This window comes from Panthera onca, chromosome B4, assembly GCF_046562875.1.
Source record: "Panthera onca isolate mPanOnc1 chromosome B4, mPanOnc1 haplotype 2, whole genome shotgun sequence".
In the NCBI taxonomy this organism is placed as follows: domain Eukaryota; kingdom Metazoa; phylum Chordata; class Mammalia; order Carnivora; family Felidae; genus Panthera; species Panthera onca.
This window is the reverse complement of record NC_138345.1, coordinates 65,687,924-65,748,871: the sequence shown is the minus strand read 5'-3', so window position 1 is coordinate 65,748,871 and position 60,948 is coordinate 65,687,924. Positions and strand designations below refer to the sequence as shown.

The 60,948-nt window shown below is 36.5% G+C and overlaps 1 protein-coding gene across 4 annotated transcripts; it reads right to left on the bottom strand.

The window, feature by feature from the left end:
• Positions 1-978: 978 nt before the first annotated feature.
• LOC132694532 (dol-P-Glc:Glc(2)Man(9)GlcNAc(2)-PP-Dol alpha-1,2-glucosyltransferase A) lies at positions 979-12,072 on the bottom strand. 4 transcript variants are annotated; one of them, XR_013556791.2, is made up of 4 exons: positions 11,736-12,072; positions 10,278-10,475; positions 3,112-8,601; positions 979-2,719 (listed from the first exon to the last, which is right to left on the bottom strand). XR_013556791.2 is itself a non-coding variant. In XM_060657944.3 (3 exons), exons 1-3 carry the CDS (start codon positions 11,916-11,918, stop codon positions 7,546-7,548), a joined length of 1,437 nt encoding a protein of 478 aa, XP_060513927.1. In that variant the 5' UTR covers positions 11,919-12,072; the 3' UTR covers positions 985-7,545. The 4 variants fall into 4 exon arrangements, 1 of the variants encoding a protein (XP_060513927.1); XR_013556790.2 differs by having other exon boundaries at positions 992-3,221; positions 5,501-8,601; XR_013556789.2 differs by having other exon boundaries at positions 992-5,706; positions 7,126-8,601.
• Between the last annotated feature and the right edge of the window lie 48,876 nt (positions 12,073-60,948).

Here is a 60,948-nt window from a genome sequence, read left to right as displayed (position 1 = left end):
CCACAAGGGATCAAAATTTGGGGTTTTAGTCCTGCCAAGTTAAAAGTCCTTGGAAAACACTCTGGGCTTTCTAAAGTCCTAGACTAACAATGAAACCCAAACCTCTACAAGTTCAAGGTGACCATCCAGCATTTAACGGCCTTCCATTACTATGAGAATAAAAGGAAGATTATATACTTATTTAAGCACTCATTACAGATGCTTACAATTATTCAGTTCTGGGGCAGCTGGGTGGCTCAGGTGTTTAAGCATCCAACTTCAGCCTAGGTCAAGATCTCACCTTTCTTGAGTTCAAGCCCCTGTTGGCTCTGGGCTGACAGCTCAGAGCCTGGAGCCTGTTTCAGATTCTGTGTCTCCCTCTCTTTCTCTGCCCCTCCCCCATTCACACTTTGTCTCCCTCTCTCAAAAAAAACATTTAAAAATATATAGTATTCAAGGGCGCCTGGGTGGCTCAGTCGGTTAAGTATCCAACTTTGGCTCAGGTCATGATCTCACGGTCTGTGAGTTCAAGCCCCACAACGGACTGTGCTGACAGCTCAGAGCCTAGAGCCTGCTTCAGATTCTGTGTCTCCCTCTCTCTCTGCTCCTCCCCTATTCACACTCTGTCTCTCTCTCCCTCAAGAATAAACATTAAGAGGGGCGCCTGGGTGGCTCAGTCGGTTAGCATCCGACTTCAGCTCAGGTCATGATCTCACAGTCTGTGAGTTTGAACCCCGCGTTGGGCTCTGTGCTGACAGCTCACAGCCTGGAGCCTGTTTCAGATTCTGTGTCTCCCCCTCTCTCTGCTCCGCCCCTGCTCACGCTCTGTCTCTCAAATAATAAATAAACATTAAAAAAATTAATATATATATATATATATATATATATATATATATATATACACACACACACACATATATATAATTCAGCTCTACTAGTTCAAGACTAACAAAGGTAGGATTGGTGGATGGTAGACAAGGAAAACTGGTAGTAGTACAATGAGCCACTAGCATCCAGGTTAGAATTAGAGAGTATGTTAGACACAATAAATTATAAAATATTACAAAACTGAATTTATTTACAAGCAATGTGAAACCATGATATCTGAACAAACTTTTTAAAACGGAAAACAGAAGTATTTTATTCTTAGAAATAGATTTACTTAAAAATCAGTTTTAAATGACATAAACCCACAATATAATTTTACAGAACAGTTATCTAACAAAATATAAAACTTAAAAGCATCTATATACAACATATATTTATAAATTTCTTTAAAGATTAAGTTTTCCAGTCAAAATTTTTTTAAAATTCCCAAAGTGTATCATGTTTGACTAACAATTTGCTTCCAAATAAAAGTCTCTTCAGAGAAACTAAGTAATAATTTTCAAACAACTATGCTCCTGCCTTTGGTAGCTGGAATTATCTAATTGAAACAAAGGTCTTTATTTCAGTGTAACTATGGCTAAGACTCCAATCTTGAGGGTTTTTTGGTTTGTTTTTTCCCTCCAGAAAATGGAAGGTAATATGGCAGATGGAAGATTATGTGCCTCTGGGACAGCCAAATTAGTGGGGGCCTCACAATGCTGACTTATAAAATCAGGGAGTATAACTACACTCCTCAGGTTTATTTTTCTTTCTGAAATGCTATGAATTCGAGGGTAGAATCCATGTCTTCTCCCTTCCCCCCATCAGTTGATAGCAGTTAACGTGGATTCTGGAGTCACCCTGCCTAGATGTGAATCCCTGCTCAGCCAGTTATTTTGCAATCTTGGGAAAAATATTTAATCTCCCTACACTCAGTTTCTTCATGTATAGACTGGAGATATTAAAAACAGTACTGATCTCACAGGGTTGTTATGAGGCATAAATAATGTGGGTAAAGCACTTATAACACTGGCCAATACAATGAAATAGAGGAGTTTCCAAATTTTTCACCATCATCCTTCACTGATATGGGAAAGGATCTTGTCTATGCCATATGAAGTAAAAAATGTCATACAGGAAGATATGTTAGATTAAATCACTTAATACAGGATTACAAAACACAAAAATGATTGTTTTTTACATTTACTTTAGCTTCACAGAATTTAGAAAATATCCTGAACAACATAATAAATAAACATGGATAACTATAAATTACTTTGCAGTTCAAAACTTAAAACTATAAGAAAAGTAAATTCAGACTATTAAGAAAGTTTAATTACTAGAACACTCAGAAATGTAGTACAATATCACCACCTAGTGGATACTGCATTTAAAAACATTTTATAGATAGTGCTTGCCCTATTTATCATTAAGAGGAACATCCTTTTCAAATAGAAGCACATTCTCTTCACGAATGTAAAGGGGATTTAAAAAAATAGAAAACAAATTTAATACTATATTAGCAGTACTCTTAAACATTACAGATAAAAATACCTCTACTAAATTGTGTATCTCAAATTTATTTCTAAGACAAGGTAACAGAATTAGAAGTACAATTTTTGTTCAGAAATTTAAAATGTATTAGAGACAGCATGCAAGTCACCAGAAATACTTCACCACGACTTATCAGTTCATGAAAAAAAGGTCAGTTGTAACAAACATGAATTTCAAATCACCAGGTTGTGAAGCATCTTAAAAACATTTTACTGTACTTACTATCTCAATCACTTCTGAAGCATTCCTGATAAATAGAAATCTTGCCTCCAACGAGAGGGGAAACTTACTTTTTTCTGGATCCATTCCCCTACAGAGACTAAACAGAAAATGTACATTTTTTTATCAGTTGAAATCTGTTGGCCCTTGATATACACTTCAGGGAATGAAGACTAGTCCAATCCTTCTTCCAAATAATTATTCTTTAATTATGAAAGCCTATCAAGTTGTAGGATCTCTAATTCTCCAAGTTAAACATTGTCTCTAATCTTTTAGCCATTTCTCTTACAACATAACTATCTGTTCATGCTCTTTTAAACAGCTGCTAGCATTTTAAAAAATGACTATTACAATACAAAATCCAATACAAACAATAATATGCCATGAATGTTCTGGTTAATGCACAGTAAAGACAGATGACCAGCTCTCCATATTTTACTTCTCTTAATGAAAAACTTTCACAGTGAGGCAGAGTATCAATTAAAAACTCACAGGTTTGGGAGTAAGGCCAATCAATGTTCTTCAGTGGCGATGCGGACTTTGGGCGACTTGCCTGGTCTGCATGATTTTAGCTTCTCCAGCGGTTAAAGAGAAATCAGTATCTGCCCCATACAAATATGAGGATCAAATGAGACGATATTTATAAATCAGTCCATGTAATGCCCTGAACACTGTAGGTGCTCAATAAATGACAGCAATTGTTAGTTACCATTACTTTTCCTCCCTCTCTTCCTCATTTTGTACATGCCTTCCCACCCCCAACACAGTTCAGCTGAACTGAATCATCAGAAAAGTTTCAGTCAGTGTGCAAAAAATTAATACAATGCTTAATATTTATCTCCTCAGAAAAATATCATATTTCTTTTTGCCTGATGGTGATGTACTGGGCTCAAATTAACATTAAATTCATCAAATGCCCATTTTTTATAAGCAAAATGTAACAGTATTATTAGATTTCTCACTGTGGCAACATTTCTTACTCTAGAAATAATTTTTAAATGTTAAAGAATTTAGTATTGGGTTCATGGATATGTGTTAAAAAATATATAATCTATCTACTTTTATTATAATTTTCTTTCTTCTTTCTTTCTTATAATACAAGTTTTAATATATTGCAAATATTTGTCTAATTGTCAACATTTAAATCATAAAAAAGTACCCTAAATAAAAAATAACATTTATTCCTAAAGTAGTAAAATGCAGCCTAACGAAAATAATACAAATTATTCGTAATTGGTTGAAATGTCTTTTCCCTTAAGAGTTTAATAAGCATCAGAAGTTTTACTGCTATTATATTTTAATGGTTGAGAGTTACTTATTTTAAATAAAACAGCAATAATTTTGAAATCACATCCTATTATAACGACATAACATATTTACAAATAGATACATAAGTATTAAACAGTATAGTAAATAAAAAAATTTTTAAATAAGGCAGAAAATTTAGGCAGAAAAAAGTTTAGGACGGTTTTCATTATGAAGCATGTGATTTACTTCCTAAGGTTGGCTTATGGTTATATAGTATATCTTTTCTAGGACATTCACTTCATTCTATACTAAAAACTTCATTCAGTATACACTTCACATTTACTATACATTTATGAACTTTATGGATATACGGTGGAGGCTGAATTAGTTTGAAATTAGGCTAGACACATGACAGGCTAGAATAACTAGAGTTAGGACAAATACTGTTTCCACTTGAAATGAGGTGAAGTGCTTAAAACCACTTGCTTTATTGAATCCAAAGTCACAAATACAGAAATCCTAACTTTCATCTTAAATGCTTTTTCTACAAGCCCATGGTTTCTACGTCATATTTAAATTTCCATTTGAAAAAGCTTTCTCATATTACTTGCCAGATATTTTTCTTGTTTCACTAAAGGAAATTCTAATTGCTTCAAAGATAATAAATGCTCTCTAACCTGATCAATGCGAATTCATTTTTCTATTTCCACATTTTACTTAAATGTTTATCTAAAATAACTGTCCACTATTTAGGTAGTATAATAAAAATAAGGATCTCTTTTCTTCTCCTCTCCTATCTTCAGATGATTATGAAGAAAAAAAATATCAAGAACAGTGACAGTTAAATTCAAACAAGAAGTATACTACATTAAGCTATTTATCTATTAGAAATAAACTGCATTAAGCTACTTACATTAATGTACTTCATGACAGACTAAGCACATTCCAGAAATAACTTTAAGAAAAGGAAGAGGCCAGACAGCTAACATAATTTGTCTTATGACAAAATGACATTCTATATTTAAACTCAGGAACACTGTACTTCCAAATAATTTAAAAACATAGTTGGACACATTAAAAAGATTTCCAGATATCTAACAAAAGAAAACACAAATAGTGTGTGAGGAAACACACAGCACACTGCTTACTAACACCATATAAAGGGAATACTCTGTATCTATGGAATTTCACGTAAGCTAAAAACAGTTCAAAAAGATTTATTATAAGGCTTAGAAAATTTATGCACTAAATCTTTTTAGGACATTGTTTAAAATAATCCTACTTAAAGACTTTAACAATAATCACAAGGCTCCACAGGCTATCCAGCTTATCAATACTTCTTTTTTTTTTTTTTCAATAATTACCTTTTAATCAAGAAATTCAATTTAATTTTTAAAAAATGTCAAAATACATATCCAATAATTCTTGAAAAATCTTCAAAACACAAATGCAACCTAAGATGTTTCTAAAAGCTATGCTCCATAGCACCTTTTAATTCACAGTATTCTTTTCTAAAGTATTAAGTACTGTATTTTATATACTGTATGGAAAACATGGAAGATTACCCTGTTTCCCTCTGAGTGTGGATTTCCTCCAAAAAAATCTCTTAAAATAGCAGGAATTCAACACTTACAAATGAACTGGAACAGTGATTCCCCCAATATGGAGTAGAATGGTTTCCTTATGTTGCCAGACTGGGTTACAGGGGAAGTTTTTTCATCTCAACAATATTCCGAGTCACAAAAGCCTTGCATTAATAGTATCAGATAAGAAAGTTGTTTATTTTGACTTCCTGGAACTCAGATCTCCATTATAAGATAATAATTCATGTTTTCTTATCTAATTATCAAAAAAAAAATGAGTTGTTAAAAACATCTCTCAACAATCACTGTTACAACTAGAGAATCAATATACTAAGTACTGAACAGAATACAAGACTGCCCTATACTTATTACTAAAGACTATACCTGTAATTTTCACCTACACAATTTTATATTTGCAAATGCAGAATATTTTCCAAATCCACCCATTGTTTAAAACCCAGAGAAACCATAATCTAACATTGAAGATAAAGTAATTTGTTCACAGTTATTTAAAAGTTTACAAATGTAAAATGATATTAAAAGATAAATTCTGTTCACAGTTCTAAGTTTGCATGTCAAAGTAAACATGTCCAAGTACTACTTTTCTGTAAAGGAATGACAACCAAGTGAATTCACATGAAACAGTAGACACAGAATTTAAAGACTCATATAAAATTCCTATCTGAACAGTTGCTTCCTAATCTACAAAATAAGACTAGCTCAATGGGTCTCTAAACTTCCTTTCACTTCTATTTTGGATAATGGAATCAAATACCAAATTACCCTTACTTTTGTTATTCTGTAACCTTAGAATCAGCTCTTAGTGAAGACATAATTTTATTTAAAATATCTCAGCAAAGAAAGAAATTTTTTCCTACAAATTTTATGAGGTTTATCCTAAAATATCCTTTGGTAACTTTAGTGGGTGAAAAGTATCCCACAAAAAGATGTCTACACGGAACCTATAAATGTGCCCTTATTTTTGAAAAAGGGTCATTGTAGATTTAATTAAAGGTCTTGGCATAAGACCATCCTGGATTAAGGTAAACCCTAACCCAATGACATTGTCCTTATAAGAGAGAGAGGACCATGTGAAGACAGAGGCAGAGATTGGAGTGACACAGCTGTAAATCAAAGACTGCAGACAGTCACCAAAAGCTAGAAGCATGGAACAGATTCTCTCCCAGAGCCTCTAGAAAAAATCAACCTGGCCACACCTTAATTTTAGAAATTAGATATTTTTATAGCTACCAAGTTTGTGGTTATCTGTTACAGCAACCAGAAGAAATGAATACACTAATGTATCTCTGAACAAAAATCCCTTTTAAAAGGTATTATCATCAACACAATTTATCTTTGGCCATCATATATTTCATATTAATAATCAGTGAAAGGGGGACACCTGGCTGGCTTAGTGAGTAGAACATGTGACTTGATCTTGGGGACGTGAGTTTGAGCCCCACATCAGGTATGAAGATTACTTAAATAAATAAATATATTTTTTTAAAAAAAGAATTAGTCAAAGGGCTTGATCATTTCTAGATTTTTAACAAAAATTAACTTAATTCCAAGATAAACATAGATGAGCCTCTAATTTATAACATTTACTATCTGAGTCTATTTTGCCTTATGATTCAAATTATAATCACTGAAATATTTTAATCAAGAACATTACCTGATCATTTGTCAATATGTTTCAAATACTTGTCTGCTATTGCTTTCTGAAGAGGATTCATAAATAAGTTTCAGTACTACAAAGCTCAGTTTTCTTAAACTTGTACCTGTAAAATGTTTTCAAGCTTTTTGAGTGGTCAGCAGTATCAAAAAGATATCATGAAATAATAAAGATTTGAATGAAATAATTGTAAACAATTTCATTTTCCACTATTCAGGCTTATGGAGCAAGTCTTAAACTTTTCTCAGTTCTTTATCAGTTCCTTGGATTTATTATGTATGTTTAAAACACAAAAAATCTGATGTGATCTGTGGATCACCACTGTGCCTAAAACAAAGTCCGTAATTTTTACCTCTTCAATTGTTCATTGTGGAGATAGTCTATATAAGTCTATTTTTAGAACTCAAGATATCTCTGACATTACCACATAAATCTCTGAATGTCCTGACTATCTGGCCACTGAAAAGTCTTGTTCAGGAAGACATAAAAAGTTAGGAAATTAACAACTGCATAGCAGCCTAGTTCACAAACAAGTCTAGATATAGGTGGTAGAGGTATGTTAAGCCTATAAATAACATAAGGTAAAATGAAATAACGAAATTCTAGCAGTTTCTGAGGTACTGTAACAGTAAACAAGCATATGAAAAACATTAAATTCCAGAAAATTGACTTAGATTTCAAGGAGTCAGCTATACTCCAACCAGCAAATATATATACTGGAACTAACAAGTATTTCATAATTTCATATCTTTGAAAAACTCTTTTCCATACATAGAAGGTATAATGTCTATTATCTGCTAGCAAGTATTTATGAGCATAAGTGAATTTCCAAACTAAAAACAGAGAGACTAAGGTGATCATAAAAAACTGAATTCTACGTTTCCAAACTAAGGAAAGAAAAGCTCTAATTTTGCCAGGAGACAATAGGTGAGGAAAGGAAAAAAAGAGAGTAAAAGAGAAAAAGTAGAAGAGTTGAGGAAAATGTAGACAGGCTTCATGACTACTTCGATCGCCAATAACAATTCCACCATTAACAACTACAAAAACACAAAACAGAAACACCAGAAGGATGTACGGCCAAGTCAAAAGGAAAAGCACACTCAAGTTCTTAAAGGACATGGAATAAGCCAAAAGAAACTGAAGAATTTTCCTGAATTCTGAAAATGGTCCTTTAATAGGGGGAAGCCTCTCTTCCTTCTTCTTTTGTAGCTCAGTCTTCCAAGCTTCCGTTAATTTTTGTGCAATGACATTTCCTGCGCAGAAGACAGCCCAGATGATATTAGTTTGACGAAACATGAAGCCACAAAATCCAAGCAAAGCTGAAGTTTTATGATTTCCATAAAGACACATCAAATAGGCAAAAAGAGTAAAAAACATGGATCCTGCTTCTGTATAATAAAGGAAGTTAAAAAAATAGAGTGTGGGAAATACTGCTAATGTTAATGTTGACAAGATTCTCTGGATACTTGAGGCAGCCTAAGAGGAAAAGAAAATACATTTACAATTATTGTCACAATAAAACAAATATGCTATTTCTGCTGGGCTAACAGAGATTTATTAAAAAAACAAAAACTACCTTAATCTTATTTAAATAAAATTATTCAACATTAATCTTATTTCTAGCTTTGCAAAAACACAACATACATTTGTAAGGACGCTTTCTGGTACCTTTTAGTTCTATTTATCAGTTTGGAAGTCATGAAGACAACACGTGTGTATGCCAAAGCCTCTATGTTCTAAAACACTTTGAATGATTCAACAAATAATGAAGGAGTTATTGTGTGAACTAAATTCTATGAGGAACATGTTGATGAACGGGACACAGGGCACACAGTTTCATTTCCCTGAACTAAGTCTTAGCGCTTCTAATAAGCATTCATTTAGCCATCATCCTTAATTTCTTTTAAAGATACTCCCTTCAAAACTTTAGAGACAATGTAAATATGTATATAGCATTTTTACCACTATACCCAATGGTCTTACTGTTTCATGATGAATTTACAGGTTTTTTACTGAAAATAGTGGTCTCAGTCTAAAGTTAAATATCTTTGGCTTTTCTCAAAAGCTATTTCAGATTTTGAAAGTATTCTTATCTCCTGAAATTTTATCTTCCACTTAATCTAAATCACCAAATCAGACCATGCCATTCTCTTGGTTAAAATTAAAAGCTGTATGCCATCACTTACTAGATCAAGTTCAAAATCCTTTCCATGACATATGAAGGCATTCATGACTTCACCCCTACCTACTTGTCTAGCCTCACATCCTTGTACCTTATCATCTTGTGATTCCAAAGAGCAATTCTCTATGATCTTGTTGCTCACCTCCTTTCTACCTTTGCTTATGCTTTTTCTCCTGCCAGGATTCATTCCCCACCCTACAGTACTGTCTATTCATCGGGATTCAGTTCAGATACCATCTTTTCTGGGAAGTCTTACCCAATGCCACCCATACATCTTACTGCCATTCAGGCTACAAAATAAGTGCTCCTCTAATCTTTCTGTGTCCTTAGAATGTCTTATACCTATCTCCCTCTCATCATTTACACTATTGAAATCATTTAAGTTAAACCTAATTATTATAATTAATATTTACTGAGTCCTTACTATTCTATCAGGCATTATTCCAAATGCCTTCCCTTTATTAATCTCCTGTACTCCAACAGTCCTCTGATGTAGATTCTATATTTCCATTTAATAGAAGAATACACTAAGGAGTCACTAAAGGTGACCTGCTAAAAGTAACACAACTTGGAAATGGACAGAATTCAAAGCTAGGCAATCCACCTCACAATTCCTCAAAGTCTGTCTTCCCTAAGGAAGATAAAAGTTTGGTAAAGAAAAAAAAAATGCCTTATTTATTTCTGTAGTCTCAGTGCCTAGCACACATAATAAGCACCATAAACATTTACTGAACTCATTTGATTCACAAATATTTATTTTAGGTTTCACAAATCAAAGTATTACAAATCATTCAAGTATTTAAATACAAACTTCTTCTAAAATGGGGGTAGGAGACTTGCTTTATCTTAACAAAATATACATAAAGACTAAGTGTTCAAGATACTTTTCACCAAATCTCATAAAATCGATTTATCAAAATTGTGGATCTGACTACATAGAAACTTACAATAAATTATTTTGGAAACATACCTTGTGTCTGGGTTGTACCTTGCGGAAAAGCAAATATAGTAAATAGAAGTTGCCTACACTGAAGAGAAGATTAACAAATCTGAGCATTCCAATGGAGCACACAACATGTTCAGACCATCCAAAGATCCAACTGGCAGGTTTGACCACTCCAACTGACAGCAGGTATAAGCCAGGTAATGTAGTAATCATGGGATCCCACTTAAAAAGGAAAGGCCAACAATGAAGCAAAAACAAGATGAAATATTAACAGGACCTACACAAGGAAGTCAAGCTCAAAAACATCTCTACCAATGATCAGATATGTTGAGAAGTTAGTCTGTGACACGGTGGTTAGGTAAGTCCTCAGCAGATAAAATATCTCCTCTAAAGAAAAGTTTTGCTTATATTTTGCCTCTGTACCTGTTCTGTGCGGAGGTATCTGTAACCAGTAAACAACAACAACTTAAAACCAGTTTCCATTTTCCAAGACCTACCCTTCAGAAACCCTGTATTTTAGTGATCAAACTGCAAATGTTCCCATTTTAAAGTGTGGAAACACTGGCTAGAATTCTGATGGTTTTGGAGGGAAAGAAGTGTTTAAAGAGATCAAACCACAGGCTCCATAATGGTAGCTAACATGTACTGAGCCAAGAATTGTGCCAAATCCTCTTTATTTAATCCTGCAACACATCTTATAGTAGATCCTGTTAAAATTGTCATTCTCAGAGAAGTAACCTGAGGCTCAAAAATTTTCCAAGGTCACATAAGTAGTAAATAACCACACAAAAATTACAGACTTTATATTTCTAACCACATTGCTTCCCCAGAAAAGTAAGGGTAATACATCTACTTTATTTTTTATCTTTATATTTACATAGGCCTTTATATTTTCAAACATGATGCCACCTCACTGGGTGCTAGTTTCTCCAGTTAACTGAAGGTTCCTAAAAACACCAAGGATGGAATTAATGTAACTTGTCACTTCTTGGTGGCTGAAGATTCCCCTCATTCCCCCCATTCCCCACAGTATCGCACACCCAAAATATTGGGTGAAGCTCTTAACAGGTGAACTAAAGTGAGGTTTCCTGACATTTCCAAGGGGGCAGGCCGATGCCTCTGATCTAGGGATTGGGGAAGAAAACCTGGGATAGCTAATACCAGCCACCAAGAGGGAAACAAATGTACCGTGCGCCTGGGTTGTACCTTGTGACAAAGCAAATATATTATTCCATTAGCTAATCTCTCAGAACATTACTTCCTGAGACACAGATCTGCTTATATTCATTCATTAAACAAACATTTCACAGATCTCAGGGACAGGAACAAAAGATTACCCAGTTCCTTTCATAATTCGAAACTGGAAGGGTAGAGCGGAGGGACCAAAGGATAAGGGGGGGGGAGGGGGGGGAGAAAGTAGTGCTGGGGCTGGGTCAGCCCTCTCTGGCCTGCCCTAGGGTGGGGGTAGGTTGGGGACCCCACCTGCGAGAGGGAGAAATGGCCCTCACAGTAGCGCTGCGCCTGCGGCAGGTGGAAGATCTCGTCCATGTAGGGCTCTCGCAGCGCCCGGCTGAAGGCGGAGAAGAGGAGACAGGACACTAAAAAGGTACAGCTCAGAGCAGCCGAGAAGTAGTAACCCTCGAGCTGCGCCATTCCTGCCCCCATAGCCACTGCCCAAGAACCCAGTCCTGGAAAATCTGTTTCGGGTTCTCGAGCCTGCAAAGTCGAGCTTGAAACTCGGGCTCGAAATGGGCGCGCAAGGCGGGACTGGCCGGACAGGACTGAGCATAGCCGGAAAGCAAAGGATGCTGGGAGAGCCCGGACCCTGATCTTCCGGAGGGATCCGGTCACTGTTTCCGGAGTGACGAGTTTAGGTAACGGACCGGGCTGTTGCCCTGTCAATCACGTTGCGCAGGTCGCACTGGAGTGGTCAGAGCCACCGGGAGGGGCGGATCCCGGAGTCTACAGGCGCTGTAGCTGCGCGGCTAGATGGCTTTGAAGCGAAAGTCGCAGTTGTTTATCCCTCTAGTTGCATTTGGCTTTTTTCCTGCTCGTTCTCATCTCTTACCAGGAGGTGGCATCGCTTCCCCACGTTTGCAATCCCCAAGCCCTGACATTTTGCACCTTTCCCCCTAATTATTTTTCTTTCATGTGATCTGAATTGAAACCTGTGATTCCAAGATATTTGGTTTCATCAATTTTGGAGTGTAGGAGAGGAACTTTGGTTATGGAAGCTAAGATTACGACTTCCAGATTAAAACTTGAATGTCTGAAGAGGCTTTTCACTGCTGAATTGCAGTACTCTGTAGGAGCTGGGGAAAGAAATTTTTAGGATTTGGGGTGTTTTAGATAAGAAAGGATTCTCTGTGTCTGCAAGTTTGTTCTCGTTCTTATCTCTGCTGCAGTATTTTATTTTTACTACTAAATAATAAGCATAAACATATTAATTGGTGGCACTGTGTATCAGTAATATTTGTAGTCCCCCAAATGGCTTTCACATACTAAGCACTTAAATTGGTAAACTGTTTACAGGTTGTGTAGATTTCGCACATTTCTGGTATTAGGAGTTAGGGGCAGGAAGTGAAAGAGAATATTTGAAGAATGCTGACGATAAATTATGTCTTGTAATTTTGCCTTGAACATAGTTGGCATGTTTTGAAGGATGCCCTCTTGGGTACTCTCAGTCAGATTGTGTTTGGTGGGAATACATTAGAAAAGTGTCAGGATTTGTTTAGTGTTACAAACCTCAAGGTTCTCAGTTCATTTTTCTTTGAGTCCAAGCTAATTCACACTGTCCCAATTTAGACAAATTAAACTACATCCCTATTCAGTCTCTGCTATTTCTTCATTAATAAAAGGGCACAAGGTGAATAGGAGTGGGATGGAAACATATTTAAGCCACTGGAATCAAATCATGTCAGGATTCTGTTTTGATGTGATGCTTAGCTTTGTTTTCTCTATTATCTCCCATTTTATTACTGGGTCAATAGTGTGCTTACCTATTTAAAATCATGTCCAGATGATTCAGTCTTCAAAAAGTAGATAATAGTCTACAGGTAATGGCCCCAGATCCCATGATTTACTCAAAGGTGACATATATACTATAGGGGAGGAAAAGTATCTGTTTCCTCTACCCTTCTAAGTTCTCAACTGGGAGCTCTGTAACAAAAGACAGAAAAATGAGGAGAAAGCATACAAGTATATTTAATATCAATTTTATGTGACATAGGGGCCTTCGTATGGAAGTGAAAACTTGAAGAGACAGTTCAATCTGAGCATTTTTATGCTAGGTTTGATGAAGAGTGGAAAGTAGTGAAAGGGTATGATAAGACAAAAAGTATGAGGTAAGTATAGTAAACTGGAAGAAACTTAGCAAGGCTTGTTCATTCAGATTCCTCTATGTTCCTTCAGTTTCAAAAATAAGAATGCTTCTTTCCTCTGCGTGTAGGAAGGCCACCTCTCACATAAAGGTCTTATGATCTGCTTCAGGAGGTCAGAAAGTCCTCTCTAGGTTTTATGATCTGCTTCATTGGAAGACCAGAAAATCCTTCCTGCACATGCCATTTCTCAAATTTCTTTGGCTTGAAATATTCAATATAACAAGTTATCATATTTGGGGCTAACATGTCTTAAACCTCCCTCCCCATCAATACCCTGCAGTCTATTGACTTATCCCTGAAATAGTGGGAAATTTTTCAAGGTAGTAGAGTAAGGCCAGAGATTTATGCTACAAATTTCTTTCTATAAAAATTGCCATCAAGAGCTTACATTATACATCCTGTCCCTATAGATATCACACACATCCCTTTAAGGATACGTGAATGTTTCAAGGAAATATGGGGCTTTAGAACTGCTAGGGATCTTCTTTAATAATCTAATTGATTTCATTTCTCAAAAGCAGCTGCAGTTAAAATAAGTGCTTTACCTGAAATCACATAGGAAATTAGTGACAGAGGCAAAGGTAGAAATTAGGATATCAGCTCAAGAGTAATAAAATAACCCCATTTTGTTATTGTTTAAAACAATCTTAAATTTATACTGAAATGAATGTTTGTTAGTCCCAGTAACCTTACATCTACATTCTACTCCTTTATGTTTTAATCTACCAAATTGAAAATACAGGTGTCATTTTTTTTAGATGTCCACATTGCAGAGTAATTGTATTAAAATCTGATGGAGAGCCTTGTAAAAAATTAGATTCCAGGGTATCATCTCAAACCACTGAATAATAATTTTCAGATTTGGAAACCATCAGTGAAAAACACGAATGCTAAGAAATCCTATTGGTTCAATAGTGGTGTTCACAGAATACTCTACTAGTTTGTTGGTGAATTATTTTTACTATTTACAAATTGGTGAAGGTTTGTCATATATCCACTTTGGGATTACCACATCTCCAGTAACCTATAAATGCTTTTCCAAAGTCTGCCACTAAATCAAGACCTAATAAAATAGCTACCTGTGGGGATTTTAATGAAGTAAGCTATATTTTATTAGGCTTATCTTTTAAAACTGGATCATGATTCATATTCACTTTGCATTCTCTGTTCAGGATTTCAACCCCAATTTCCCACAGATGTTTATTTTGTGGAAAAGAGTCAACACTAGGATAAGTAATTCCATCATCATTGAACATTAGTTAAATTCTCTATTTTGTGCTATTTGAATTATGATATAAAAAGTTAGGCAAGAAAAATAAGCAATTTCTGTTGGAGTTCTAAGGATAGGTAGTGTTCACAAGAAGTAAATATTTATGGGGTGCCTGAGTGGCTCAGTCAGGTAAGCATACGACTTTGACTTAGATCATGATCTCGATCTCACATCTCTGCTTTTGAATTCAAGCCCTGCTCGTGAGTTTAAGCCCCACGTGGGGTTCTGTGCTGACAGTATAGAGCCTACTTTCGGATTCTCTATTTCCCTCACTCTCTGCCCCTCCCCCACTGGGGCATGCACTCTCTCTCTTTCAAAAACAAACAAACATGAAAAAAAGAAATATTTGTTGATTTAAGCCATTAAGATTTTGCCTTTATTACTGCCATGAAACTTAGCCCATCCTGATCAATTCTGACATTCCTAATTTGATGAACTCATGTAACATTGTGTATATGAATTCTGTGGAACATAAATTTCCAAACAGTGAGTTTCCCTAAAGACTGTAATTCTAAGAGAAATTTGTCTAAGTACCCTCTTACTTTGAAGTGATAGACCAAGTACCATTCTTCCTCTTATTGAATGCTTTTCACTTGCTACTGAACCAAAACACTGATCACTTGATACTGATAGTCGTGAGATGGCTTACTCAGTTCTAGGTGACAGTTCTAACTACAGCAGGGTACTATATCTTGGGCAAAATCATACATGATGACATTCAAAAAGCAAGTCTAGGGGCGCCTGAGTGGCTTGGTCGGTTGAGTGTCTGACTTTGGCTCAGGTCATGATCTCACAGTCCGTGAGTTCGAGCCCCGCGTCGGGATCTGTGCTGACAGCTCAGAGCCTGGAGCCTGTTTCAGATTCTGTGTCTCCCTCTCTCTCTGCCCCTCCCCTGTTCATGCTCTGTCTCTCTCTGTCTCAAAAATAAATAAACGTTAAAAAAATTTTTTTAAAAAAAAGCAAGTCTAGCCTTCAGCTCAATTTCAACACATTGACGAAAAAACTTTTATAATTAACCAATGAATTAATTAATTAATTAAAAAGAAAACAATGCAACATTTTGATATAAATGTGTTAACCAGTATTTTAGCTCTTTGCTGAAAGTATCTTGAAGGTATGATGTAGGGTGACCAATCTTCTTGGTTTGCTGGATACTTTCCAGTTGTAGCCTTGCAAGTTTCAGGAAATCCTTTGGTTCCAGATAAACACAGATGGTTGGTCAGCTGGAAAGTTATACCATACAAACCAAAGCAAAACTTCCTACATATCCTGTATAACAATGGTTCTTAAAGTGTGGTCTCTGGACCAGCAGCATTAGCACCACCCAGGAACCTGTTAGAAATGCAAGTTATTAAGCAATGTTTTAGACTTACTGAAACAGAAACTCTGGGGGCAGAGCCAAGAAATCTGTGTTGTAAACATTCATTTAATAATCAATTATGATTCTCCTAAATTCCTAGGTGAACCTGATGCACATCTAAATTCGAGAACACTGTAGTCCTCTACATTGCCTTTGCTCTTCTGGTCACATGTACTGCTTTGCCACCTGTCTAGGGTCTTTTTTTTGTGTTTTCTCTCTTTTTTTTTTTTTCCTCCTGGAGTCGAATTTGGCTTATCCAATTCTTCATCTCCAGGCTTTACCCTACTGAAAAACACAAAGTTAATCTCCAAACAACATAGAGATTCCTTCCTCCTCAGCAGGTGGAAAAGAGAATTTAAATACAAGTTAATATTTTTCTATTGTATAAATTCATACTTAAATACATCTAATTTTTCTTTTAAAAAAATCTATGTAAAGAGGAACTGTTCTTTTTGAAAAAGAGTAGCTGAAACTATAGTCCTATAGCTACTGCGTCCAGTTAAATGAGAAGCATTCCAGGGAAAAGAAACTTCACAAAGGCCTTTGCCCTTACACTATGTAAAATTTAAGGAAATGATGAATGATTGTTAAATGGATTGAAATATTATATTGATGAAATTGCAGTACCATTAAATCAATCAAAGTAAAAAGTTAAAAGAAAGACACTGACCTAATTTGTAATTTTACATTTTTAATAAACCAGCAGTATGATCTTACTAATTTAAAATGCTCAGAGTTTGGACTCAGATTTATCATACTGCTGTTATTACTAAAGAAACATTCATCCATGTGAATGTGAAATATTTAAGAGATTTTCTATTTACTTATTTCTCTTTTCATTTTAAAGGCAGAGCTAGAAGAAGACGAAACACCCTTACACTGATCATTTGGTGCCCTGCACCAATTGAAAGTTTGGCATACATTCAAAATATTGTTCTTGAGTTATTTGTATGATATTAATTTAGTGAGTACAGAGATAACCTGAATTTTCATTAATGAAATTTAAATGCAGAAACCCTCATTTGGATTTTATTTTCACTGGGCAAAGCAGAGACGTTGTAGGAGTAGTTCCTATTCTCTGGTCCCTGTTTTTGGTCTTGTTTAGTCTTGTATTACTTTTCTGAATGAGACAACAAACCATATTAAAAGATTTACAATTATTTAATACAATGAAATGAAATAGTACCTTGTTTATTACTGTCTCAAAGTTTTAATTTTTATAACAGCCAAGTTTTGATGACTGATGATACGTTTGTGCAAAAATAGTTAAAATAGATCTCTGTATTAAAGAAGTGGTTTTTCAAAAACTTATTTCCACTAGAGGGTGCTGACAACTTCAGCAAAATCAGGACCAGTTTGTTCCTTTCCTAATCTGATTTGTTTCCTAAACAAATGTTCTAGCCTTGCTTATCAATCAGCACTCAAAATCTGCCTAACAAGACTGCCACCAGGTTGGCTCTTTCTAGTTTTTAAAGCTCATTACTTTCAATATTAATACTGCATTACCATTTTTTTTTGTATTGATGTTCTTTACCATATGTAGTTTGAGAAACACTCCATACCTTGTGATAAATGCAAATTTACCTTAAAAAAGCAAAATTAGAGACTCCTGGGTTGCTCAGTCAGTTGGGCGTCCGACTTTGGCTCAGGTCATGATTTCGTGGTTCATGAGTTCGAGCCCCGGGTTGAGCTCTGTGCTGACAGCTCAGAGCCTGGAGCTTGTTTTGAATTCTGTGTCTTCCTCTCTCTGCCCTCCCCTGCTCACACGCTCTCTCTCTATCAAAAATGAATAAACATCAAAAAACATTTTAAAAAAACAAAGTTAAAGAGAAAAAAAAAAACAAAACTCCGTATTATGTCCAAAGGATATATAATGTAACTTATTTTCAAAGTGGCAACCTGAAAAATGTAATGTAATAAATATCCAAGCACAGTGTTTCCATTTGGCCAACGTCATTTAATACAGTGGTCAAGAGTCAATCTAAAGTTTGCACTTTCTTGAGGCACCTGGGTGGCTCAGTTGGTTGAACAGCCGAGTTCAGCTCAGGTCCTGATCTCAGGGATTGTGAGTTCAAGTCCCGCATCAGGCTCTGTGCCTGGAGCCTGCTTCAGATTCTGTGTTGCTCTCTTGCTCTGCTCCTCCTCAGCTCATGCTCTGTCTCTCTCTCAAGAATAAATAAAACATTTAAAAAAATTTAAGTTTGCCCTTTCTTTTATTTTTGAGAACTCAGTGCTCTGTGAATGAAAAGTTATTTACCAAGCTAGCCTAAACAAATGTGGCTTGTGGGTAAATGGCAAATTTTATTTGTTCTCTCATGAATGTGGGTACTCTGAAATTGTAGGGAGAGCCTGGGGATGGTTCTGGTTCTCCATCTTTGCAGCCTCTTTGTCAGATGGTTCCTTGCAGTGAAAGCAAGACCTGACCAAATTCCTCAGAAAATGGGCACGTGCTAGCTCCAATAAGGCAGGGGCAGCCATATAATCTGCTTGTAGGTGGAAGGAGCTCTTTGTCTATGCCATCTAGTAGCTCTCCTGGGCAGGTCTTCTTCATGTGTGTCTTATTCCCAAGCACATGTGGTGACTTTCTTACGGTGTAATCGACAAACCTTGTAACCAGCTCTTCAGGCAGAAATTTTTTTCAGTTTATTTATTTTTGAGAGAGAGAGAGCGAGAGAGATCGTGCCAGCAGGAGAGAAGGAGGGGCAGAGAGAGAGGGACAGAGGATCTGAAGTGAGCTCTGTGCTGATAGAAGAGAGCTACAGGGGCTCAAACTCACAAAACTGTGAGATCATGACCTGAGCCAAGACCCTCAACTGACCGAGCCACCCAGATATCCCAGAATTTTTTTTTAAGTGGAGAGAAACTGAATTGTTCTTTCTGGACTTCTAATGCCATCAATGCTGTTATCACTTAACTTGAACAGCAATAATACTGGCAGTCGAAAAGCTTTTTTATAAAACTTATGTTAATTACTATAATTTAAAATATCTATGCAGATATATGATCTTTAAAAGAATAAATTAAAAAAATAAACAAATTAGGTTGATTGAGATATGATTTATACAAATAAAATTCACTCTTTTTCAGTGTACAGTTCTGTGCATAATCTTTCACGGGCATAAGTACAAGTCTCCCAGATAGTCTCTTCATGTGCTAATTAGCCAAACTCAAATATTTTAATCAAAGATAATTACTATGCCAAATGGTTGATCAAAATATTTCGATTCAACTTAACCTAGTCACAAACATATTATTTCCCAATCTGATGTAAATATAACAGCTTTCCCAAATATTACATGCTTTCCTTAATGCAGAATGTTCAATCATCATAAATGTGTTTGCATTCCTTGCTTGCACAACTTTGTAATCAGCTTACATTCAATGTCACTGACCTAGGCAAGAAGCCCTGGAAATATAACTTCTGTGGAAGGATATTCTTTTTTTAACCTGTTTATTCATAGTTTCGCTATTGACTGGCTTTTTTTTTTTTTTTTTTGACACATCTACCATTAGTATAAGGCCAAGGTTGACAGACATTTTTTTGTAAAGATCCAGAGAGTAACTGTTTTCAGTGTTGTGGCCATATGGTCTCTGCTGCAACACTTAACTCTGCTGTTGTAGTGTGAAAACAGTCATAGGCAGTATGTAAACAGAAAGCATGGCTGTATTCCAATAAAAATGTATTTACAAAAACAAGTAGCAGGCAGGATTTGACTCACTGGTTATAGTTTGCCAAGACCCCCAGTAAACCTAATAGTTTCCAATTTACTTACTAAGATATAAAAAAAAATTATAACAGTGATATAAACAACAAATAATGAGGGCAGCATTCAAAACCATATAGATCCTGTGAATATCAACAGTGTTATTTCAACTAAAATTAGCTATTGTTTATGACCTGGGTTAACATAAACACACATTCTTTCCTCCATTGCAGATAGAACTCTACAAATGTGCTAACTTAGGACATTGAATCTATTGGGAAATAGTTTAAGGCCACCAATAATTCACTGATTTATTAAATCTCCCCCTACACTTCTGCACTAGAGAAGAAGCTTATCCAGGGCACCAAATCTCTGGATATTTCTCATTGAGAAAAGGTGGGCTGTTGCTTCTATGAAAGAGATTCTGGACCCCCTCCTGGCTTGTTGATCTGTAGGAATACTTCTCTTACTGGGGATTCCTTGTTGAAAGGCACAGTAACAGGGGTCAGGAAAATATTAAACCCTATCAGTTCATACTGCCTGGATCATACGTCTCAAAAGGCGAAACAGCATGAAAAATGAGCTCACAAGTGGGGCAGGTTCTGCAGATCAGGAAGATGTGGATGGAATTTTTTAAATACCTGCTAAGTATCATATAGGAGAAGGTTATGTGAAGAGCAGGTTTTCCATAATGATGACACTGGCTTATTTTACAAGGGTTTCAGCAAAAACACTTATATAACTCAAATGGTTGACAAAACACTGTCAGCAGAGGCTTACAGGTCCTTTTAGAGCAATGGTTCGATTTTTGCTCATTCAGTGTTTGAACATAACTATTAGGAATAAAGAGAATTGACTGTGTATCACTTTAAGCAGAAGTATTCAAAGCCACTGCCCAATTATCTTCCTGTATTCTTCCCTCCGCCATGAGAATGTCAAGTCCTAAAAAGGGACTGTTCCTTAAGCCTGAGTTCTGAAATGGGAATGCAACCAAGAGTTGAGTCACAGTAGCCCACCCACAGCTATCTACATGTAATATGATTTAAAAATAAATGTTGTTTGAGGTTGTTATTGCTGTAAAGCTACCTAATATAGTGTGGTTATCTTGCCAAAATTATTTATCGGTGAAAAATTATTTATGTACACACTTGATAATAAGTAAAATGTTCTGTGTCTTCCAAGGGGTCAGACAGTAGCTCTCCAAAATTATTGAATGAATGAATAAATGGAAGAAAAATATAAATAAAGAGGGCTAGAAGATATCATAGGATATAATATCACCCATGTTTGGGAAGAATAAAAGTAGTTAAAGTCACTGGGATTCTTTGTTCCTCTCCATTATGCAAGCAGCCATACCTTCTTGAACAGTGCAGGTCACATTCCTGAGACATGATGGGAAATATTAGAGAAAACTAATTTTATTGCATTGGTGCTTGGTAATCAGGGCTGCTTTTGACACTGACACTGGATATTGTCTCTGTTAGTGACCCCTTAAATGACTGCAACTTCATGGTCTACATGTTCCAGTATGATTCCACCCATGGTAAGTTCAATGGCCCAATCAAGGCTGAAACCTGGTAGCTTGTCATTAATGGAAAGCTCATCTCCATCTTCCAGGAGCAATATCCTCCCAACATCAAATGGGGTGATGCTGGTGTTTTTGAGTCCCCTGGTGTCCTCACTAACTTGGAGAAGGCTATGGCTCACTTGAAGGGTGGAACTAAAAGGGTCATTATCTCTGCCCCATCTGCTGATTCCCACATGCTTAGGATGGGTATGAACCATGAGATGTTTGACAACTCCCTTGGGATTGTCAGAAATGCCTTCTGTACTACCAAGTGCTTGGCCTTTTCGGCCAAGGTGATCCATGACAGCTTGGCCTGGTGGAGGAACTAATGTACACAGTCTGTGCCAGCACTGGATGGTCCCTCACGGCCCCTCTGGGAAGCTGTGGCATGATGGCCATGAGGCTTCTCCAGATATCATCCTTGCTTCTATTAGCACTGCCAAGATTATGGGCAAATTTATCTCTGATCTGAATAGGAGCACACTGGCATGGCTTTCTGTGTCCCCATCCCCAAATGTCAGTTGTAGATTTGCTCTGCAGTCTTAGAGAAAGCTGTCAAATATGATGATATCAATAAGGTGGTGAAGCAAACATTAGGGGATTATCTGAAAGACATCCTGGGCTATACCAAGGACCAGATTGTCTTTTGCAACTTTAACAGTGACACCCATTCTACCTTTGATGCTGGGGCTGATATTTCCCTCAATGACCACTTTGTCAAGCTTCTTTCTTGATATGACAATCAATTTGGCTACAGCAACAGGATGGTGGACTTTATGGTCCACATGGCCTCCTTGAGCCCCTGGACTACCAGCTCCAGCAAGAAAAAGAGAGGAAGAGAGAAGGCCTCAGCTGCTGGGAAATTCTTGCTCCAACTCATCCCCCAACACACTGAGAATCTCCTGACCTCTGCACAGTTTCATCCCAGACCCCCCTGAAGAAGTGGAGGGGCTTAGGAAGCCCTACCTTGTCACGTACCATCAATAAAGCACACTGTACCCAGTCATAAACAAATAAAAGCTTTGGGGATTACTTGAGGAGATGGGAATAGATTGTGTTCCAGGAAACCAGAAACACCATGAAGCCATTTGCCCAACTGTGAAATGCCTTTTGCCGAAGAATCTGGTACTGATTCAGTCCAGAAAATAGTTTGGTGAAGCTTGAGTGAGTGATGAGTCTTGTGCTTGACATGCTTCCAGTAAATATTTACTAAATAACTGTTGATCATAATGCCATTTTAAATAACATTTCATGAAAAATGTATCCTGCCTTATTAAAATAAGGTAATAAACTAGAACTCAGGGATACCCCATCAAGATTAAAATGTTTCTTTGATTAACAAATGAGTGATTAAAAAGTCCCATGTTACTATACCAAGGACATAGCAACATAGATTTACTTAGTTCATTTATTTGAAGAATATATTTTAGCTTTAATTATTTATGACAGTTTTAAGTATGCTCACAAATTTATTGCTTTGTTTGGAAAGTGTAATTAAATCTCTACTTTGGGAGATATTGATATTATTAATGTGTAAGGATAAATCTGAAAATGGGAGCACTAATAGCTTAGTCCAAATCACTGTCTTTCTCTTTTAGCAACTTCAAACAGTATGTGTATATGATGAATCACTTATATCTGGAAGAGTTAAACTTGTTGGAAAATCCTCCTCCTTGGAACTTCTACCTTTTTCTCCTTTCTTAGTGTGGCAGGCAGGTAATTTGTCATTTATTTCACACCTGAAATTTTGGAAGAATAGTAAAATGTAGCATAACATCTTTTATTTGTGTCTTAGAAGGTTTTTCTAGGCACTATAGTTGTTCCAAGCCTAAAAGATTTGGTCAGCCCAAACTGGACCAATTACTTTTACTATAAGGAGAACCTATAACTATATTGTGGTCTTTTTTATGTTCTTCTAAGTTTTAGATGACCTGTTAATTAAAATTCTAAAACACTGCAGTATTTGCTTACTAAATCAATGAATTACTGCAAGTACAAAACATAGAATCTAAGCTTTAACCATTTATTTTACTGCTAGAGAAAATCCATTTGTAGAATTTGGTTAAAGAAAAAAAAGCTTCGTGTGAATCTTTGAGAGACTTAGATACATAGTCATTCAATAAAATAGGTGATTAGTATATTAACTATAGAAGATAAAAATATTTGATAAATTTTTGAGAAAACTAACGCACCTGCAAAAATACTCATAAACCAGATTTGTTTATTCCTAACATTAGAGAAAACTTCCTAAAGATGCTCAGGCTTATAGTAAAGAATGATATAATTTAGTTAAATGTCAAAAAAAGAAAAAAGTGAGGGAGGATGGAGAGCTATTTACAAGAGCAGCATGCGGAAAGGTAAAGATGTATAAAAACGTGAAAGGTTTGAAGAAGTTCTTTCAAATTTGATTTTCAGAAGAAAACTACAGAGAAACGCACACACACACACACACACACACACACACACACAATTTTAAAATAGGCCACTTAAATCCCAATGGCAGCCAGTCATGTGTGTTAATATATCATTTTGTGCAAGGACATCAACATTACTCTAGGTTCCAGGATAAGAGACAGCATACCAGCTCTTTAAGAGTTACTGGTTTTCAAAAGTATTTGTATTTTCCATGCTTTGTTGTCCATGGTATTGCCCACTTTACCTATCTTTCAAGATAAATCAAATCAAACTTTGGCCAAAATTGATGTGGTTAAGAGAAATATAGCTATATCTTATATATTTTTTTAGAAGTACTTGCACTCTAAGAAAAATGGAATCTTTTAAAAGATGAGGACTGAGATTACTTCTAAGTCAATACTTGATTTGTTTTTGAAAGTAAATCTGTGCTAATGGAAAGCATCATTTTCCAGCATGAATTAAATTATTGTGCTCTATATTTCCTGCTGGAGAGAGTAGGTTCCTGGCAATATGATGTTACATTTGCATTTTGATAACACACAGTTTTAGACTATTCCCCTCAAATCCAGAGAAATATAAATATATCAGAGTATTCTTGAGAGAAATAGAAGTTTTCCATTATATTTTACCAACGTTATTTATAGAATTTTCAATAAAATCTGTAATTTTGGTAAACCAAACATCCAAGTAATGAAATATCTTACTTTTCATAAAGTAGGATACATGCATCGGTTTCATCATTGATAAGTTTATCTCAGTTTTTCAGAAATACATCAATAATATATAACAGCTATTTCTATTACAGGAAGATTCTTAAATGCCAACATGTAAAGCTTATACAATTAGATACAGATGAAATGTTTAGATTCTTGTCAATATAGTCTTAGGCATAGAAGTTTTGGTTTTCTTAAAGCCATATATTTACAAAAAAAAACATAGGGATAATTTTTCAAATGACATAATAATTTCAATGTGTGAAGACAAAAAACTACAGTAATGAAAAAAGTTAGGGTTCCTTTACAACCAAATACCTAGCTTCATTAAAGAAAGATTCAACTTTTAAAATTTCAATTTGTTGGGGTGCCTGCGTGGCTCATTCAGTTAAGCGTCCAACTCTTGGTTTCAGTACAGGCCATGATCTCACGGTTCATAGGTTTGAGATCTATGTTGGGCTCTGTGCTGATAGTGTAGAGCCTGCTTGAGGTTCTCTGTCTCCCTTTCTCTCTGCCCATTCCTGGCTCATCCTCACTTTATCTCTCTCTCTCCCCTCTCTCTCTGCAAATAAATAATCATTAAAAAATAAATAAATACATACATGCATAAATAAAACTTCAATTTGTATGTAACTGCAGAAACAAATTTATTCAGTGAAGCTATGAGATATGCAAAGACATTGATGTTGAAAACAAACATGTTTGGGGGCACCTGGGTGGCTCAGTAGGTTGAGTGTCCAATTCTTTATATCTGCTCAGGTCATGATTCCAGGGTTGTTGGATCAAGCCCCAAGTCAAGCTCCAAGCTGAGTGTACAGCCTACTTAAGATTCTCTCTCTCCCTCTCTCTCTCTCTCTTCTCTCCCTCTGCCCCTCTCCCCCACTTGTGTTCTCTCTGTCTCTAAAAAAACATAACAAAACAAAAACACCCAAAACATGTTTGGAACCCTTGTACTATACTAAATTCCATGAAGTTTTTTATTATGACAGTGCCCACTAAGTAAGAAAAAGTAATCTTAACCTAATACTTGATGGTCATTATTCATAGCATACCAATAATTCTAATTTGATTTGCTCTCAAATTTACATAGTAATTTCTTCTATAGTCCCTTTTAACCATAATGTGGGGTATAATGTCACAAATAAGAAGGCTTGGAAAAGTTAACTCAGTTATGCTGGAGGGCAGACTTTCTAACTTCAAGTTCATCATTATTTGTAATAAACGTATTGGGAGAATAATGAGCTTTGTGAAAAGTATTTATCTAAAATATATTAATGTAATGTTTGCTAAAAAAAAAAAAAGGTATATATATCCAAACTCCTATTTCCAAGGTGTTTACCCCATTAGAAAACTCCTTAGTTTTGAGAATTAACTTATATAAACAGCTTTCTTTTTAAATAGGGAACTCTTGTCTTTGAACAAGTATTTATTACGCAGTAAGATTAAGGGGAACGCAGTTAACAAGATAGGAATAATTCTTTTACTAATGGCCTACCATCTGTCATAGTATCTTTCAATCCCCGAAGGTTAGTGGATGTCTACTAAAGATACAGGATATCCCATAAGAATTTTAAATTTATGCATTTTATTTTAATCTAAAAAGATAAATAGATACATGTAATATATTCTAAATAAGTGTTGTTCAGGACTTTCTATGGTAATGAAAATGTTCAATTTTATGCTGTTCAACATGGCAGCTGCTAGCTATATGTAACTATTAAGTATTGAAATGGGACTAGTGTGACTAATGAACTTAGACTTTTAGTTAAAATAATTTAGGGGCACCTCGGTAGTTCAGTTGGTTAAGTGTCCAACTCTTGGTTTTGGTTCAAGTCATGATCTCACAGTTGTGGGTTCAAGCCCTGCATCAGGCTCTGTGCCGACAGCATGGAAACTGCTTGGGATTCTCTCTGTCTCCCTCTCTCTCTGTCCCACCCACACTCATGGTCATGTACTCCTGTCTCTTTCTCTCTCAAAATAAATTAATAAACAGTAATAAAATAATTTAAATTAAAATGTAAATATTTACATGTGGCTAGCAATGCAATCACAAGGGTCCTTATAAAGTAGAGGGAAGAAAGTCAAAGTGAGAAAAGGAAATGTGACAATGGAAGCAGACGTGAGAGTGATGTGAGAAAGAGACCACGAGCCAGGGAATGCAAGTGGACGCTAGAAACTGGGAAGGCCAAGGAAATAGATTCTTCCCTAAAGTCTCCAGAAATAACTAATTCCTGCTAACAACTTGATTTTAGCCCAGTGAAACCCATTTCATACTTCTGACATCTAAAACTGTAGGATAATGCATTTTTGTTGTTAACCAATTAAGTTTGTAATAATTTGTTGCAGCAGCATTAGAAAACCAGTATAACCAGTTTAGTCAAACAATGCCTGCAGATAATAGCATCCTTCCAAGGTAGTTTAGGGTTACATTTTCGCATCCTTGTCCCTCGTCCCTTGGTCCAACCCCTTGCTTTCAGTTTAAGTGGCAATAAAGGGGAATCTCATTCAACTACACTTAGGACTACTCTCAGAGAGAATTTCTTATGATAAATGCATTCTTCTCCCTATGATTATATTTCCAGTGGCGTTTAATGGCTAATTAATTATAGATTGAATACACCTTTGAAAGCATTTAGCTTAACCATATCACAATCTGGCTCAACATCCACTATCAGAAAACAGAACAAAATTAAATAGACACACTTGGTCTGGAAAAGAAGCTGGAAAACTTAGGATGTTGCAAAGATGTACAAATGGCCAGCAAGTATATGAAAAGGTGCTCAATATCACTAATCATCTGGGAAAAGTATATCAAAACTACAGTGAAATATCACTTCACACTTGTTAGATTGATTATGATCAAAAATAGAAAAGATAAGTGCTGGTAAGATGTGGGGAAAAAGGAACCCTTATACACCATTGGTAGACATGTAAAATTTTTCAGCTGCTGTGGAAAACAACATGAAATGTCCCTCAAAAAGTTAAAATGGAACTATCATATGATCCAGCAATCCAACTTCTGGGTATATATCCAAAGGAAATAAAATCAGGGTCTCAAGATATCTTTACTCACATGATCATTGCAGCGTTATTCACAATAGCCAAGATATGGAAACAACATAAGTGTCCATTGACAGATGAATGGATAAAGAAAATATAGTGTATATATATACATGGACTATTTTGCAGTCTTCATACAGAAAAAATCCTGCCATTTGTGACAACATGAATGAATCTGGAGGACATCATGTTAAGTGAAATGAAGCAGAGACAAAAGAAAAACATGCATGATCTCACCTATATGTGGAATCTAAAAAACAATTGAATTTATAAAAGTAGAATGTTGGTGCTAGGGATCAGGGGTGGGGAAAATGAGAATAGCTGGTCAACTGATTCAAAGGTTCAGGTATACAGAATAAATAAATTCTGGAGATCTAATATATATAGAATGGTGATTACAGTTAACGGTGTATTTTATACTTGAAATTTGCTGAAAGCATTGATCTTAAATGTTCTTACCATACACAGTCATATCTCTAGGAGGTTATGGATGTGTTAAGTAGCTTGATTGTGTTAATCATTTCACATTTGGTATATGTATATCAAAACATCATACTGTACACCCTAGAAACATACAATAAAAATATTAATATTTTTATAGTGTGCTGGAGAATTTTAATGTTGGTACAAGTATCACAGAAAATGATTTAATTGCATATATAAAATGCAAACCATATATAAAATGGTTGACAAAATAAAATAAAATACCATTTATACCCTCCCCCAATAATATTCTGTACATCAAATTTGCTAATTCATGTTTTATTGGAGAGGGAGTGGCATCTTCTTCCCACCATATACATTTAGTTCAGTAAATGGTGTAATCACACTGCTTGTCTCATGATGGTGCTATTTCCTGTGTTTTCATGTCCAAGTTTTAATTTCTTTCTAATTTATAGTTTTTTTAAGAATAGAAAGGAAATCTGGATTTACTCATTATAAATATATATATAATAAACAACTATTTTACTTTATTTCAATATGTTCAAATAATTCTATTTGAAATAGAGAAATAACAATATCACTTATATTGATAAAAGTCCCCAATACAAAGCTGATGAGTTTTTGCTCTTTACATAAAACCTGAAAAGATTGGTAAAAGCAGCTATGGTAATCTATAGCTGAAACAATTTGGATCCAGATATGTCAACATGCTAAAGATATGTAGAGGACAAAGTGGTAAATCCATGACTTAAGCCCAGTTCTTGACATTTCCTTCACTAAGATTGCTTTTTTGGATCATTGATGAGCCAGACAGAGAAATGAGATAAGAGCTCCTAACACCTAGAAAACTAGAGTTGTCCATCTAGAGAAACAGTTGATTTCATTATGGAACTTTGGGTAGGATATTAGGGAAGGAAACTAGCATTTGTTATGTTGAAACTTCTACATAAATTTTAAAAAGTTAGTGAATTAATAAGTTCACCTTCCTTAGGTTTTATCTCCATCATTGAAAATTTTCTTGTATTTGAACACTCTTCTATAACTTATGACTGTCTATTCACTTGCATGTTATGGTGTCCTTTCTTACAAAGATGATGGGTGTATCATCTGTGTAATACTTGGGAATAGGTGGTTGGCATTTGCATATTATTTTATTTAGTCTTCATAACAACACTTTGAGTTACATAATATTTTTCCACTGGAATCTGAGACTTGAAGATCAAATACCCTGCCTGAGCTTGTACAACAAGGTAGTGGCCTTCTCACAGCCATAATTTCCACCATAATATTGTCTTCCACTGCATTTGAGGTGAGTTATTGACTTTTGATGATAGATCCCTGCAAATCAAGTAAAAGAAGATCCTTTGGAGAAGGCGTGTATTGTTTCTTTTCTATAAAAGTTCCCTCCCTAAGCGATAGCTAGTGACTGATGTGAATGATCTCTCCATGTGATAAGAATAACAGGTGATAGCAGTGTTTTAAAGGGAACTTTAACCAAAGGCATGACAGTAGACAAAGGAAGGACCAACGGTGACCCTGGTAGAGATGGCCACAGAGCGAACCAATGAACAAGGAAACCACTCCAAACAAGATGGTGGCCCAGGTTAGACTGGCTCAAGCACTACTGACATAGGGGAATTGGAAAACAAAGTTTGGCCCTGGAGGAAGGTACCCGTTACATCATGACATTGACAGGCATTGTCAATGCCTGTCTTAACATGGCATTGACAGGAGACTGAGTAACAGTTAGTTGAAACTAGTTTCCTGAGATAGAATGATACTTTGAAAGGCTTCTCATTTACTTGATACTTTTGATTCCCAAAACTAATTTACACGGATTCTTATTTCTGTGCATGGCTTGAAAGGAAAGGTCACAGTTACAAAAAGTGAAGCATAAGTTGCTCTGTTTTGTTCTCTGATGGATTCTGATCATATGGCTTAGTTTTGGCACACTATAGACTCCCAATAAGTATTTGTTGAATGAATGAATCAATAAATCACTGTATGTGAGCATCCTCCAGTATCACAAGCATAGCAGTGCATTTGTTTAACACATGAATGTAGAACAAATCTAAAAGGCTGTAAAAATAATCTAGCCTAATCTCCTCATTTTATAAATAAAAATGTAGTCCAGAGAAAGGACATGGTTTAATCATGGGTACACAGAAGCCAGAAATCTAGGAAAAAATAGAGAAAATAATTCTCAGTTCCCAATTCAGGCTTTGTTTGGTTTTGTTTTTGTTTTTGTTTTTTCCTTCCATTTCTTCTGTTTTTGTTTGTTTTAATGCCTTCCTTTTTACTTATGACATAACTGGGCAACAGCTATATATTGGCTAAAGAAGATTTCTAGTTATATAAACATCAAAAACTCAAGCCAAGGTCAGGTTGTATCCTTTTCTTTTTCTTTCTAAAGCTTTGTCTCAATGATTGCTAGTGTGCCTCTCTATATATACTGCTTCATTTACATGTTATATATGGGGATTGCGTGAGATTATTCATGTTTGTGCTTATTCTTCCCTCTTTGTAATGGGGTAGAACAATGTAGATTTTCTTGATTTCTGAAATAAAATTGAGATTTACAGAAGATAAAATAGACATTTGAAGACTGCACTTGCACAGTACATGACTTTGTGCTAGAGCCCAGAAGCCTACATCTTTGTCTCAGAAATCGGATGCTGTTGAATGGAAATGTGGTCTGTACATATGCCTGCATTGCACTTACATTGTTTTCCTGATGTTCTTTGCATAAACCTAGGGTGCTGAGTGGAAGGTGACCACCTCCCCAGAAGAATGCTGATGAATATCTCTGCTGAGTCACCCACAGCATACATTCAGACTGATGGTAAAGTTCCATTATATCATTCAGTTGTGAAACTAGAATAGCATAATGGTTAAGACTAGGTTTTGGACTGAAGGCAGAGCTGGGCTTGAGTCCCATCTCTAGCACTTCTTTACCGTATGTGGGTAAAATGGGGACAACAATAATATGAACTCCTGAAGGTTGTTACACTTTTAAATAAAATGATATACATGATGTACCTACCTCAGTGTGTCTTGTGAGCTCTACTGCCTTTTGGAATTATTATTGTCCCACTTTCCTATTCTATATTTGAGGAAAGTTGAAAATTAGGGAGCTGCCTTATGCACAGGACTAGAGATTCTAGGTCTAGGCACAAGTTTTCTGATTTCTATAGATTATCAGCCTGTTGTTTCTTATCATTGTCCCTCATTGTCTCTTCTCAGGAGGGGTATAGAGCAAATGGAAATGTGTCACCATGTTCTTTACTTTCTTTTTACTGTCTTCTGTGTGCTTGGTTCTTTGAAGTTTGGTTGTTTTTTGTTTGTTTGTTTTTAACATTTATTCATTTTTGAGAGACAGAGAGAGACAGAACACAAGCAGGGAAGGGGCAGACAGAGAGGGAAACACAGAATCTGAAGCAGGCTCCAGGATCCGAGCTGTCATCACAGAGTCCAATGCGGGGCTTGAACTCACAGACCAGGAGATCATGACCTGAGCTGAAGTCGGACACTTAACTGACTAAGGCCCCCAGGCGCCCTATGTGCCTGGTTCTTTGGAGAAAGGAAAAACCTTGCCGACTCTGGGCCTTCAGCATCACCCATCTCTCCATGTTCTGCCTACGCTGAGTCAGTGATTATGAGCAAGACATTACTGTGGACCCCCTGACCCTCCGGTTTAGGAATTAGCATGCAGGGAGTTTCTGTCACCCTATGATAAATGGAATTGACAAACCACACAGCCCTGGAAAAGAGGTAAAATAATGCCCACAATGAGTATATGCATGACTTCATGAGTTTTGCCACCTTAAATGGGAAGGGGGGGGGGGAAATGTGTAAAATAGAATATCCTTCTGACATTATTTATTCAAGACAAAACTAAAATCAATCCTACCACCTTCTTGTTACATGGGGAAAACTTGGACATCATTGCTTACATAAGGAAAGGTACCAATTACAGCACCAAATCCATAAAAATATGAGGCATTTCATAATACAGATTTATAGACAGACACTACTGCATTGTTTACACACTTAAAAAAATACCATGACAGCACTCCAATGGCTCAGAACTAAATTCCAATTTGACTTAGGCCCCTGACCATGTATGAGTTTTAGCAAGTCACCAAACCTCCCTAGTCCTTGGTTTCTTTATCTGTATAATTAGACTATTGAACTGCTGCTTGCTAAAATCTCTTTCCATCCTAAAAGTATTTTGCCAGCAAAGTATTTTCCCATTACATTAGGTATGAAAGTAAAAAGATAAAAAGAAATAAGCTACCCATAGTTGCTTACAGACATGAGAACAAATAACTATACTGTAATATATAAGTATTATAAGAAAAACTCATACAAAGTATAATATTATGATCAAACACGAAGTGATTAATTCTGGAGCAGAAGCAGGTACCAGGAAGAAGTGATAGCTAAACTGGATTTTGAAGGATGAGTAGGAGTTCACTAGGAGAAAATTATGGAGAAAGATATTTCAGGAAGAGAAAATGGGTTGAACAAAAAGGACAGAGGAGCAAAATTGCTTACAACACTCAAGGAAAAACAGATCGTTCAATATTTCTGGAACACTGTTCCTATGTTAGTGTGTGCAAAATGAGTTCTGATATGTCAACCAAGTTAGATTGCAAAGAGCCTTGTAATGGACTAAGAATGCTGGTTTTCATCTTCTCGTCTTCAGATAATTCAGTTTCAGTGTGTATTATGGCTTTTAATACAAAACATGATACACAGGTGCTCATGCATTGTTATAAATGTAGACTTTGTGACTATATATATATATATATATATATATATATATACATACACACATATGCACACTTACATGCGCACACGTACACATATATACAAATGAACATGCAGATAAAGATTCTGTGTCCTACACAGCCTTAAGATCTTGCTAAAAATGTGTTCAAGTAGCTGAAACGACAGGAAATACATCTAGAAGAAACTCTGGCTACTGGGTTAGCTTATTGCTTTCCTCTAGGGTCCCGTACCTGACAGCAGTCTCTTGATTTTCCAAGAAGCTTTCTGGAAACTCTTAACAAAGATACTTGGCATGTGTACATATGCTTTTAAAAAATAGCAGGGCCGGGGCACCTGGGTGGCTCAGTCGGTTAAGCGTCCGACTTCAGCTCAGGTCACGATCTCACGGTCCGTGAGTTCGAGCCCCGAGTCGGCTCTGGGCTGATGGCTCAGAGCCTGGAGCCTGCTTCCGATTCTGTGTCTCCCTCTCTCTCTGCCCCTTCCCCGTTCATGCTCTGTCTCTCTCTGTCTCAAAAATAAATAAAACGTTAAAAAAAATTAAAAAAAAAAAAAAATAGCAGGGCCTAGGTACGCCTGGGTGGCTCAGTCGGTTAAGCGTCCGACTTCAGCTCAGGTCACGATCTCACGGTCCGTGAGTTCGAGCGCGCGTGGGGCTCTGGGCTGATGGCTCAGAGCTCAGAGCCTGGAGCCTGCTTCCGATTCTGTGTCTCCGTCTCTCTCTGCCCCTCCACGTTCATGCTCTGTCTCTCTCTGTCTCAAAAATAAATAAACGTTAAAAAAAATAGCAGGGCCTAGAATGTATTCATCTCTATAGTGATCTTGGTTAGATTGGGGCACAAACATCGTAGCTAATCTGTTTCACTGAAAATCAGTTCAGAGTGCCATCTGAAGAAAGAACTCAGCCTCAGGCCACTCTGAGTACAAATGAAATGCCATCCAATACATGTTTCCTTGGGATCAGAATGCATTAGACCCTGGGCAAAAATAGCCAACCCATCTACTATAGGGAGGCCTGAACCAGAAAATCAGAGAAACAGCATATCAGACTTAAATCCTGGTCAGTGGATGAAAGTCGTTCCTGAAGCAAAGTGATATACTATGCCTATGGCTCAGCCTCAGTATATGGGAATAGTTTTATTTGCTTTTTTTTAAAAATACAGATATAACATTGTAAATGTTTTCTGTGCCAAAAAGAAGCAGAAAATGGAAATGATTTATATATGCCTTAGTAAAATTGCATCTTGGGTTCATTGCAAAATAGACAATGTAATTATTTTCGGAAACACTATGCACTTTATTAACTGCATGTAAAGTGCATATGTGGACATGTCACAAATGTTCATGAAGTGATAGTCATGATGGCTGTTTGGTGCTCCTTGCCCTTTTTTTCTTTGCATTCCTCGACTCCCACAGTGAGACATCTGTAGGCTCCTGCTGTCTCTGGGAGGGCTTTGCCATTCCATCACCTTGCTCCCTCCAATCAAAGTGTGCATACCTCATTAATGGCTACTTTCATCCTTACTCAGTGACTGAATAGGTAAGTGATTCATCTCTAAATATGAAATAATATGTCATCAGCTATAGACTAGCTCTTGTATAGGATATTCACAGAGGAATAAAAATTGTGTAAATTTCCGACACAATGCCGCATCAACAGGAAATGTGCTGTAATAGATCAGAATCTTGCTATACTCAAATTGCACTTTGTGGATAAGCACCAAAAATATAATCTGAGAACTGATAGAAAGCCCCATCTCAGCCCCATGCATATATGATTCATATGCATATAAAAATTTGCAGAGTTGTGTATCTGGTCTATAGTAGGCACTTGGTATGTGTTTATTTTTTATCCTGACAGGTTTGAGCACCTTCTAAACTTTTGAAATCCCACTACCAGTTCCAGGGCTGAGGGAGGACACAGCTGCAGAGGACAGGGCTGGGGACATTAGCTGCTTTCTAATTAGGAAGAAAGGAAAAAGGAAAGGAAAGGAAAGGAAAGGAAAGGAAAGGAAAGGAAAGGAAAGGAAAGAAACTAAAAGAAACAAAAAGAAATGAAGAGAAATGAAAAGAAACGAAAAGAAGAAAGAAAAGAAAAGAGAAGAACTAACATTTAGGAAGCCTCTGCTTGGATTCATGACTAGGATTTGTGGCAATGTGAAGACTAAAAGTTTTCGCAAGAAATCTTACAAGTGATTCTGTTGCACCTGCTTAGTGCCTTTTATTTCAGAAGGTAACAAGCCGTTTACCCAGGAGCTATAAACTACACTTAATGTTCCTGGACAGCCTGGACAAGGCACAAAAGCATGAAGTAGGCTGTTGTGTTTAAACACTAGTGGGATGCAATAAACCTTATGGAGAGGAGAAAATCAAGGTTAAGGAAAATGAAGAGACAGAACCATGAAAGGATGAATATACTATGTAGGACTTCTGGAATTTGGAGGATCCCGGTGGCAGAGGGTGTGGTTTAGGGGGTCATGGATCTTTTTGGAAACTATTCTGATAGTACTGTGGAGGATTATAGGAAGGTGAAACTAGAAACCAGGTCAGTTAGCAAAATATTTTAATATTCAAGGTAAAATGTAGCTAATTACACCTGAACTCTGGTGAAGTAAGTACAATGGAGGGAAATGGAGGTTTTAAGACACAATAAGAAGAGTGAGTTGAAAGGTATTAGTGACAGGCGTGGATGCATGGTGTGGGAGAAGGAAGAGTTGACTCCCAGGTTTCAGCCTTGCATAAAAGGATGTTGCCATTTATTAAAATAAGGTCTAAGGGAGAAGGAAAAAGTTTTGGAAGAAATACAGTTTCAGTTTTACAGAATTTGGATTCAGCATACCTATGACAAATCTATAGAGGACAGCCTAGTGGATAATTGAATGGATGAATCCAGGTGCAATAAAAAGATGCAGCTGATTATGTGGTATATTCTACACAGCAAGTGACCTAAAGCAGTCTTCAGTCTTTCCCCTAAATTATTTGACCACTTCTCCATTCTAGCATCATTTCATTACCTCTTCTAATGTTCTACCTCTTCTATTGTCAGAATGTGTAAAATGTGACCCTTGAAGATAGAACAAATAACTCCACTATTTCTTAGGTATTTGACTTTGGAATAGTAATTTCAGTTTTGAGGTACAGTGTCTTCATCTTCAAAGAGCACTATGAGAATCAAAAATAAATACAGATCTTCTTTGACTTACAACGGGGTTTCATCCTGATAAACCTAACGCAAAATGAAAATCTCGTAAGTCGAAAGTGCATGTAATACACCCGACCTATGGAACATCACAGCTTAGCCTAGCCTACCTTAAACATGCTCGGAACACTTGCCTTAGCCTAAAGTTGGGGAAAATCCCATAGCACAAAGCCTATTTTATAATAATAATAAAGTGCTAAATATCTCATGTAATTTATTGAGCACTATACTGAAAGTGAAAAACAGAATGGTTTTATGGATGCAGAATGGTTGTAAATGTATCAGTTGTTTACACCCTTTTGATCCTGTGGCTGACCACGAGATGCAGCTGCTGACCCTGGCAAGCATCACGAGAGAACAGCATACTGCATATCGCTAGCCTGGGAAAAAGTCCAAGTTCAAAACTTGAAGTACAGTTTCTACTAAATACATATCACTTTCACACCATCATAAAGTCAAAAAATCATAAATTGAAACACCATGAATAGGGGACCATCTCTATGTGGGATAGAGTGTGTGGAATAGTGTCTGAAAATAACCAGTGTTCAATAAATGCTGGTTTTCTACATCACCTTTTTTTTCTAGTTAGTTGAGGTGAGTTAAAAATCCTATCAGGAAATAGTCACTGATCTGCTGCTTGATTACTTTCAGAAGAGAATTGAGTAAATTCCCCTTCCCCAAACACAGAGTATATCCCTAAACCTCAAACAACGTCTTCTTTAAGGAGGAATAATTTAGGTGGAATAATAATGTAGTAGAGAATAATATTCCATTTTATAACATTTTATAACAGTCAGAGGCCTTTTCTTATTTCAGTTGGGCCACCAACTAACTGAGTACTCTCAAGAAGCCTCCCTGGCTCCAAATTTCTTTTCTAAAAATAAGGCTATGAAATGACCATACTATATTCTTTGTCCATCTGAAATACTATGAATAAAATTACCTTCAGTTTCTGGCATGTACTATCAAAATGGTAAGGTTCAAACAAAATCCATCTGATGAAACCTTTCACTGGCCAGATTCTGGAAGCATCTGAGTCCCATCATATCAGTGACATGTTTTGCAATCACAAGAACTAATTAGTGGATGAGATATCTGAAAGAGCTTACTTGCCCAGGCTCCTTGTGGTGCCTTCTCAGGGGAAGCTTGATTGGTTTGAGCCTTGGATGATGAACAGACTTGTTTCCTGCTGTGTTCTTTGGCATTGTCTATTGCCTGTTCCAAATCCTATACACTAGTTTAGTGGATCTCAAAGTCTGGCATCTGGGCTAGCAGTATCAGCATTACCTGGGAATTTTTTAGTAATGAAAACTCTCAGGCACTAACTTAGAATTACTGAGTCACAGTAATTGCTGTTGAGTCCAGGAATCTGGTTTTTTTTTTTACAGAGGCCTCCAGGTGATTCTAATGCATACTGAAGTTTGAGAACCTTTACATTGCATCCTCTTAGTTACACCCATCAGCGTCAGCATCACTTGGAGCCTGTTAAAAATCTCAGGCCCACCCCAGCCATGGTGAATCTGCAGCTCTGCAAATCTGCAGCTGAACAGGATACCCAAGTGATTCATATGCACATTAAGGTAAAAAGATGCATGAATCCAGACAGAAGCATTACTACATGTAGACAATCAGGTTATTACACAACAGTATAATAAAAAGGACTCTAAATGTTTACATCTGTACTCTACTTAAATATTCTAAGATTATCCCCACACTGACCATACCGACCTACAGTTACTACTCAAGCACTTTTCATTTTTTTTTTAAGTTTGTATTTAAATTCTAGTTGGTTAACATTCACTGTAATATTAACTTCAGATGTACAATTTAATGATTCACTACTTACATACAACACCAGTGTTCATCACAAGTGCCCTCCTTAATCCCCATCACCTATTTAACCAATCTCTCCACCCACCTCCCCTCTGGTAATTATCAGGTTTTTTTTCTGTATGTTTTTAAAGGTGATCCTTAGAGGGGCGCCTGGGTGGCTCAGTCGGTTGAGTGACCGACTTCGGCTCAGGTCATGATCTCATGGTTTGTGAGTTTGAGCCCCACGTCAGGCTCTGTGTTGACAGCTCAGAGCCTGGAGCCCGCTTCTGATTCTGTGTCTCCCTCTTTCTCTGCCCCTCCCCCACTCATGCTCTGTCTCTCTTTGTCTCAGAAATAAATAAACATTAAAAAAATTTTTTTTTAAAAAGGTGACCCTTAGAAAATTCACTAAAATGGGCTGGGAGAGGCATTGCTGGCATTCTGGTCTATAGGTCTGATGAATCATTAACCTTTACTAATAGAAATAGAGCTAGTTCAGAGCACCTGGGTGGCTCATTTGGTTAAGCATCCAACTCTTGATTTTGGCTCAGGTCATGATGTCACTGTCCATGGATTGGAGCCCCGCAACAGGCTCTGTGTTGGTAGTGGGGAGCCTGCTTGGGATTCTCTCTCTCTGCCCGTCCTCCACTTATGCATGCACTCTCTCTCTTTCTCTTAAGAATAAATATTTAAAAAAAAAAAGCGATAGAGATAGTTCTTTCAGTCTCACTGCTATGTATACTCAACTGTACAAATACACAGTTGAAGCTCCTCCCTGTAAATATACTAAGTGAAACCTGTTAATCGTACAAAGCGTTTTTTCTAATTCATTTGTTGAGAGGACCAAGAGTGTTTTTTAATCATTGAAACACTTATATTGAGATATTCTACTTACATATGATTATCATAGGAAGGATGACTTTCTCTTTTTGATTTGTCATATTTTTCTTCCTTTTATCTTAAACTTGGTAAACAAAATATTTCTTATTATAGTTCTGAATCAATTAGAATTTGAGACTGCCAACAAATATATTTATTTCCTTATGCATGATTATTTTATCATGCATTACCAGTCTGCAACTACTTAAACCAAGTTTAACTTTGAGATTATTTGATCCAAGAAAGTTAAATCTGGGCCCATATTCCATGTAACAGCTTCCTCACCTTTAGTTTTCCTTAACCTTGAGGGTACAGCACTTTGGGAGCCCCAGCTTATAGTGGAGATGGTCCTCAGTTTGGTTCTGAATTCTAACCAGAAAAAAATATTAACTGTGTCTCTTTTTTTCAATACATAAATGTTCTTTCTCACAGAGAATGACCTCCCTCTACCAGCTGCATGAGATACGAATTGATGATTCTAACTGTAAAGTGAAATAGTCTTTATTGAAGCAATGATAGGAAAGGAGTTATAGGCATGGAAAGAATATAGCTCTGAAATTTAGAAATGTGGGTTCTAGTCTTAACTGTTACTAACTAGATGTGATCTGGGCAAATTCTTTAATCCCCTGGCTTAGTTTCTCTCTCTCTCTCAGTCTCTCTTTCTCTCTCTCTCTCTCTCTCTTTTTTTTTTTTGGCTTGAAGTAGTTGCTTAACTATTAGTAACTTTTCTTGGAAATAATAATAATGAAACAAAAACTTTATTGATACAATATGTGAAAAAACTGCAAAGTGCCACACAAAGATTAAGTGTATTACTTAATTTTATCCTGTTAAGAACCCAGTAGAGTAAGCATTCTTACTATATTCATGTTTTCCCAATGAAGAAACTAAAACTCAGAGATTATGTAATTTTCCAAATGTCATATAGTTAATAAATGCCAAAACTGGGTTTCAAATCAAACTGTTGGACTCTGAAGCCTTTGTATTTCACTCTCTTATACTCTTAGCATGATTAAGGGACCCCTTCTTTTGGCTACCCAAATGAGTGGCCAAATAATACTGCTCAAAATGTCTCCTGAAAAATGCTAGTTATATGAGCAATAGGCAGAGTTATTCAAGGAAATTTGTCAGCTTTCCTTTTTTTCCCCGAGTTCCTGTGAGTCATCTCCCTTCATGTGAGGTAAGATGCCCTCAGGTGAAAAGCTAACTTTGTTAGAAAAACACCACAAACCATGAGAGATTGTGACAATAAGGTCTTTCCTGTCAAGTAGTGCTTTTGAGTTAGACACACATGGCCTGGCTGTTATTGAGTAGCAGGAAGTCCAGCCGCCTCACTTCTTTCCTTAAACATGTAACTCTGCATACTCACCGTTAGTCACTGAAAGGCAATTAGTATATGCAACCTCAAGCATCCTCTTTGGGGAAGGAATTTCAAACTGGATAACTGGCCGAAGAATTCAATGTCATTCATAAATTTTGTGCTGCTTGATTGGACTAAGGAAGTTAAATGAATAACCATAATTAATGACAAATTATTTTTTCCTTACTCAAATATTTTAAGTTTATTTATTTATTTTGAGAGAGAGTATGAGTGCTAGCAAGCAGGGGGAGGGGCAGAGAGAGAGGAGAGAGAACATCCTAAGCAGTCTCTATGCTGTCAGCACAGAGCCCAACGCTGGGCTTGATCTCACCAACTATGAGATCATGACCTGAGCTGAAAACAAGAGTTGGATGCTTAACTGACTAAGCCACTCAGACTCCCCACCTTGCCCAAATTTTAAACTTAACAATCCAAGAACCTCTAAGAAATTGACACGTTAACATTCTTTCTTGCCAATAAATCTCCATCCTTCTCTTGGAAGCTGTGTGATATACAAAGAATGCTTCTCGGTACATACATTTTCTGGTGAAAAAAGATCTACACCTATAGGTGAGGGAAATGAAGAACTAGATAAAGGAAGAAGTCACTCTTCAAGGTAGAGGCAGAGAGTACTAAGAATAGAAAAGCCAAAAGTGGATAGTGATTCATGACCCAAAACATCAACAGGGTAGTGAATAAATGACTGACTGCCTTAGAAAGTAAAGTCTTTAAGATCATTATTTGGGCCTAAAAAACCAAGATCTTTGAATCTTTTATTACTTAAGGTTGGTGGCTCAGTTGGTAATAAGATACATGATGAGGTCCTTTGTCAAGACAAAGCAAAATGGAGTGACCAGAGACAGAAAATAATTTATCAATTGGAAAAGAACAGTAAAACTAAAGTATATTCAACTCTGTATTTCTAAGTTAAGCACCAGTTAAAAACCACCAGCTGTTCCTTAAAAGACACATCCTGTTAATTGAAATGGTCTTAGATCTTGTTGCTCAAATACAGTAATGATTAATTCTTCCTTGGCTTTTGAGGTGCTCCTTATGGTCCACATACACTGAGAGAACTCTGTGATTATCAGAGAGGGTAGTGCAACTATTATCTCTCATATTGTTGAAGTTTGTCATATTTTATGTTCAAGAGAACAACCTGTAGATTTGTATTTTTCTAAAGGAGTAAATCTATGCAATTATGCAGAATTCAACCTAACTGGATGGTCCTGGGGCTTCCCCCCACACACTCTATTTACCTCAAGCTTATTAATACAATACCATAGTCAAAAAGTTCAGGAAAAATGGCTGTAGGAAGTCTGAGTAGTCAAATCTTTTTATTCCATTTTGGAATTGTTACTCTTGTCGCCTATGTTTTTGTGTATAAAGTTCTTCTGGTATTCAGCTGCTAATAGTTACTTCCATAAGCAGCTCATGAATATTTAAATGTGATGGGGATGATTTCCTGATTTTTTCAGACTCTGCCAAAAGTCATTAGTGACTAAGTTAATCAGATGATAGTGTATCTAATCAGATGCTCCTGAGGGTCAATTATCAAACATAACCTACTTGTATGTTGCAAAGCGCTGACTCATGAGTGAAAAGAAATAAAGATATATCCACAATTGGCCTTGTTCATTCCTTGGAGTGATCTAGGAGACCTTTAGGGCAGCTACAAAGACAGAGTTGTAGGGCGATTTTGGATGATCATCTTATAAGTTCAAGAATCCTACATAATCCTTCTGAAGAGCAGTTAGCCATTCATGTATTCAATAAATATTGAGTGCCACTCTATATCATGCACTGCTCTATATTCTGGGGCTATAGAATCAATCAAGACAGTCAAGGTCCAAATTCTCATGGAATATATAGACAGAAGAAATAGAAAATAAAGACAAATGAACAAGAAAAATATTAGACAACTGTAAGTGCTGTGTAGATAACTGAAATAGGGTGATAGAGATTTTGAGGCTACTTAAAACTAGGATCACAAAGAACTCTTGGAGGAGGTGTTTAAGCTAAGATTTAAATGACATGCAGACCTTGACATACGAAGATTAGGCAGAGAGTTTCTGATCAGAGAGGACAGCTAGTAGAACTGTTCTCTCTAATTAAAAACTAAGACCCCAAGGAGAGAGCAAACCTTATGTGATAGATAATAGAAAGAACAGTATGATGGGAGTGTATGATAGGAAGGGAAGTCCTAGGAAATAGAGACCTGATCATGATATTCTTTTTAGGAGAGAATAAGACATTTGGGTTTTGTTCTAAGACACTAGATAGCTTTAAATAGGGGAGTGATGTAACCTGATTTACATTTAGCCAAATTACTTTGGCTCCTGGGTGAAAAATGTGTTTGGGGTGGTGAAGAGTTATTAGAGTAATCTATGTGATAGACGATGGTGGCCTAGACAAGAGTAGTAGAAATACAATGGAATCAAATATATTGATTTGAGATATATTTTGGACATAGAGTTGTCAAAACTTACTAGTAAAATGAATGTGGCTGCTCTGAAAATGAAAAGATTCTAGGATCACTCCTAGATTATTGGTTTAAAAAAGTGGTGGATCTAAGGAGAAGACAGAGGTAGGGTAAGTTTTCAGAACTAGAGGAAATCAGTAGTTTCGTTTTGACCTGTCCTACTCCTAATAGATTTAATTTAGTTTTGAGAGTGAGGTCAGTGTTTCTGAGGTTAAGACCATTATTATAAATATAGAGGTTCCACTTCTTAATGTTCCCCAATTCTATACTTCCTCTTGCTTTCTTCTTTAAATTGATAAATTCTCTGCATTGTAATGGTCCGATAAGGGAAAAATTCACAAACATAAATAACATTAATAAATGTGTACTGACAGAATTCAAAACATTCAGTGCACCTATTTACTGAGGCCTTCATTCATTTAATATTTGCTGTATACTATTTGTCAGAAATACAAAAAAATGAAACGTGTTCTGAGTAGCAGAGAAATAAAGATATATATTCAAAGCTTTCACATAATCCTATAGTTTGAGAAAACTTGGACGTTTAGTACTACCTTAATAAAATGTTCTCCACCAACAGTAATCTCCAACACTCTTCTCCCCTGAGAAGTATGTGTATCTGAGACAGAATTCTCACAGAGTTTGTTACTGACAAATATATTCCCTGTAGAGCTAAATTACCATTTCCTCCCTATCAATCACATCCTAATAATGTCATTCATTTTCACTTTACAGAAGCTTGGGGGATAGCTTAACATTATGAAATTGTTGAAGAATGAAAACTATTGACCTGCTTGGAGCCTTCCATTCAACATCAATATTTCATTGGATTTATTCTCTTTCTTTCACCAGGACTCAGATTAGAGTGGGATTTAGCTCAATGGGCTAAAAAGGAATATGTGTGTGTGTGTGTGTGTGTGTGTGTGTGTGTGTGTGTGTGTGTATAGGATGAAGTATCATGTTGAATGGTGTCATGGGCTGAATCATACCCCACTAAATTCATTGTTGAAGTCCTGACCTTCAGTATCTCAGAATGTAACTATATTTGGTACTAGGGGCTTTAAAGAGGTAATTAAGGTAAATGAGGCAATTAGAGTGGGCCCTACTCCAATACTATTTGTATCCTTATGAGAAGAAGAGATTAGGACACAGACAGGTACAGAGGAAAGATCATGTGAAGATACAGAGTGAAGATGACCATCTACATCCAGGGGTGTGAGAAGCCTCAGAAGACATCAATTCTGCCAATATCTTGATCTCTAACTTCTAGCCCTCAGAACTGTGAGAAATTAATTTCTATTGTTTAAGGCACTTGGTAGAATCTCTTTACTATACATGGGATAAATGAGTAAGGAAAGCTCAGACAAGGGGTAAAGCACTTGGAAGCTTGAAATTCTTCCACTCCCTTTTTTCTCTAAGAATGCTCTCTTTTCTAGAATACGCACCTGTATACCTTGGCATCTCCTGGGATGTTGATTATGTTTATATGGTATTCTATTCTTGCCCTGCTCATCATAGTGTTGCAGGACAAGTCACGTGTAAGACCAGTTGATACACCCTTCTAATATGCCTTAGATTTTGCTATCAGATTAATATGTTTAATAAAATAGAAGTTTTGCATTTCTCTGTTTTGTACTGAAATGTTTGAATATATCTGGTATTTTTTCATCAGACTTAGATGGTTTGTTTCAAATGGTCTGACATATTTAGGCTACCTAGTGAATTCAACTTGAGGGACAAGGATCTCAACTAGCTAGATATCTTTCAGTACAGTGAGAGATATAAATATAAATGTTGAGAAACACATCACATGTTTTAAGTCTCTGCACAGAAAAAAAACAGTGATTTAAAATATAGACAAATATGAGATAAAAATCCCATGGACAGACATACTGAATTATATGCATTGATTTTTCTGTCAATCTACTTGTCATATAGGCAAAGGACTTCGTCTTTTGAAAGTGAATTATTTGACTAAGGAATGCATGAACAGATTATTATACTCTATTTTCTATTTGCCTGCAAATATTAGTGCTTTATATAACATCTTAAAGATTATATTTTATCTAGAAATTTGTAAATATTTTCAAAAAGTCATCCTATCTAGGGGTTCTTGGGTGGCTTATTCAGTTGAGCATTTGACTCTTGATTTCTGCTCAGATCACGATATCAAGGTTGTGGGATGGAGCACTCTTCAGGCTCTGCATTGAGCGTGGAGCCTGCTTGGGATTCACCGTTTCTCCCTCTGCCTCTCTCTCTGGTATGCTCTCTCTCTCTCTCTCTCTCTCTCAAATAAAATTTAAAAAGTCAACTCTCCTATATTCTTCATTTAACAATTTGACCTATCTTCTCCAAAATTTCTTAACAAGGTATGACCATCTATGCCTTGGAGGTGGTGGAATTCATATTGTTTTATATATGATTTGTGACCATAGCAGGGAATTATATAATGGGATAGTGTTGTGGAGGATAGTGTGAAAGGGCCAGATGGAGGAAGAGGGAATGAAGCACAAGTTTAGTGTGAGAACAGCATAATACAATTCTCAACAATAGCATACCCATGAATTTCTATCAAATTAATGATTTGTTTTGATACTAAATCTATTTAAGAGTTCCCAAAATGTCCAGTTACATACTATGATATTTTCCTTAATTGATGCTGAGATATGAGAAATTTAAAATCCTTTTGCTATTTCCACACTTTTCCCTCTGAGATCTTGGAAGTTTAAGAAGGGTCAGCCCAAAAATGGTTAATAAAGCACTTCAGGTTTACAAGCCAGTGTGATTGGCACTCTAGGAAACAGCTGGTTAATTTGCATCTCAGTAGGTTTAAGAAAGTCTAAGTGATTTCCTTGCAATAGAATGGTTGGGATCAATTATAGCCTGGTCAGTTCTGAGTTTGAAGATAGACATGGAAACCTTTGCTTTCAATTCAATTTAACTTGACCAATCTAGACATAAACAAGAAGGATTATTTTCAAAAGAGTTTTTTTACAGGAAGAAATAAGTCTAATGGAGGCATTTTCTAAAATAAGAATATATTAAAATCAGGGAAGCTATGTTGAAATAATATTACAACACAGATATTCAGTTTTTTCTGTGCTTCATTTTCACACTTTAAATTCAACCTAGTTTCACCAGAACGCATCTGAAGCTAAAGTTTTTCTTCCTTCCTTCCCTCCCTCCTTCCTTCCTTCCTTCCTTCCTTCCTTCCTTCCTTCCTTCTTTCCTTCCTTCGACTGCCTTATGGAATATAACTGATATATAATACAGTGCATATATATGAAAAGTACAATTTGATAAGTTTTGACATGTGTCTTATGACCCATGACCACAATCAAGATAATAAACATATTGATCATCTTCCAAATGTTCCCTGATGTCCTTTTGAAATATTTCCTTCCCTTCCTTGATCTTTCCTCACATCTGCAGGCATCTATTCTGCTTTCTGTCATGGAGATTGGTTTGCATTCCCTTTAATTTTATAAAAATAGAGTCATGCAATATACAGCCTTGTTGCATAGCCTCTTTTACTCAGTGTAATTATTTTGAGATCCATTCACTTTTTTGTGTGTGTCAGTGGTTGATTCCATTTTATTGCTGAGTCATATTCCAGTGAATTGGTGAAGTGCCACAATTTGTTATCTATCACTCATCTCTTGATGGGCATATTGTTATTGGATATTTTAATAAAACTTCTAGGAACATTTGTGTACAAGTCTTTGTGCAGACATATGTTTTCATTTTGTGCAGAGAGGTGGTAAATATCTAGGAATAGATTGGATTATATGTTCAGTATATATTCAACATTTTAAGAAACTGCCAAATTGCTTTCCAAAGTGGTTCTATTGTTTTACATTCCAATCAGCAGTGGACAAAAATTTTAATTCCTCCACATTCTCACCACTACTTTCTGTGAACAGCCTTTTAAATTTTAGACATTCAAGTATATATGTATTGGTACACTGTTATGGTTTTAATATGCATTCACCTAATGAGTAATGGTGTTGAGCATCTTTTCATGTGTATATATATACCATTCATATATCTTCAATGAAGTGTTTTTTCACATCTTTTGAACTTTTTTATTCTTTTGCTTGTTTTCTTATTATTGAATATAAAAGTTTTTTGTATATTCTAGATATAATCCTTTATCAAATATATGCTTTGCAAGTATTTTCTCTTATAATAGTGTCTTTTGAAGAGTCAAAGCTTTTCATTTTGATCAAGTTCCATGAATTAATCTTTCTTTCCTTTTTAATGTTTTTTTTTATTTTTTTAATGTTTATTTATTTCTGAGACAGAGAGAGACAGAGCATGAGTGGAGGAGGGGCAGAGAGAGGGGGAGACACAGAATCTGAAACAGACTCCAGGCTCTGAGCTGTCAGCACAGAGCCTGATGCAGGGCTCGAACTCACAAACCGTGAGACATTACCTGAGCTGAAGTCGGTCGCTCAACTGACTGAGGCACCCAGCCGCCCCAATGTTTATTTATTTTTGAGAGACAGACAGAGTATGAGCAGGGGAAGGACAGAGAGAGAAGGAGAGAGAGAATCTGAAGCAGGCTCCAGGCTCTGACCTGTCAGCATAGAGCCCAACACGGGGCTTGAATACATGAACCATGAAATCATGACCTGAGCCGAAGTGGGATGCTCAACTGACTGAGCCACCCAGGCGCCCCTTCTTTTTTTTAAATGGGAAAATAACAGTCTCTTTATTTAAAAAATTTCTTTAATGTGAGAGTGTAGTTGATACACAATGTTACATTAATTTCAGGTGGACAACTTAGTGATTTGATAAGTTCATACATTATGTTATGTTTGCCTCAAGTATAGCTACCCTCTGTCCTGTTACATTGCTATTATAATATCATTGAGTGTATTCCTTATACTTTGGTTATATTTTTGTGACTTACTAATTCCATAGCTGGAGGCCTGTAGCTCCCTCTCCCCTTCACACATTTTGCCCAATCTCCCCACTGCTTCCCCTCTGGCAACCACCAGTTTATTTTCTGCATTTACAGTTCTTATTCTGCTTTTTGTTTGTCTATTCATTTTTTTTAGGTTCCACTTATGAGTGGAATCATATGGTACTTGTTTTTCTCAGTCTAATTTTTTTTGATTAGCATAATATCCCCTAAGTCCACCCTTGTCTCAGATGGCATGATCTTGTCCTTTTTTATGGCTGTGTAATATTACATCATACACACACACACACACACACACACAGACATCACATCACATTTTCCTTATCTGTCCATCTATTGAAGGACACTTAGGCTGGCTCCCATGTCTTGGCTACTGTAAATAATGCTACAATGAACACAGGGGTGCATATATCTTTCTTAGTGTTTTTGTTTTCCCTGGGTAAATACCCAGTAGTGGAATTATTAGATCATTTGGTAGTTCTACTTTCAAGTTTTTGAGGAACCTCTGTACTATATTCCACAGTGTCTGCACCAATTTACATTCCTACCAATAGGAAGAAATAGAAAATCTGAACAGACCAATCAATCTTTCCTTTTATGGGCTTTTTGTGCCATATCTAAGAAATCTTTGTCTAATTCAAGTTAACAAATATTTTCTTATTTTTTCTTCCAGAAGTTTTTAAATTTTAGGTTTTACATTTAGGTACATTTAGTTTTAATTATTTTTTACTATGGTGTAAGACATGTATTGCAGTTCTTTTTTTTTTTTTTTTTTGGTATATGGATATTTAATCGCACATTACTTGTTGAAAAGACTATCCCTTTTTCAGTTAACAGTGTGTGTACCTTTTTTGAATACCAGTTGTTTCCATGTGTTGGGTTGTTTTCTGAAATCTCCATTCTGTTCCATTGATGTATTGATCTTTAAGCCAATGCCACACTGTATTGATTATTGTAACTCTTAAGTGTTGAAACCATATAGAATTAGTCCTCTAACTCTGTTCTTTTTCAAATATGCTTAATCTCTTTTAGGCCCTTTGAATTTCATAGTCTAGATACTTTATTCTCCCTGGACTCTCAGCCCTGTCTGCTGGGATCTGCCTGGGTTCCCCCACCATGAGTTGCATAATAGCTTTCATGGCAATAAGCTTGGGGAAATCATAGACTCCCCTTTTATATTTTCCATCTCTCAAGAATCACTGTCATTTTTGTCTGTGTTCAGTGTCTCAAAACCATTGTTCTAACCATTATGTTCATTTTTTTCATTGTTTTAGACAGGGGGATAAATCTAGATTTTGCTATTCCATCTTGGACAGAAGGGAAAGCCCAAAATAAATCCCTTGGACCTCTTTTAAATAATTTGTTTCCCAGACTTCCTTTTGACTTGAATAAGAACTCACCTCTTTTATTTCTCAGAGAATTGAAGTGAAAATTAAATGAGGTAATTTATGTATAAAACTTTTTATTATATTGCCTAACACATCGAAAGCCCTCAAGTGTGTTGACTATTACTATAATTACTAATAGTACTAATGTCACTACCTTTGTTGTCATAAATTTTTTTAAATGTTTATTTTTGAGAGAGTGAGAAAGAGAGAGAATGTGTGTGTGCATGTGCCTACAAGTGGGGGAAGGACAGAGAGAGGGGGAGACAGAAGGTCTGAGGCAGGCTCCTTGCTGTCAGCTCAGAGCCCGATGTGGGGCTCGAACTCACAAACCATGAGATCATGACTTTCACTGAAGTTGGATGCTTAACCAACGGAGCCACGTGGATGGCCCTACATTACTTCTTTTACCACTATTACCCTCAAAATAAATCTGAGCTTACGTGTTCTGTTGTACTTTATGAAGTAGGCTTCTTATCATAGACTGATTTCAAACCAGCTCAAAATGGGCCATCCTTCAACAGGGCCAGACTTAGACATGTAACTATAGCTTCTATTTTCTGTTTTTTTTAACAGTACTTAATAAAGGACTAAGACTAATAGTAAATATGGGCAAACCTTGTTTTTTTCTTTCTACATTTGATCTCTCCAGTCATTTAACCATTCCTCCAGTGTGTCTCAGTGCTACTTTTCTCAACACATTTCTAAACTGGTACTTAAAGATGAGTTTAGGCTAAACAATACACGCACATGCTTATAGATGATTTATTTTTTGAAATTCAGTCGTCTACCAAATATTCAGAAACACCAGTAAAAATTTCACATCTAAACCGAGAGAATGTTCTGGGACTATTGAAGTATAAGAAGTTTATTTAACATGAGACTTTATTTAACTTTTTTGTTTTTAAGGAGATACAGCATGGTGTAGCATAGTGATTTAATTTTTTTTTCTTTTAAAAGTCTATTCCTTTCAAACTAAATGTTATTCAGAATCTTTCTATATCTACCTACCTATCATCTATGTATCCATCATCATTAAAGTAGAGGAGTTCTAGTTGAAATAGGGGTGGAAAGTTCATGATGTGCCCCTTCACCTCCTTCTAACCAGCCCCCATTTCCTCACAAATTCATTCCTCTTCTCTCTTCCACCCTAAAGCACACTATGGAGCAGTCTAAAGATTTTTGAAGTATAGTGTACAAAAAGTTCAGGTGCGGCTAGAACTGAGTTCATTCTGGGACTACCTGCTACCAAATGTACTAAAGACTACATGTCTTTGGAAAAGTCACTAAACCTTTTTGAATTTCAACTTCTTCATCCATAAAGCAGGTATAACAGTGTAGGATTGTTTAGAAGATTAGAATAAATCATAAAAAGTAATGGCATGCAATAGAGCTCATCTCACTAGAATTCTTACTATGTTATAATCAGAACAAAAGGGGTGGGGAAAATATAGATTAATCTGAGAAACTGTACATTTCAGGATTTCTCTTTGACAAGTCTCTGGGGCATAATGATGTCTGTCTTTCTCCTAAGGGTATTCCCAGATCAGTTTGGCTGAAAGGGGGCTTAGGACATTTGGATTTAAGTATGTTTAAATGGTATGAAAGAGATTTTGTGAAAAACCTTTTTTTTTTTTTTTTTTTTGAGAGGTCCAGTAAGGAATGATTGAAAAAAGGTGAGGCTGTAGTTACCAAAATGGGACACAAAGATTTTGTAACAAAGTGGGGGCAAGCAAAACCCAGGGCACCCAGGGTGGGGTGGGGGGGACAATTTAGACTCCTGGAGTGATAGAGGTAGAGGCTTTAATGATATTTGTCTTTCAGAAATGTCTCCCAGAACTTCCCCAGGAGGAAACTACCTGTGCAGCTCTTCTAGCTAGCTGCCTCATATAATTTTTCCAAGTGGCTGTAAGCACTTTTAATTCAAGCAAATCATCCTTTCCTGAAGATTTTCACAGTGAGAGAACATGGGATGGCCCAGCTACTGCTCTTTCCCCAAAGGATACTTCTAGATGTCTGTACCTTGTGGGACAGATGAATAAGCATCAGCAAACAGGACTGCTTGAAATTGAATGCTCCCGAGGCAACGCCCTTGACAACAATGGCTGAACTGAACTTGAATTACTGGGACTAAACTGGAAGGCCTGAAGGAGGCTATATGGGGGGGGGGGGGGGAGGGGTTGAGGGGACATGGAACACCACTTGGGGATCCCTAACAATTGTAAACTTTCTGTTTCTGACAGTTCCACGTGTGCCCTCTGGGATGGTGCCTTGCCGTGTGAGTAAAAGGCAAGCATTAACTTGCCCCAGTCTTGAAAACCCCATTATTTATACCTCAGTGTTATTATCAGAAGTATTCCAGTGCCTAAGGAAAATACTTAGTAGACAATCTTCAGACATGTATGCTGTGGGAATTTTGCCTATGGTGGGTATTATTCCATTAGAAAGGTTGTATGAAATTTATTCCTGACTTTTGCTGAAGTAACAATGAGCCTGCCTCAGCCTGAAGGCATTCAGGGCAGTTATAGTTTATGGATCCTAATTGTTTGGATAATGGAATTTGCTGTTTAAGATTTTTACCTTACAGACAAGGGTGAAGTCTTTGCAAATTGTTAATACATTCTGCTATACCTGGCTTTAGGCCTTGGGTTAGATGGATGAGAAACTGAAAGAGAAAGCCAAATTTACTAGTCAAGCCAATTATTTTTTGATGATCTTGCTAAAATAGCTTAATGAAGCAAATGTATACTGGTGGGGAATAAGAAGGCAGCCTTTAGTCCTGTGTTATTATTTGTGTGTCTGGATGACTTCAGCCAAATAATTGAATATCTCTGAGACTTAGTTTCTCCATCTGTTGAATAAGGGAATGGAGTTGAAATAAATATTTTCCTTCAGATATGATATTTTCTGATCTTCTCATTTTAATATGGCTAAGGATGCAGTATCATATTATCAGTGAAAGAGGTAAGTCTTTTAGGAGGTGAAAGTATTTTTGAGAGGGATGTCTTGCCTCATCATTTCTCCAATTAGCCCATGTCAATATCCTACCACTCTAGCCATCTGCATGACTGGAATTGCCTGCCAAAATAAATTAAATATTTCTTAAAGTGAGGGGTAGAGAATATAATGGAATAGAGAAGAGTTTGCCAAAGTTTTCTATTTAAGGCCTTTCAAATGAAATTTGTTTCACTGAAATGAATAAAATGAACATAGCAGCAAAGAAGAATGATGTTTCAGGAATGTTCCGTGTTTCTCTGAAATTGATTTAATTTGAGAAGTAACAGGTAGTTAAATAAGTCTTTATTTCATAACATTTGGTATAAAGTCAATGAACTTTTACAATCCTTAGGCTTTATGTGAAGGTTCACTCTGGAATTGTTATTATTATTACTATTTTAGGTGTTAATGTTAAGATTAAAGTAAATTCTAATTATTGAATGCTCAACTAAAAAAACCTTGTTATTTACCAACTTTGTGATCTGATATAGCCTCAATATGTACAGGAAGAAATGTCATAAAGTTAAACCCATTGAATCATAGTGAGTTCTATCTGGATGATGGTATATTATAAACTTAAATTGGAAATGCAAGAAGCAATTCAATCACTGTTCTATTTAAAGACTGCTTTTGTTTATGATGAAGAAGCAAACAAAAAGCAGAAGTATGCCTGTAAATACAGAGAACAAACTGGTGGTTGCCAGAGGGAGGGAGTTGGAGGATGGGTATAATGGGTGAAGGGAAGGGGGAGATACAGGCTTCCAATTATGGAACGAATAAATCACGGGAATAAGAGGCACAGCACAAGGAATACAGTCAATGATATTGTAGTAGTGTGGTATGGTGATAAATGGTAGCTACACTTGCAGTGAGCATAGCATAATGTACACACAAGTTAAACCACTGTGTTGTACACCTGAAAGTAATGTAACATTGTGTGTCAACTATACTAAAATTTTTAAAAAATATTTTTTTTAATATGAAATTTATTGTCAAATTGGTTTCCATACAACAGCCAGTGCTCATCCCAACAGGCGCCCTCCTCAGTGTCCATCACCCCCCCTCCCCTCCCTCCCTCCCACCCCCCATCAACCCTCAGTTTGTTCTCATTTTTTGTTTAAAAAACACTAATTTTGACTCAGTGTGGACTCATAAGTTTATGGTGACATTGTTTGTAGTGACATTTTAAAAATAAAATTTATGTGTTTAAGATTGACCTAATGATTTTACTTTTGACAGAAAAGAAAAAATGTTATACATAGTAAGATAGCATTAAATTATAAATGAGCACTTTCATGACACATAATCCATGATAATTTATTTTATTCAAACATCGTTATCCTGTAGATGGTTTGCCATAAGAAACAATGTTCCAGGCTAAGAAACTGGTTTATTAAATGGGCAAGCCCAATCCAAGCCTCTGGAACTTCTTTTTATTTTGCATTGCTGTACGTTCCATCCCTCAGTGCCAGGCTACCAAGCGACACAGTTAGTCACTTTCCTTAACAAAATGTCTCATTGCAATAACGCCTATCTTAGTTTCAGTCATTAAATGTTATTTTTGAGAGAGAGCGAATGGGGGAAGGGAAGAGGGAGAGGGAGAGACAGATAATCCCAAGCAGGCTCCATGCTGTCAGCACAGATCCAGACGTGGGGCTCCATCTCACAAACTGTGAGATCATGACCTGAGCCAAAATCAAGAGTCAGATGCTCAACTGACTGAGCCACCCAGGCACCCCTAGTTTCAGTCATTAAAATGAAGCAAAAATATTGTTTAAGGAGTCTGTTTCAGAATCTTTTTTAAAAGTTTATTTTGAGAGAGAGAGAGAGAGAATGGACACACCTGCAGGAGCAGGTGAGGGACAGAGAGAGAGGGAGAGAAAGAGAATCCCAAGCTTTGATAGTGCAGAACTAGGCGCAGGGCTCAAACCCACAAACCGCAAGATCATGACCAGAGCTGAAGACGGATGCTTAACTGACTGAGCCACCCTGGCGCCCCTATTTCAGAATCTTATTTAAATCTTCTTTAAGTGTTTGTTAAAATGAAAGTCACTGTCAGGTAGTGACAATTTTCATTTCAATGTGTGATAAACACATTTTTAAAAATGACTGACACAGGCACACAAAAATGGGAAATTGATTGTAAAAGTAGATTTTGTCAAATGTATAACACATATATTCACCACCAATGTCCTAAAAGTCTTCTGGGCTCTGATCTCTCTTCCACCTAATCCTCTCTCTAATCTTTTTACTGTCTCCATAGTTTTGCCATAGTTTTTCCAGAATGTCATGTAGTTGGAATCATACAGTATGTAGCCTTTTCAGATTGGTTTCTCTCAGTTCGTAATGTGAATTCAAGATTCCTTCATGTATTTTCATGGATTGATAGCTCATTTCTTTTCAGTACGATATTATATTCCATTGTCTGGGTGGACCACCATAGTTTATTCATCCATTCACTGGAGGACATCTTGGTTGCTTCCAAGATTTAGCAATTATGAATAAAGCTACTATAAACCACCTATGTGCAAATTTTTGGGTAGGCATATATTTTCAGCTCCTTTGAGTAAATACCAATGATCACGATTGCTGGATCATGATATGAGCATGTTTGGCTTTGTAAGAAACTGCCAAACTGTCTTCCAAAGTAGCTGTACCATTTTGCATTCCCACCAGCAATGAATAAAAGTTGCTATTGCTGTACATATTTGTCAGCATTTGTTGTGGTCAGTGTTTCAGATTTTTACCATTTTAATAGGCATACGGTGGTATGTCATTGTTTTAATTTTCAGTTTTTTAATGACATGTGATGTGCATATTTTCAGATGCTTACTTGCCGTATATATACCTTCTTTGGTGAGGTATCTGTCAGGTGTTTTGCTATTGTTTCTTTAGGTTGTATGGTTTCTTATTGCTGAGTTTTAAGTGTTCTTTTTATGTTTTAGATAACAGTTCCTTATCAGATATGTGTTTTGCAAATATCCTCTCCAAATCTGTGATTTCTCATTTTCTTGAAAATTTGTGATATTTTGACCCTAAAATAGTAGACTACATTGCTGAGTAGTGTCACTGAGGAAATCCACTTGGAATTATAGGATGAGCTTTAGTCATATTTTCATAGAGATATCTCATTGTAAGTCTCGTTTTTAACTTTAAAATGATGGTTTTTGAAGTTTTTGAACCCATCATTGGTCAATGTATTTAGTGTGGAGACACAAACTCCTGTGCCTGGTGTCCAGTTTTAGCACACCAGATTGAAATGATGTATGTTTAATGGCTGTGATTTTTAAAGTCTCAGTTTGTATTCTTTCATTTCTCCCAATTTGCATTTTTGGTTCAGTACTGAATCAAAATTAAGAGGCAAATTATTTGCTACTATCTGTTCTCTGTAGTTAAAACTGTTATTGCATTGGCTTTCAGATACTTCTTACTCTCTTACATTTCTTACTCTCTTAACAAAACCTTCACTGCTATCCGTGTTCATACAGCCAATGCTCCATATACCAGCTCTTCCAAGTTACATCATGAATCTCAAAGGGATTGTTAATTGTCTTAATCGGCGTGGGTTGTCATACACAATACCATGGACTGGGTGGCCTAACAGAAAAAAAAATTGTTTTCACAGTTGCAGAGGCTGGAGGTCTTGGATCAGGGTGCAGCATGATTGGGTTCTGGTGAGAGCTTCTTCTTGTCTTGCAGATGGCTGCCTTCTCGCTGCGTCCTCATGTGGGGGAGAGAAAGAGAGAGACATCGCTTTGTACCTCTTCTTATAAGACCACAGTCTTATCAGATTAGGGTCCCACTCTTGTGATCTCATTTAACCTTAATTCTTTCCTAAGGACCTTTTCTCCACATACAGTCACATTGACAGGGGTAGAGCTTCCACATAAAGGAATTTTGCGAAGGACACAACTCAAGAGATAGTATTAATCAAGACAAAATATTTTCCACTGTGTCATGGGCATGAGTTTTCATCAATAAACAACAGAACAAAGTGTTTGAGGGCTTCTTTCTCATATGTAGCAAGAGCTGAATCCACGTTCTAAACTCAACACATTTATTAAATTGGGCATCTGGTGCACAGACATGGAAATAGGTGCTTTTCCTCACTGCTTGTCTTAGGTATTCTGCTGTCACAAAGAGTGTGTCTCATTAAAGGAAGTTTGCTAAATGCTTCATCTGCTTTTTTTCTGAGCACATTTGCCTGTAACTTCTTTTGGCTGATTTAACATGCTTCTCAGAGATAGTACTAATTTTTGTACTGAGGACCACAACCGTGAAAGATGTCCTATACTTTAGGCTTTTTTCTGTTTCTGGTGATGCATTTTATCAACTTTATAATGAAAAGAATTACCTTGTGCTTTATTGTGAAAATAAATTAGCTTATTAGGGAGGTCACTGCACAGTGTTTGAAAATGACATGAAAGCTTCAAAAGCTTCATGCCATTATCCGGCTACAAACAATAGACAGGGAGCCGGGTGTAAATATATCAGAATTCAGTAACATTCAAATGTAGGTATTTATAATGGTACTTCCTCTTTACCATTTCATTTTAACTGTTTATACAAAATCATCAAATTTATAAGTTCATTTGTTCTTAAACATCCAAATTCAGATCTGCATATTATATTAATGGTGAAATTATGTTCATCATTTACATGTATGTAGCATTTTATACAGTTTTTGTGTAAAATATATATGTGTAATATATATGTGTATAATGTAAAATAAATATGTGTAAAATGTAAAATTACATACACACAAGTACAATGTAAAACTAATTTCACTTAAAACATATGTTCTACTCATTTTTATTTTAATTCATAATATATATGCAGACATAACATAACCCAATGAAAATAACTAAAATTCAAATATAACAAAATTTAGAAGTTACAGGAAAATATTGTGGAAATATTAAGTAAGATGAACCACACCCTGGGAAATTTATGTAGCCAAGACCAACAGACTGACATATCTCTGCAATACACGCATGTCTTTAAAAGTGTGACTGTTTCTTAGAAAAAACAATGTACTTTATTAAAAATAAAATTATTTTTATATTTTAAAATTGTTAAACTTATGTAAACAAAATGGTTTTATTACCTGTTTGAAACTGCCAAACCACTCACTACCCGCACTAATTGCATGTCAATCACTTGCACACTGTGTGTTAAAAATGAACAGTCAAGTAGGTTTATAGGTGAGCTTGGAGAAGATCTATAAGAATACAGTATCTCGGGGAGCCTGGATGGCTTAGTCAGTTAAATGTCCAACTCTTGATCTCAGCTCAGGTCTTGATCTCAGAATGGTGAGTTCAAGCCTTGTGCTGGGCTCCACACTGGACTTAACAAAGAAATACAGTATCTTTGAAGATATGGAAATCATAAGCTACATCTCTCAAGTTCTGCCATTTCTGATATCGAGATAAGGAGATTGAAGAGGTGTGAAACTTACAGGAGTTACACAAAAGTGACAGTTGTTTAATGATTTCATTTCTCAAGCTTCTTTTGCTTTGGAAACCCATCTACTTACTCAAAAAAAAAAAAAAAAAAAAAAAAGCCAGTGATCTGAATGAGAAAATATTCAAAATGTTAATGGAATTTATGGGTATAAAAATAAAGTATGATAATAAAGTGAATGAAAATGTTATAAAAAGTTTAAGCTAGAATTGACCATTTGATACTCTCACAGTGCAATATTAATCAGTGGATACCTCAGTCTAACCTGGGTTTACATACCTTAGTAATATAATATAATATAATATAATATAATATAATATAATATAATAAATACTTTAGTTAGCTCGTTGGAGAGTCAGTTGCTTTAGCCACCTAAGGCCTCCATCAATAATTTCCCTGGTTTACCTACCTATTAAATTAATCAGTTATGACTTCTGTAATACAATCCCAAAGCAAGTTTATTTGTTTCCCACTTTACTCATTTGGGCTAGTAATTTCCTTGCTCATAGAGAAAACTTTAGGCAATCATCATGACTTTTTTATAAGGCTTTGGAGGGGTCAAAAAACAGTCTCAATTTAATCATTAAAATATACAATCTTGTGATTGTCTAAACTTTGACGACTTTTCTCTTTTCCAGCCCAAGCCACCTGGAGATGAGAATTCTGGAAGGTGTGAGACCTGATTCTTTATCTCATTGCCGCTACTGCGTGCATTATAGAGATTTCTCTTTATTATTGGCAAGCTTTCTTCTGCAGTTCTCTTCACGTGGGTGAATGCATTTCTTTTCTGGACTGTTACTTCTTTCTTCCTCATCCTTTAGACAAGTGAAAATACACTTCAGCTTCTCTCTGCTGAGTTCTCTATGCCCTCCAGGAGGCCCTGTTGGCTAAGATCTAAGACCATTGCATTTAGGCTATGTCTCTTACGATGTCCCATCTTGTTCACAGAAAACACTCCTGTTTTATTACATGACAAGCTATACAAGTTCTAGCTGTGCAGCCTGTCAAACTAAGTCACCTCTCCTTCAGCTCACCCACAAGATTTCAACAGCCATTCTTTTGCCATTTACATTTTTTTTTTAATCTGGAGTGAGATACCAGTCTACTCAGACCTCAAATACAGGGGATACATATTAAGTTTACTGGCTATTATGGTGCTCACAGCCTCCTGGCTTCCATTATTTAGAAACCTATCATTTCCATGGATGTTAAGTTTTTTTTCATACTTTTAAGAGCCACCTCAGCAGTGAGTTTATTCCATTTCCTGGGTCGTTGCTATGTTGTGTCCCATGTCCTGAGCAAGTGCCCCCAAATCAATGAATTCATGTGTATCCAGTCTTACATTCTGGCCCCTTTTGATAAAGAACCTTCAAAATCAAATGCCAGGAGTGTTCCCTAATTATTTTTGGTGAATGCAAGCTAATTCTTGTAATTCTTTAGATGTATATTCTCTTTCCTTCTTATCAGGCTTAGCACATTTCTAGACAGGTGATCCTGAGATTTAATGTTTGTTATCAGTCTGACAGTCAGAAGAGGATGTCCGAGCTGCTCCTGAGGGCAGGAGTGTGTATGTGTGTGTGGGGGGGACATCTGTTGCCTTGTGGCAAAGAGGCTCTGCAGCATCTTCTAGCACAGTGGAAACACTAGCTGTTAACTAAAGAAGAGTGACATACTTCTGCAAGCCTAGAGGCCCAGGGTAGTTGCAGAATCAACGTCCTTGAGATATGCAGGCAGATATATCTGTCCCATGTTCTAATATCCCAATCTTTCTTGACAAGTGATAAGAACTTTGCATAGTATACCTGACTTGGTGAGAATTCAAACATCTTAGTAGCCCTAGAGCTCTAACAATTAGGTTTTCAGTCTGTTGTTCAAGTGTGTGTGTGTTCTCCTGCACAAGATACCCTGTTTTTCATAGTCATAAAACTGCTTGCTAAAAGCCCTCAGTCATTATCTTCTCCAATGAGTCAACACAACAACAGTAACCAGTCAACCCCATTATTTTTGTAGGCATTGTTCACTCCCGCATTTGTTAAATGTTTGCATCATTAATTCAGAGAGATTTATGAAACTCTAGGTTCAATATAAGCCCAAGTTGCAAAAGACTTAGGGAAAAGGTCATTCTACTTGCTTCTGGGTGGGAATAACAAATGTGTTGGGAGCATACATAAAATTCTCGCTTAAGATGGAGAATATTTGGGGTGCCTCAGTGGCTCAGTTGGTTAAGTGTCTGACTTCAGCTCAGGTCATGATCTCATGGTTCATGAGTTCGAGCCCCACATCAGGCTCTGTGCTAATAGCTCAGAGTCTGGAGCCTGCTTCAGATTCTGTGTCTCCCTCTCTCTCTGCCCCTCCCCTGCTCACACACACACTCTCTCTCTCTCTCATAAATAAATAAATGTTAATTTTTTTTTAAATGGAGAATATTCTTGGTCATCATGTGCAGTGACAGTGGTTAAGCTTTTCAAGTGGCTTTAAATAACATAAAAGTGGGATTACGGGTGTCATACATGATGCATTTCAGTGACTGTATCCAATAAATGATCTGGAGGTACAGCAGTAGGTATTCCCAGAAATAACTGAGCCAGATTTTACATGAAATTAATTTCTGATACTCAAGATATTGAACTTGACAGTGTGTATCAGTTCAGGCTTCAAAAAAACCAAAACAAAACAAATCACTATGTATTCAGGAGATTGGAGGCTTACATAAGTGTTGGCTGGGGTGAGAAATCAGAGGTCAGAGAAGACAAACGTAATTTGAGCATCAAGCTGAGTGATTCTCAAGAGTTCACCTAGAAACAGCTGGGAATCTAAGAACCTCTGGGAGCCTCCTACTGACTCTCTCAATTTGCAGTACCAACTCAAGTGATTAGCAAGAATTTTCTGCCATCTGTCCCAACTGCACTGCATTTGGTGGGTCGCTGGAAACTGTCAGAAACTGCTGCAAATCACATAACTGTCATCTGTCTACTTGTCTGCCTGCAACTCTCTCTTGGTCCCACTTTTGAAACTTCATGAGAGGGCTTCTCATTGGCAGATGCTAACTCAGAAAATGGAAGAGACAGACTTTCCAATACCATAACACCTGTCCTTCATTCAGCCTATAGCTATAAACTGAATGTCCTATGACTCATCAGCTTATAACAATGAGATGACATGGTATTTGTTTAACCCTCAGTTATGATAGAACATTGCATTGTCTTTTATTAACATCACCTCCTTCTCCTGTGAAGATCGTCTCTAAATGAGTTTCCCCAAATTATCTTCCTCATGTAGTTCTGAGCCGATATCAAGAGCTGGATGCTTAACTGACTGAGCCACCCAGGCACCGTAGTTTATGTATTTTGGATATTAACCCCTTATTAACTAAATGGTCTGTAAATATTTTCTCCCACTTCATGGGTTGCCTTTTCACTCTATTCATTGCTTCCTTTGTTGTCCAGATGCTTTTTAGTGGGATATAATCCCTCTTCTATTTTTTATT

Excerpts from the sequence above, each read along its gene's own strand:
- LOC132694532 (XM_060657944.3), bottom strand. The coding sequence starts at position 11,918 with ATGGGGGCAGGAATGGCGCAGCTCGAGGGTTACTACTTCTCGGCTGCT. Across the intron at positions 10,476-11,735 it reads GCCATTTCTCCCTCTCGCAG|TGGGATCCCATGATTACTAC; the intron begins GTGGGGTCCCCA and ends TTCCTTTTTAAG. Across the intron at positions 8,602-10,277 it reads AGGTACAACCCAGACACAAG|GCTGCCTCAAGTATCCAGAG; the intron begins GTATGTTTCCAA and ends TTTTCCTCTTAG.